Source organism: Thalia democratica, chromosome 1 (assembly GCF_965202585.1).
Source record: "Thalia democratica chromosome 1, ktThaDemo2.hap1.1, whole genome shotgun sequence".
In the NCBI taxonomy this organism is placed as follows: Eukaryota; Metazoa; Chordata; class Thaliacea; order Salpida; family Salpidae; genus Thalia; species Thalia democratica.
Genome location: NC_139165.1, coordinates 81,437,158 through 81,509,246, shown reverse-complemented (window position 1 = coordinate 81,509,246; position 72,089 = coordinate 81,437,158). Strand labels below are relative to the sequence as shown.

Below are 72,089 nucleotides of genomic sequence, written 5' to 3'. Positions count from 1 at the left end.
ATAATTAACATTTATTAATTTCACTGTTGTTAAATTTAACCAAAAACTGATTAGACTAAATCTAAAATTTAATGTTAAAAATTTTTGGTTATAAGAAAGTAGTAGTAAATTTGTTGGCGTTTATAAAAAAATAAAGACGTTTGTTTTTTAGTAAATAATAAAAAATTAATGTTATACCATATTATTTAATAAAAGCTTAAATTAAAAAACTAGTTATATTTGCTTTGTTATCAAAACTAAGCTTACTTGAATTTGGCGTGTAAATGAAGTCTTTCAGATTCTGTTTATGTGTGTTTATTGCAGATCTAACCTGAAAAGGTTCGATCGTTATTTTTTTTGAAGAAGAATATTAACATAATCTATTTGTCAAATAAAATGATTTAATAAATAAACAGTAAAAGTTTAGTCATGATTTATATTTAAGTTTAGCCATGCTTTAAATACTTTTTTTATAATTTTAAGATTATTTAGTCACGACTTTTTTTATAAAAAAATTTCACTCTAACAATAACACCTTTGGTTAAAATAAAACTTAAAAATGTAGGTATATAATTATGACAACATTGTAACATATAATAAATTTATTGTTTATACCAAAAAACATAACAATTAACCATTAAAAAATGGTAAAAAGCATAAGGCTTCTGTATATAAAACTACTTAAGAAGCTTGTAACATGTTATGTACAAGGTGTGTACAACTTGTTAATGCCATAATGGATAGAAATTATAAAAAAAAAACATTGGCTATATTTAAAAATAAATTTTTTAGAACATACTTTCTTTAGAAAAAATTAATTATTTTTTGTTATATAAACTTATTTTTATTAAATCCAGTCAACTGTAAAGTATGAAAAACTATTTAAGTCAATTTTCTTGGCATATATAGAAAAAACTAAAAGTCTACCACCTCTTTCAACTTTAAAACAATTTACTTCAAACTCTCAGAAAGAGATCTTGATATTATTACAAACCACTTGTCATAAAAAGATTTATTAATATTCAAATTATAATACTTTATGAACTATATAAAAAACTAGGTTCCTTTTTTTATATTTAAAAAATTATGTCAAGTTAATTAAAATTAAATGAAAAAAGTAAAACTTAATGTTATAAACATATTTCCCCTCCCCCCTCCCTATGGCCTCAATTAACCAAATGATCAAATAGTGCTTAATAATAGTATTTAATAAATTATGGAAACAATAATTGAAAAATATTAATGAATTTTAAAGTATTAAAATAAAAAGGTATTTAGACATTGCATATAAATAATTGATTTCACAACATTAAATTTCATTTATAATTTTTTGCTTTAAAAATCAAAGTTTGAAATAAAAGTAAGAAATTTTTAATAGTACAGAACAAAACATGTTATGACCAAAGTTTTAAGTAAAGCTATTTGTTTATCTTATACTTCATAAAAAACAACCGATATCGTAGTTAATTGAGTAAAAATAAAACTAAATCTTATTAACAAGTTATTTGCCTCCCTTCATCTCTATGACCCCACTAAACCATTTAATTTACTTAATAAGTGAAAAGCAAATTTTGTTTTGAACTCAAAAATTTTATTTAAATATTTGCAAAATCTGCTTATAACCATTTAAAAACTATAGTCTAAGTTTATGGAAAATATTGAAAATTGCATTGCTAACTGTTGAATAACAATACTTACAAGATTGTTAAAAAAATATCAATTTTCAAATAATAAGTGAAATAGAATTTTAGACTTTACATGATAAATGATTATTTGTGCAATATTAAACTCAAATTACAAATTATACTTTAAGAAGTAACTAAAAAAACAATTTTTAGAAAAACAGAAATGAAAATCTTAAATCTGCTTTTAAAACCTTTGCTTAAAAATATTCAGTAAAAAAAGCTAAGTTTTTCCAGAAAAAAAAATGTGTAGTTGATTTCAAAGTATAAATACTCAAATTTGTATTTTAAATTACTATAAATTGTTACATATAATTAAAAAACCTTTTAAGTCATCAACTGATTTCCAAGATTTCAGATATCACTATTTTTGGGTTGTTGAACATCTAAAGGTGGTTTATCTATTGAGTCTGGTGAGTTTTAAAAATATTATATTTAGTGTGTTACTTAAATATTATTAGTACATTAAACAAAATAGTTTAGTCAATAGATACTTACCTAAACTATTAACTTAAAGAGCTTAAAAAATTTAAAAATTTCTCAAGTATTTACTGCAAACTAGATATATGGTTATCAACCTTTGACAACAGGGATACCCTCAACTTATATGAGCATTTACATATAATTTATATAAGTCAAAGATATAACTACTACCAACTGACAATATATACATTCAAACAGCAAGTTTATAAAATTAAGGCAATTAAATAATTTTAATTCAAGAAAAAGTTCTAATGACTAGCATGAGACTCAACAAGTGTCAAAGATAACTTAAGTTAGCATGAGATTCTCATCATTTTTTAACAAACATGAGTTTTCCTGCGTGTGTACAATTCATAAGACAAAAAAAAGGTTTTAAGTGATTGAATTAATAAAAAATAAGCAAAAAATATTGGGTTTAAGAACAAAAAGCACTATATTATACCTGTTAGCCACTCTTAATTTACAAAACTAGTTATAAAAAACTTAAATTGTGTACTATAATTTTTAATAACACTATGTAAATCATACAGTAATTTACAAGATTTTTATAAAATAAAATAGATCCTATGGCTTTACCACCTTAAAAATTAAAAAAAAATTAATTATAATTCATCTAAATAAAGGATAGTATAAAGGTTGTAAATAAAATTATAAAGCTGTAAAAAAATGAATATATAGTGATTGTATTTCTTGTATTTCTTAAAGAAATAGTTTTTGAAAAACGTACACCAAGTGAAAAATTCTAATAATATATTTACGTTTAGAAATGAAAATTATTTGATATATAAGTGAAAATAAAAGTAGATTTGAAAAAAGATGTTTAGCTAAAAATCATCAGTTTTTTCTATTTCATCAAAGTTGAGAAAAATAAAATCTTAAAGTGTAACATTCAAAAAAATTAAACAATCAATAACGTTGTCTATATTCAATACTATTAAGTTTTTAGTCAAGTTTACTATCTAATAGTGGAAGATACTTTTTTCTCAAATTTACTATTCCATCATTACTTACAACTAACAGTTGACAACTTAGTTATGATTAATTTAGTCATTAGATGTCTAAAAATTAACCTTATTAGAAAAAAAAACATAAACTAACATTAGAGGCATTCATACTTTTAAAAATAATTTGTTTTTTTATTGTTAATATAAATTATGTTTACAAAAATTGTGTTTTCTTCATGACTTGTTATATACAACATTTTCTTTCATAATAAATTTAAATCCTACTACCGGGGATTTCCATTTATTTGTTTTAGTTTTAATTAAAAGGCGGCGCTTGTTACCATGTTTGGTAGTGGCTTATTGAGTTTTATTTAAATAGATACTTGATGTTGGGAACTTTTTGCTAAAAAAAAACTAATTTATTTGCGGTTATTTGTACTTATACTTTTATCTATGTATTATTAGTGCTTAGGTGCACAATCTTATTTGCGGAAGAGCATTATATGTCTACTTCTAAATGCACGATATATGTTGCAACTAACATAAGTTGAATAGAGGCGTAAAATTTCGACCTTTTAAGTCAAGTACACAATGATTTTGTTGCTACTAACGTAAGTCGTCTGGGAACGCAGTATTTTAGTTCAAAATTGCAACCTATTAAGTCGCCAAAAGAGCGCAAGTATTACATTTTTTAAGCATAAAAATTTAAAATAAGAACCGCATTAGAATTTAGAATTACAACAGCAGAAAAGTTGTTTTCGATAACGTCTGAGTTTTAGTTTATAAAACAAATTTCCCTCTATTTTTAAATCTACTAGTTTATTGTTTTGATTTGCTGAATGATTGTTGTAAAATGTAAATTGTATTTTTTAAATCAGAATGTTGCTGAAGTTTAAAAAATGTGTTTATATGAGTTTTTATCATTCTAGTCGTAAAATGGCAGGTCATTTTCTAATTTTTATTACTCGTTTTAAGTTCTAGTATAAAATTGTGTTTAAGTTTTTCCATTCGAAAGAAACCAAAAATAAACTCCCTTTAATTTTTGCAGTCGTAGTTTGTTAAACATTTAATGCTTTTGTATATTTGTGAACGTTGTTTGATACAAATAATTATTTGTCGTTTATTAAACACAGCTTATAAGCACACCTAACACTTTGCTACTGCTTAAAAATGAGTATATTGCTTATTAGTACGACGATGGACAAAAGAAGGTATAAACATTACGTGTTTCACTTTATTTTAAGAAGTCACAATCAAAAACTTCTGCGGTCTTTGTTTTTAAAGTTAATCAATGTGAATGTTGCTGATTTTACAAAACCGGTTAGAAGACAGGAAGCCAAAAATTTTCCTAGAACAATAAGATCGTTGTCCATACCAATGAAGATTGAAGTTTCAAAACAAATCGTTCCCTCCCTTATTAACCACCGTGTCATTTTGTCGCTGTGCCAAAGTGACGCACCGTGTCTATTTGACCACCGTGCCATTTTGTCGCTGTGTCATTCTGACCCGCTCCCATTTGGTTAAACCATTGACGTAAATCAACCATCTTAATTATTCAATTATAATTATTTTCATCTACATTTGTTGAAATATCACCATTAAAAGTAAATGGTTATGACATTAAACTTTAGTATTAAAGTTAATGTATATCTAAAAAAAATTAGTTTAATAACATATTAATGAAAATTTTCAATATATTAAAAATTTCACTATATTAATACATTTTTGAGTAATTTAAATAATATGGTCGTCAGTTTTAGTGAACTAAATAAATTGATGAATACATACTAAAAAGTCAAATAATAGTACAAAAATATCATATTATAAATTCTGAGGAAATCTGCTTTGTTATAAACTAACTTTTAATTGCTTTTTGATATATTTTCTCTTAAATAATCTACAAGTAACTAAGTATATTTAAACTTTAGTACGTATTTAACAAAGAAGTAAAACAGTAGTATTTAGTTAATAAACAGTACATATGTACAAATGAATGAAAACATTAAGCACATTAGCAAAAGTTATTTATAAAAATTAGGCTCTTATAAATTTTAAAATTCATTTTAAATCAAAATAATTTTTTTTTAATCTATCTCAGCTGATATCAAGGATAGCACCATCAAAACTTGAAACTCTAGCTAATGTTTTTTTAGTATAAAATCAATGTTCATTGTTTTAAAACTTAGCAAAAAAGCACAACAAAGCCACTTACATGTGTAAAAATCTGGTTTAACAAAAGTTTAAGAGAATAACTTTTGCTTTTCTTACTTATCTTCTTGAGTTTAACAGGCTCAAATAAACCAGTCAAAACACGCAACTGATGTGAAGTGTAACCAGCTAGAGGGTCATGTGATTACTAACTTAAATTAAAGGTTTTGTACTGGCTTTGTTTAAATATTTGTAAAAAAATGTATAATTAGTTAAGTGAAAGATTCAGACCATACTTAAATATCCAGGACGTTTTAAGTTACTTTACTATATAAAGACATTTAAAGTTGTAAAAAATTAAATATCATGTGTTGGATCGTGTTTTCAAATTTTTTTATTTTTACATTTATATTGCTCAATAAAAGGTTTAGTTAAATGGTAGGAATGTATTTATAAGTGTTATAAAAATCAGTTACTATACCTACCCTAAAACTCCTTTTTGTTTTTGTTTTTCACCGAAGCTTTAGTTTAATAAAAACTAGAACATAAATTTGATCTATCTGAAAAAGTTAAGTATGCTTGTTTTAGTAAAAAACCTTTTTAAGCTTAAGATACTGTATATGTTGATCCAGCGCCTAAGTCCCTTTGGATAATTGGCCAAAGTTGTATATTAGTTATAAGACCATTATATTGAACAGCAAGAGTAGATTTGAATTAAAACTTTGAAGGTTTAATTAAATATCGACATATAAGTAAGTTTTATAAAACTTGTATTAGCTTTAATTCACTGAATTCTTATCATAAGCAATATTTTGGAATATTAGGTAGTAGCTAGTTTTTTAGAAAGCAAAGCTTTAAGGTATTTTATATTTTATATTAAGCTTACATTTTAAACTGAAATTATTTAGTTTTACCCTGAAGTCAACAATTAGTAAAAGACTCAAATCTTAAAAAATACCACTTTGCTTTGTCATGTATTAATATTATAGTTCTCATGTAAAGTTATTTTTGAAGTTTTTCGTTATTGCTTAGTTTAATAAAATACTATCTTAAAATATAGTATGAAAAATAAGCTACAAATTAAAACAAAGTAGACACACCGCAGTATACACCATAAAAATAAATATATATAACTATGAAGCATAATAACTGAGCCTAAACACAACTATAACTTTTGTAATGAAAAATTTAACGAAGCTGAGTCAAAGAAACTATGGTAATAATCATGAAAATAAGTTACAAAACAATAAAATATAAATTTCTGATAACCCTACAACTTTAAGAGAGAATTACAAAACAAAAGCTCATCAAAAAGTAAATATTTATAGTAAGAATTATAATATTTATGTTCGAAAATATAAAACAAATGTTTCATTAAATAATTGTTATTAAATACTTTACTAAAACCTTGCTTAAACATTATTTGATAAGTTTTAAAGATTTGAAAAATTAAAAACTTTTAAATCTTTATAATGACAAAAAAATTCAAAATGTTATCTTCAATTTCATAGTTTCAAAACATATATTTATATAGATTTTTGTATACAGTAGTCCATAATACTACTTTTTTTTTAATCCTAAGAAACTTTTCATATAAATTGTTGATAGAACAGTAAATGAAAAACGAAGTTTTTTACTTAAATGTTTCTTTTTCTGCTAGTACAAGTTTTTTAGAAAAAAAAGTATTTTTCACGACATAAAAATGTTTTCGCAAAAACTATTCTAGCTACCTCTGCAGTACCAGCTAGCAATCTCATTCACAAGCTAGACGAGAGTATGAAAAATACTACACCTAATTTTGAAAACTGAAATTCTTAATTTAATCAATAGTAATCAAGTAATAACTTCTAAAAATAAAAATAATTCATATTTTTAACAAACAAAAAAAGTTTATTTTAAAATCATTATTTACCTAGTAAATATTATAAATTTTTTTGAATGTTTTTTTTGTGTCCCTTTTGATATGAGTTATAATTTTTTAATATGTTCAACTAATTTAATTTCTTAACTAAAAATTTTTTTATCTCTTTTAGTCATAGATTTAATTTACAGGATCGGTTTAATTTGTAATTCGGTTTCTTTTGTAAGCAACACATTTTTCTAGAAATAATATTCTTTCAGTGTTCTAAGTACATATTTTTTTTACCTTATTAACTAATATTGTGGTTGGGGCTTTGGTTTATAAATTTTGTAAATGATCAGTGTAAATATTAGATTGTTTATGTACTTTACTGTTGCCTCTACTGTATTTGTAATAATTTAAGTGAATTATATTTCTAACATCATGATACATATTCCCTTTAATATAGAATTTTTTTTTGTATAACATATTACAATGTTTATCTATTAACTTGAACTTGTGTTTTCTTATAACAATTTGATATAAAATAAACTTTTTGTATTAATCTTTTTTTTTCGAGTGCTTTTAAGTTTAAGTGACCTAGGTTTTGACGTCTAATTCAAGCGTTAGGCAATAAACTAACAATAAAAAAACATATTGTTCATATAGTAAATGCAATGTACTTTCACTAAGATTTCACTATATATAAGTAAAAGCTTACAAAAAATGTTTGATTTTATAAATATACAATACATCAAAACTTAAAATGTTGGAGTAAATTTCAAGCTAACATAGATTGAAAATAAATTAAGCACTGTTTGAGCAGTTGAATTAAAGTAAATCGTTATTAACAGAGCTGAGACATTTTGAAATTTATATTGAAAGTTTAATGTATGTGAAAAAACAGCGACTTACTTGTGAATAAATATAAATAAAGATAAACTTTCGACTTTATAATATTAGATCAAGGCAGCTAAAATAATTTTCATCAGCCTATGAAAAATCTTACAAATTTGAAAAAGTACATTTTGTTTAAAGTGCTGAAGTTGGCGCTTAAATTTTAAGCAAAAAAAGTTACTAGTTTTATTCATACGTCATAAAACAAAAGCTTTTTTCTGTTAGCAAATTTTTGGCTGTAAACACATTTAGTATCACAAAGTTATAAACTACAGCATGACTCTTTATTAAAGTATGTATCTGTTTCTCTAACTGTTTTATTAGTAATATTAATCCTACTTGTTTTTTATTTTATTGCAATAGACTTCGAACTAGCAACTTCTGTAGTTGATGATTACAAACTCAAAATAGGAATGAAGTTAGATAAACTAAATATGTTTACTAAGAGGTTAATGTTTAAGTACAAATTGTTTATATAAAATCTTATGTTAAAAAAGCTCAACAAAAAAAAATCATCAATCAATATGAACTCAACCCAGTTTAAGAACTAGATTCGATTTTCAAGAGGAATAATCAGTAGACTGTCTAGTTGGAGAATCAACAAATAGTTAAATTGGGAGCTGATGATTCCAAGTTATGTCTTTAAATCTCTAATATACACTTTACTTTTTATCTTCAATACACTTAATTGTATTTATATTTAATAATTTATCAAAAGCTCGTGTAGTTGGGAATCATAATGTTTTTGGTTGGTGGGTATGATGTTGTTTACATTTGAAATAGTACTTTTAACATTAATACCCTCATGAGCTCCAAGTATGATGATATTCCTGCCTAGTATTACCAACCTTATAGTAATTAATTTGTAGACACCTTTAAGATACACCTTTAACAATTCTAAAATATATTTTATAACTTTACCTAGCTTTTGTAGTTGAAAAATTTACTCACCAGCCAAATTCTGTGCAATTTAAATGGCTTCATAAAATGTAAAGTTAACCTGCTGTGTGTGTCAACAGTCACTGAAAATTAAAATTTTTGGTTAAGTGTTTATTGAATAATTGAACTGTATGCAAAAAGGAATAATAATCAGTCATTACAATAAAACATAAAGTGAGAACTTGAATTGCTGTTTTAGTGTTAAGATCCAGACTTAAGTGGATTTTAAATATTCTCTCACCTAATTCTATTTTGAATGCAGGTTGATCAAGATTTTTTTGGTTACTTGAACAAAAACTATTGTAAACATTTTTGGCTATATAATTTATTATACTTAACTAGTAACCAACATTCTTATACTCTTTGTTGCTCACTACTGAAATGAATTAACCGCCAGGTCTTTCAAATGACCTTTTTTTCTGTTATCTTGAGGTAATAATTTCTACTAAAGTGCAAAGATTAGTCCGCTCAATGCAATGACTTAGTCAAGTTTAATCTTTATTACAATCGCTTTCATCTTGAATACGACTATCATCCGTCCTAATGATGGCTTCATTTCGTTTAGAATGCCATTGATCTATACATAACATTTTAGTGGAAAATTTTTCTCAGCAAAAAACTAATTATTAATGTAATTTCTTAATAGTAAATTACTTTGTTTTTTTGTATGATCCATGGAGCTAATTTACAATTGTTAGTAATTTTAGTGTTAAGATTGTAGTTGATTTCTTCAAAGCGGTTTTTGTCTTGAGTAATTTTGTCTAAAAACAATCTAACTTGTCTATAACAAAACACCATTATCTTTGACTATGTTGCATACTTTAATTAAGGAGTTTTTTAAGTGTTTTGAGCATTAGTTGTATTAAATTAATGACAATACAAGTTATTTTCTAGTTTTAACACAAGCTGTAGATGTAAACGGTTAGCAAATTTAGAAAATTTTCAAAAGCAAATTAGCAATTAATTTTATACTGCGCCTATTTCAGCCTAATTGCGAACGAACATATCGATGAAGTCTTCAACCCTCTCGATGAAGCATCAATTTCTACATTTTTGATTTTAACATCCTTCATGTGGCCTCTTTCGTTAGGAAAATCTACATCGGGATCCTTGTTTGGAGCCTCCATTTCTGCAAATTTTATCCTCTCATCTCATACACCAACAAACCGATCTTAAGAGATGGTTTAAGTGTAAAAGTATTGCATTAATAAATTTACATTATTTTCTTGAACTGATCATGTCAATTTTTTAGTAAAAGTTTCACTATTTTTTAGTTGATGAGAAACTTTTCAACATTAACTTTTCGTTCTTACTTTAAACACGAATTATAAAATATGCTATTCGTACTGCGACACTTTTTAGTGATAAATTTTTTTTAGCTTTTACTGTAAAGCTATTGATTTCCACTTCAACGCATCAAACCATGTCAGTCTACAGTAACTAGTGACATAAACTTTTATTTCTTCTATTGCACGTGAACACTTATTTATAACTCTGTTTTAATTTTTCCGTCCGACTTTCCTTTTGGCACATTTTACAATAAAAACTAATAAATCACACTTGACGTTATCTTTTTTGTATGACTTAAAAACTAACCATATTCCTTTTCCTGTGGTGCCACATAATGCACGAAAAAACAACTCTCACCAGCAATATTTTTGTTGCATTTCGCAGTTTCCACGAAATATTTAGTTTCTTTTTCTCTTGCGAGTAGTCAAACCGCGGTAACCATGATATAGAAGTTTTTGAGGTAAACAAGCTAAGCTATTTCATACAAAAGTAAGTAAGCTGCTTTTTTCAAGCTATATAAAAATAGTTCAAGAAATTAACCAAGTATCTAAGACTTCTTGCCGCAAAAACTAGAGGGAGTCTGTGGATGTACTTTCTGCAACTGATTGGTTTCGAATTGCGATGTTCTCGCCAGCAGCAAAACCGTGGTCAAAGCGCCTGAGTAGACGTCGACTGCACTGCTGAACTGTCTCGTTCTCTGCAAAAAGAGTTTGCATGACATTATTTAGCGAGCAGTTGAAAAATCTTTAGGATGAATAACCACTAGTTTGGTCTCTTGTACTAAATTCCTCTATTGCAATTTGCCTGTATAACCTTCAAACTGAAAAGAACTGAGTTGCCATAGAGGGAGCCTTTGAAAGCAGGCGGTCAAAGCGCCTGAGTAGACTATGCGAGTTTCTTTATTTGATTGATAGAAACTGACAATTTTAACTTATCTTTTCATATTCAAAGCTTGTTTTTTTTTGTTTTAGCACGCAAGCCAAACCTATTCCGCCATGAAAGGTCCCTGTCACTCATGCGACAATACCAACAAGTCTGGCTTGGCTCATTTCTTGTGCTTTGTCAGGGGTTTTGGCTTCTAAGCCGCTGGTATAAGAATGAGTGCAGATAACCTTTTAGATGTCCAGCGGCTTGTAGCAGATCTTATCCCTCTCAAACGTCGTAAAGTAGTGTACAATGTAGTTCTGACACGTCAGGTCGCCTTCTGTCTTGTCCTTCCTCATAAACTCATTCTTTATTGTTTTCTTCTTGACACCTTAGTCCAACTCGGCTATTTCTGTCTCCTCTGCACACCATGAAAGCATCTTCGTTTTGACGTACTCCGAAGAACTTTATGCCGTCTAAACCTTGATTTTAAATTATACTCTTCGTTTTAAATTAAAATTGTGAATTTTTCTCAGGTATTTAGAAATGCCACTCTTGTTTGAAGAATCCATTTCGATATTTTGGAACCTCATTATATTTTGCAGTTTAAACTTGATTTCAGATTTGCTGATTATTTCGAGCAGCAAAGTGTGGATTGGTATAATTCATTTGTGTTCAGTAATCTACGAGTTGAAATTGTTTATGTGTTCTTGTGTTTACTTGAGTAAGTTTGTTAGTGAGCCTAATTTTTTGACCAACATCACATATGATTCTAAAATTTCATTTATCATAAAAGCGGTTTTTTATCAAATTTAAAAAGCTTTTTGTTCAACAATTTTTTGATGTTTTAATTCATACATTCCAACGATAGAATTTATTCAAAATTTGCAGCCTCTGCATTATTGTGGACGTGACTGCAGCGCGGTAGATGTGAACCTTTTGCTAGACTGCAAACATTTTTGTTCAAATGACTTTAAAATTTCACTCATTCAGCTCTATGTATTTAGTGTATTTCCGCGCTGATTCAGCCGAACGTGAAAATGACTGTTAGTGCAGCGCATTAGACGTCGGCTTTTCTTTTAAATTATTTTGCTCCTATGCAAAAAATTGTCGTTAAATAGTGTTCAAAACCAAGTTCTTTTTTGGCTCAGTTCATCATTTTTATTTTTGAGAAGACCGAGATTTTTTCTTAATATTTCCGATGAGGGTCTCATACCAGCGTTCTTACGTTTTAAGCTGGTACGAGAATTTTATCCTATAGAAATAAAAACAGTTGAAACAAAAACGTTAGAAAATGCTGCAAATTCAACAATAAGATGCATGTATGCAGAAAACCTCAAAACAAATTAATAAAAAAACTGACCAAACAGTTCAGTTCTGACCAAAAAACTTCAATGGCAGTTTGCCCTCCTTTGCGTTTTTTACGACGCGATCAGTGTCTTCCGCGCTGATTCTGCCGAACGTCAAGATGGCTGTGAGTGCAGCGCAGTAGACGTCGGCCTTCCTGGTAAATTTTTTGTTCCACTGCGAAAATGTTTTGTCTAATTTACCCATCTAGTTTCTTTATTACACACGTTTTCCAGGACTGTCGTTAACAAAAGAAAAAACACGAAACACTTGCAGTAGTGAACGAAACCAAGCAACTCCAAACGAGACTAGTTGGACGCTGCACCCAAAATGACACAAGACACTGTTTGCAGATTATCCAATGAGTTGCTACGCAGGTCAGACTCACTAACAGTGCAATAGGTAAATTTTCAGCAAACAGCGTAGTAGTAAGGTAAAATTGGTCAGCAAAATTATGTTTTCATACGTTCATAGCCTCTAGCAGGCAGATTAACTTTACATGCGGACAATTTTTTACCTTTACTTTTGAAGTAGTAGACGTCTTGTTTAAGTTTAGTGCATTTTGTTACTATATTTTCAGTTTTCCTAATTCTTTTTACTTCCATCAAGTCCATGTTCTCCGTACTACAAACAATTACAGGCTTTTCCCCTAAGTCAACCAATAAAAAGCTTAATGATTTTGATTCCTTATACAAAATAGCACGTCAAAATTTATATTTGCTTCAAAGCTAGAAACAAGTATTATTTTTCTCAAACTAAACAAAACCTTATTTTATAAGAAACTAAAAATAAATTAAAACGTTGAAGCCATCTCACATACTTACCCTAACGTCGCAATTCCGACCAGGACTAGTTGGAGACACAATTTGCAAAACATGAGCTCTCTTGATTTTAACATCCTCCAATTCTACAACGCTTCAAAAGGGGTGCCATTTTCCAAGTTTTTATAACTTTTTATAGTCTGTACTGTCTTTGAATGACTACACCTAACACTAATTTTTTTTTCTGCTGGGCGTACAGGAACAATGCCGAAAAGCTTAGATAATTTCTGCCGGAACTTTTGCTTTAAAACAGTTGGCATCAGTTTTTGCAGGAGTGCAGACTACCGTGTACTTTTTTTTCCACTACAGCAAAATGAAGTCACGGATTTTTAAGTCCAATTCACTCTCCATTCAAACAAATCAATATTTTGTTTCCTTCTCATCAATCTTACTTTTTCCTCAACTTTTAGCAGATTTTTTTTCCACTACATCAAAATGAAGTCTTGTTTTTTCGGGTCGAACTCAACCTTTTTCTTCCATTAAAACAAATCTGTAATTTTCTTCTCATTAATCTTACTGATTTTTCTCTTGACGTTCTTTGTTCAGCTCTGCTATTTCCATGCCTGCTCTTCGGCACACCTTGTGGGAACTTACCTCTTATAACTTTTTGTCGTATTAAAATTATATTTATTTTATATATAATTTATTAATTATTATAAATAATTTTGTTAATGGTGTAGTTTTAATTTTATAAGCGTAAAAGTGATATAGATAATAATATATATAAACATTGTCAAATTTGATGGTGTCGTTAAGTTATATTTTGTTTTGATATTTAATTGAGAAATTTAAAAAATATCTTCAGAAATGACTCAACAGGTCATTAATACTCAGCTTTCATGTGATTACCAACATATTTTCTTTACTTCTGGAGTGTTTTTTTGAAAAGCAAACTGTATCAAAGTTACTGCAAAATTGAACACTGGTTGGTAGATATAGTTGTACTAAATTTGGATTTTTGTGTGTTTTGTTATAAGTTTGAAAATGTCTGCAATAAACCTATTTTGTCAATGACTGCTTTCTTAGACAAAACATCTTTTTTAGCCATAAATACGAAAAATGTTTAGCTAAAAATTATCTTTTTAGAAATTATATAAGTGTTTTGTTGTTATGATTTTTTGATGTATTAATTGTGAACAATTGCTTTATGATTTTAAACACTTTGTGGTTTTTGCTCTTGTAGCCTTTTCCAGATAGTGTCCAACTAAGGACCATTTTTTAAAGATTTTTTTGTTAAGTTAAGTAGGGTACATATAAATTGGGTGTTAAAACTACGTTAATTTAATATACTCTATAACGCTAAAAAATCAACTTTTAATTTTTAAAAGGTAAGGATTGAAATTGAAGTTTATAAGCCATGAAAAAAAAAAAATTACAACGCAATCTTTAAATATTTGATTAAAACTTTTAAGGTTTAGTTTTATTAAGCTATATTGCCTTATGTTATAAAAAGAGTAAATTTAATAAAATTACCACAAAAGAAAAAAAGATATTTCTGTAAGTATTATCACAGGATATGGATACTAAAAGTTAAATATTCAGTAAGTTTTTCTTAGTAAATGCAATTATCGAACTTAATAGAAGTACTTATCTTATTAATTGTACTATATACATATATTTAATTAAATTTATTAATCAAGTCTACACTTTTTTTTGACTTTCTATATACTTATCTATATATTCCAGTTATTTTTTTTTATTGTATCTGCAAAATATATGATTTTTGTTCATAAGCTGTTGTACTTCTGAAGCTTGAAGTTTTTAAGTGTTTTGCTGCAACATTTTAAACCGTACTTAAATCATAATAGTATCATAACCAGCTTTTAAACTAAACCACAAGTATCTTACTTACATGTGTTTTAAAATTCTCATGAATAGCTTTGTTTTTTAAACTTATAAAATTTCATAGTGTTTTATTTACCAGTAAACTAAAATAATCTAATAATCTTTGCAATATTTAATGTATCATTTACTATATCTAACAAAAATAAATGCTCTCAGTAAAATAAATAGTTCATAAAATAGAATTTAATAAAGAGACAATATTTATTTACAAGTACTGAAAAAGGTACAAATAAAAAAAAACATAGAATTGTAGTCTACTATTAAACTTTTGCAGATAATCACTTTTCAAGAGATTCAGATACTGTTATTTATGCTATTTCAAATGTATTTTTGAAAGTTATAACTTTTTAAGTAATTGTGCTATGGTATAAATTTTAAATATGCCTCTTACTAACTGCGTACATAGGTACCACTATATATACCTAAAAGTAGCTGATGAGTAATTAATTATTTTACGCCACTTAAAATTTTAATTCTTTTAAATTAAGTCTCGTTTCTAATAGCTTAAAGTGTGTATAGTCGCAGATACGCTACAAAATGTTTCAAAATTATTTTGACATTTTTTTCCGAACTATTATTTGGTTTAGAACGCTTTGATTTTTTAATAAGCAGAATAGCTTCTTTTTTTTTGTTTCATAAATTCTTAATTAAAAGAACTACTATACCAATACTAAAGCAAAAAAAAAGTTTTTGAACACGTAGATAAAAGCAGTATCTTCTTTACATAATTTCACTTTAAGATGAAAATTTAAACATAATACGATTTCTGAGTAGTTGATCTAATAAAATGACTTTGATTAAAGCTTAATATTTTGCTACTTTCTACTTATGCTAAGTTCTATTTGGTGAGTTTTTTAAGTTAAATTTTATTAGTAAAACTGGTTCAATCATAAAATAAGTACAACTAATTTGACTACTTAAATATAAAAAACAATCAAGGTTGAAATAAACAAAAACCAAAAGAGATTAAAACACTTTATCAAAGTTTTTCATAGAACAAACATTTTGAAAGTATAATGTATTTAATTTAAAAAAAATGGGAATTAAAAAAGAAGTTTAAAGTTCATATTATAGCTAAATAAATTGAATATGACGTAAAGTTTACTATAATTTATTTAATTACAAAATTAGGGAGACAAAATAACTTGCAAAAATATCATAAAAAAGTAGACAAATTGACATAATAAAATACTTATTTAAAGACTAAATAGTACGTTTTTTGATTTTTTAAAGCTTTTAAATGAATTACTTGAATAAAAATAGTGCTTAAAAATTTTTTAAATTTCAAATAAAAAGCTACAATTCTGTTTAACAAAAGAACTAACAAAATGTTTAAAATTTACCTTCTGTAACGGTATCTTTTGAAGTTGAACCACAGCTCTAAGGTTGTATTGATGAATTGGCATTTAAACCCGTGCTTGCGGTCCCACTCATTTTTAACTATCTTGAAAGCGATGTCTTCGTAAGGAGCACCGGCACTGAATCTCAGAATGGAAATATCCGGGTTCGTCCGGTCGTCGGTGATATGATACTGAGGAGTTTCAGTCGGGTCGATCAGGTCAGGGTAAAGTATGTTGAACATGTAACCCTGCACAGCTTTTGGCGGGGGGTTGTCAACATCGTAGTGTGTTCGGTTGTATCTGTTCCACTCAAATCCCGTATGCAACTTGTTGATAAACCTCGGCTTTCTAGGCCTGTATTTATCCGCCATCAGTACGACTTGGCTGCTCACCTCTGTCAATCCGGTTTTATTCAAAATATTTCGTTTGTCTCCTATCATGTGCTTGTCCTTCTCTTCTCCGACAACAACGACATCCGATGGCAACTCCTTTAAAAGCACCGGCTCGTAGCCGAGCTCTTCAAAAACCTGCATGCAAGCTTTTTCATTGCTAATGACGTCATGATTGTTTTGCTTGATGTCTATGTTGGTCGAAGGTAGTTCGGAACTTTGAGGTTTTCTCAAGAGGGGAACTTTTGTCGGATGCGGCATTTTACTGGTACCGGGCTCGTCGATATCTTCCTCATTGATTTCCAACATATAATGGTGCTTCAGTGTGTCCAGCTTCGTTTTGAAGTGTTCGTGATGATTTTCCCTTCTCCTGGCTTTTGCCGCGAAGTAGCCCGTCGTCTTAAGCACGTACTCCCAGTAGCTTACATCCGAAGACTGATTCAGTTTCATCTCAATGACCCATTTTCATTTTTGCCATCTCCTGGAACGTTTTTCCATTAAACAGGTCATTGACAAACGGCTTTGCTTTTTCGTTAATTCCGTATCTCCTGCCGCTTGACCCACTAAGGTTTTCTAATTCATATTTAGCGATGACTGTCATATCTTTCCAAAACTCCTCATTCTTTCCTTGTTCTAGTTCTTCATAAGCCTGGATGTCTGCCAGTAAGTTTTCAAGATCCTCTTCAGTCAAGCCGTTCAAGTAAGTGTACGGCTCGCAGAGGTCAGTAAGGTCTTCTGCAACATCTTCAGTGGTTAGCACGTACCTGACAAGCAGATCGATTGGTTTCGCTATCCCGTCCTTGATCCTTATCTTGCTCCTCAGTTTCGCTTGCTCCAAGAGGAATGCACGTTCTTGGGACTCCCAGTTCTGAGAGTTTTCAGCTTCTCGCTCAACTAGCCTATCTTCTTCGCACGCCTCTTGTTCTTTCTCTTCTTGCATTTTTCGCCTTTTAATTTTTTCTAGTTCTACTTTTTTGCCTTCCTGTTTTCCTTTTAAAATGTTCTTCTTTTCCCGACTTGACAAATCTTGCAACCCTTTTTAAAAAAGTTTCTTATCCCAAACAAAAGGCTGTGGTGAATTAACATCTTCATAGGAGTTGTAAGCATTTGTGCATGCCATGCTTTCTTTATCACAACCTATTTTTCGTCTTTCTTTTACACGTTTTGCTTCCTTTTTTGCTATTCTTCTTGCTCTTTTATACTCGGAATTTCCCGAAGTTTTTGTCAACTGTTTTGCTTTCTTTTTCTTTTCTGTACTTTTGTTTGTCATATTCACTAATTTTAATTAAATCTGTAAGAAAATTATGTAAATTTTTTTTTTATAAAAAGTATACATATATATACAATTATAAAACATTGTAATTGATAAAACTATCATGTCGTGCAATAAGTTTTTAAAGTAAACTGTTTTGTTATTTTTTTGTCAATTTACCAAACTTAAAATTTGGCAGGGTAACAACTGGTTTGTTTTACTTCCATGTTTTACTCGAGTTTTTTATTTCTCTTTTTTTTGTATAAAAATGTCTAAATAAAAGGTACTGTAATGTTAATTTAGATGTAATGCAATTTAAGCAATATCAAGTTTGCTAAGAGATTCTCATTGATTTATGAAAGTACAAGTTTATAATTAGGTTAAAAATATTAAGTTTAAGGTAAAATATATGTTAAAAAGAATAAACATATTAAATGATACTGTTGTGATTTTATGGATGTATTTTACAACAAATAAATAATATAACTAAAAAAATGGTCTATAATATATTTCGGTGGCTAATCTTAATTAAAATACTTTTAACTTGAAACATCTTTTAGTCTATAAGTATTTTGCTTCAAAATTACAGTTTTTTCCAGTTTTTTTTACTTAAAGTGTCTAATTTAAGGATTCCAGACTATTTAGTAATTCTATAAACTTAATTTTTATAGTGTTCCTTTTATCCTAAATCAGTCTTGCATACTAAGCTGTTACTCATAACTGTTATTGAAAGCAATTGAAAAAACCACCTGTTATAATAATGTTACATTTCCAGAACATTTTTGATTTGAAACCCTAAAATTTTGTTTAAACTAAAATCACCAATACTTACTTAGATACTTTAGATAACTTTTTTATAAACTTTTTTTAAACTTTCATATCTTTTAATAAAAAATGTTTGATTGAGTTTTCTATTTTTGAAATATATATTAAACATTAATAAAATACTATTTAAAAACTTGAAAGCTTTGAATACTTTACCAAGAGACTGTAAAACAAAGATAAAAAAGTATGAAACAATTTATAAAAACTATCATTATACAAGTAAAATATCAATTATAGTTTGAATTCTGCACAAAACAGAAAGCTTGAGATTTTAAACGTGAATTATAAAAATCTAAATTGGCACAAGTTAGACTACTAATTAGTTGTAATTAGGTAAGACTTTTAGTGTCTTAAGATTTTCTTATTACTGTGCCATAAAAATTATAATTAGTCTTTAGTAGAATTTTTTTTAAAACAAGCATTTTATAAGCAGTATTACACACTAAAATAAAAATAATAGCATACTTCAAAGCATGTGTTATTTAGAAAATGAAATGATTTTTTAATTTGCGCAAGATACTTGCAGGCTAAAAACATGTTGTAAGCCTCGGACTTTTCTTGGCGGTCCGAACATTGCCCACCCTTAGCTTCTCTAAAAAAATGACTCAAAAGCTGTTGAATAATAAAAAGAGTTAGGTTTATGTTTATTAACATTATAAAGTGGGACTGAATAATTCACATATTTCAGAGTTGTACTATACTTAAAAGACTTGTTATAAATGAATAAAGATTAATTGCATTAACTATTGAGTAAAACAAAAGCTAGGAAAAATGATCAAAATGTTTACTCTTAGTACGACTTTATTTTTATTATACTTTCTGAATACACTAAATTTATTCCCAGTTTATTCTTTGTTAAGTATTTAAGCAAAAAAAGTTTTCTGTGAATTAAAACATAACTTATTGTTATATTCAAAAACAATTTCTAACATTTCATTTAGTTATATCCGTTTTTTCTTTTGTTATTATTTTGTTTTACTATTATTTTATTATTTTATTATTTTGTTTTATTTTTATTAAGCATTAAAAAAAAAGTTTAACTCCTAAGATTAGCACTTATTGTTGTTCATTAGTTCATCTTGCAAAAGTGTCTTCGTGCAAATTTGACACCTACCCGTATAAACATATAGTGTTTATTTTTGCATTTTAAATTGTACGAATTTAGTAATGATAAACATTACTAGTATTTATAAATACTTTTTAGAGTATGGACAATGTTGAAAATTCATTGGATCAAGCGTATACACAAGCTAAAGTTAAAAACCGCAACAACAAAAAGAATTTAATAACTTTATTACAAATCACTATTAAAAAGTTTTAAAGTAGGACAATTTCAAATAGTTGCAAAGGGACGAGTATTGTTATTGAACTTTTTTTTTAGTTATGGTGTTTTTTAAATTTTCGTTTCTTTTTTGTTGTATAAGCTTAATTCAATTTAATTCAATTTTGAGCTCACACTTATAAACATTTATTAATAATTTTTATTGTTCGAAAACCAAACAGGTCCAGGATGCTTTACTAAGATCTGAGTCGAGGTAAATCAAACGTGGGGTATGTTCAAAATTAAAGCAATTACACTATTTGTACACTAACTGTTTTAGCGTTTGAAATTGTATTAAATTTTATTGTACTAAGGGTACTAAGAGGCAAATAACCTTTTTAGATTTCTTAATTAACTATAGTAGGGCTATGCAACTTATCTAGTTGATAGGGAAGCCATTTGTACATAACAGACCGGGTTTTAAATGTAACTCGCAAACTTCGTTATTGTAGTAAAACAGTACTAAAATATAATTTTTATTTTATTTTAACCACAATATAACTGGACAACTATGTAATTAATTCCAATATTAAATATATATTACGCTTCTAAAACTATATTTTAGCTTTTACTTTCCAAAATTGTTTTTGGTTAAAACTTTTATCAGTTAGTTTTATCAGTAGTTGCCGTCTTTATCATTTGACAAACTGTATTGCATTGAAAATCAATAAGCTAGAAAGTGTTTATTCAACTTCACAAGTATGTATTACTTACAAACAACGTAAACCTCACCAAACATAAAATTTAGCAAGCAAGTTGTTTTACAGCTTTAAAACAAATTGTGCAAAACAGCTTAAGTTGACTTTCCTTACACAACAGTGGTAACTCAATGATTACTTCAATAAAATTTTGCGTAAAAAGGCTATAGAATATATAAGAATATATTATGAGAATAAAACCTTTTTGGTTTTTCTGTTGTGACTGACTGATGAGTCCTAATAAGGACGAAACCGGTCTCAGTCTACCGAAGCTTGTAGTCTGATGATCGAATTCGCATGATCAACCCTTTTGTATTTCTTTAAAGGGGGACATTTAAAAAAAAAATTAGGAAACCTTGATCAAAAATAGCTAAAAAAAAGATATTTCTTTATAATTTTAAAATATTATATTTTAATTAAGACTTTTTTCTACACATCAGCAGATCTAGAATATCTAACCTTTTAAAGTTTAACATTTATTTTTAATCTGTCTTTAATAATCCAATATTTAAATAATACAGACTTACTTTACTTTTTCAGTACTTAAGAAATCTTATATTTTAGCCGTTACTTAATAGTTTCGTTTAATTAGTATACAACTGTCAACGTTTGAAAATTATAACTATTTATAAACCTAAATGCATGTACTATAAACAATTAAAATTTTTAATTTTTTGGAGTTAAAACTTAATACAAGAAAGGTGTTTGATGTCTATATCCAGTACGTTTCAAAACTATAAAGATAAAATTCGTTACATTTTAAAGCTTTTTTTTATGGATATTACCTTGTGGTTTATGTTGTTTTGCAAAGTAAAATTAAATATTTTTTTATTAAATGCTTTAACTAGATTTTGAAATGTGTCAAACAATTTTATTTTATTTGTTTGTAAAAGCGCTAAAAAATAAGAATGTTTACAATAATATTTAAAATTTTAAAACTTGTTCGTCACACAAAATATCGTTTAACCATTTGTGTGAAATTTCCAAGCTGTGCTCATTTTTCTCAGATTTCATACGAATTGTTTTCAACACATTCAACACAAAATCTTCGAAGGGTGTAACTGCTATAAACTTGTTCAAATTGTCAATTTTTTTATCATTATCAAACAAATGCCATCCTGTCACCATGTAGTATAGAGTGAGCACAGTTGCCCAAATATCAGCGAAATAGAAACATTCCTTCCTTATTACGCCTGGTGATCTGTAACCATAAGTTCCAATTGGTATTTTCCATAGTTTTTCCACCTAAGTTTTTATTGGAACGTTAAAAGTAGTTTTTAATATTTTATTACAAGTGTATAAAAAATAAATATTATCAAACGAACCTAATCACTTCAAAGAATGTATTTTATTCATGTATGCATATTTACTTAACAACACTAAGATAGGTTTTAAGTAAAGATATATAAATAAAGTTTTTTATATAGTTTTGTAAAAATACAACGTTCAAGAACTTACCTTATGAATTTTACAGTTTGAAAGTCCGAAGTCAATTATTTTAATACTCGGTTCTCCATTATTGAATCCAATTAGCATGTTGTTTGGTTTAATATCAAAGTGATATATTCCGTTTTTGTTCAGAACATTAACAGTCTCAATTATCTAAAAAAAATAATGTTAAAAGTTAACAAAAAAATGATACATATTATATATACAAGTTTAAGCAAATTTTTAGCTATTTTAATAAATTAATAAATAAAGTTTACACATTAAATATACTTCTTGTAAAGTTAAGCACAAATAAAGACAAATTTACCTTTAAGAACAATTTATTTGCACAATTTTCTTCGATAATGCTTTTGTAGTCTACATAGTCTCCTAGACTTTCATAATTTTCTAAGTATTCTAAAACAAGCACATAATACTTATCAAATAAGTACCAGTCTTCAAGCTTGATTATTACTGAAAAAAATTGTACGTTTTATAATAACTAGTTTTCTTAAATAAAAAACGTTCTTTTTTCATGTAGACTAAAACAAAGATATAAAAATATAAAAATTGTATACAACCAAATTAAAACAACTACCGTTTCTTAATATTCATTATAGTACGAATGTAAATGGTTTTAATTTATCTTAGTTAAATAAAAACTGTCTTCTTTACTTATATAAAAAATAATATTAAAATAGTAATCATTGCTATAACTATTTGTTTTCAAAAAACACATATTTGAATGTTTTCATTATTTGCTAATTAATTGCACAAAAAGGTAAATTAATAAATTTAATTTTTTTTATACATTTGTACTAACCATTTTCATATTTTGTACCTTTCACGGCTTTTAAAGCTTTTTTGTGGGCTTTTATTTCATTCGGTAGTTTATTTTTTGATGCGTAAAATTTGTTGTACTTGATTGCAACTACTTTACTAGTTTTAATGTTTATACCTGTAAAAATAGTTTTTTGTTTTAAATTAATAAATAAAAAATATATATTTATGTAAGTTTTACATATTTAGCTTTAAAGATAAAGCGTTTGAACTGTATTTAAAAAACTTTTTGTAATTATGAAGCATGTTTGTTTTAGTTTACACTCAATAAAAACTAATTATGAAACAAACCTTTGCAGACAATTCCGTTTCCTCCTGATGCAATATAGTTTGTTATTTTGTATTTTTCAAAGAAACTTTCGCCAGTACTCGACTTTTTAAACCGCGTATCGCAAATGACAACCTTACAACCATTAATCAAATTATAGCAGTGACGTTTCACAATTCTTTTCTGCCTTCTTTTCGGTTCACTGGAGATTGAAGTTACGTGATTTCGTTTCATGCCCATTTTGTTGTTTAGTTCGTATAAAAATGCTAAATTTAAAGTTTATTACATGTCTTTGAAGAATTAAGTAGAATTGAAAAATTTTGAAATATAGGAAAGTGTTTTTCTCAGATTATTTTAAACTAAAGAAACTAAGTTTTATCAAAATATATATTTAATTAATCTAATTCATATTTTTTTTTTATGAACTTTATACATCTGAGTTAATTTTTCATACAAACGTAAGTACTTTTATTCGAACATTCTAAAGTTTACTAAATAAGTGTTAAGCTACGTCCAAGTGGTACAACTAAGTTATACTACTAAGTCAGGTCTTCAGGTACAAATGAATAACCAAGGATCTATAACCCTACATTTATATATATATATATATATGTATTAATTCATAATTGGTAGTAAGAAGTAATAATAGACAATATTAAGCATTTATAATTTTTTTTTAAAGCATTAGGACATCATCATTATGTTGCTTTTGTTGTGTGAGCTTAATTCTATTTAATTTAACTTTGTTCTTACACTTAAAAACATACATTAATAATTGTTGTTATTCATAAACCGGATAGATCTTGATTTTTTAACAAGACTCGGTTCGAGCTAATCGAACTGTGGGGTATGTTCACAATCTAAAGCAACATTAACATTTGTACATTAATTGTTTTAGTGTCTCAAACTGTAATGAATTCAATTGTACTATTGGTCAAAAGATCTTAATACATTTTTAATGTTTATAACTTATCTAATTAAAAGGCAAGATGTTAAATCCATTTCTACATAACAGGCCAGATTCTTTAACATGAAACTACGCCAGTTTTTATATTTTAAAATAGAATTAGTCAGCCAGGAATATATAGGTTTTTTTTATGTAAAGAAAAATTTTAGTTAGGTAATAATGCCCATATCAAAAGTAACTTCACTAAATTCAGGTTAAAGTTATAAAACAAATTACAAAAATTTTCTAAATTTTATTGTGAAGGTCAAAAAAATAACTTTTCAAAGATTAGTTATTTATTCAGTCGCAGTAACAATATTAACAATAAATTTAAAATAAAAACAATATTCGTTTCATAAATTTCCGGAATGAAAAAAATTAAATATTTTGAAATAATTTATTACCTTTGAAAACAAAGTAAATTTAATTAATTTACAAAGATTTCCTTTATAAGTTAGTCATTCAAACTAATTTTGAAGTACTTTGTTCTATCTTTTTATTCATAAAGATGCAAGTCCAGATAACAAAAAATAATATTTTTATTTAAAAAGCTAGATCAGTAGTATAACTTCATACCTTTTTAAACTATATTTTCCTCTTTTAACTTTTACTTACTTTACATTTACATACACCACAAGGCTTATAAAAATAACATTTCTAAATGTTTGTAAAACATCAACTTGTTCTTTGTAAAATTAATATTTCCATCAACATTCTGTATATGTATTGATAAATCCCATTCTATCAAAACTAATCTATCAAATACACTTCAAAACTATCTTTTACTCAGGTTGTAGCAACACTCAATAATTCAGTATTTATGTTGAGCTTTGAAAAATTTTAAGTTAAAGTTTAAAGTAGGTTTATGCAATATGAAAGAATTTTTTTAAACTATTTTATTTTTATAAAATTGTAATAAAACAATAAAATGATGTGGTAATTTTTTTTTTAATTTGAAGTTTTAAAGGATGATTTTAAAATGTTCATTTGTTTGTTTGTAAAATCCAGACAAAAAACTATATTTTATGATCTTTCTTGAAATAATCTGTTTTCTCAATATTACTTATCAGAGAGTTTTAAAAGATTTTAGGCCATAAAAACCACCTTAGATCTTTTTCTTTTGCTCTCCATCAATAATTTCAGAAAATTAGAACAAATTTCAATAATTTTTTCCATTATATCTAGTACAAGTTCTAGAACTTCCACTAAAAACCCATAAGACCTTTTTGTTTTGCCTTTCATCATCAATTCTAGAATATTTAGTGTAAGTTTAAATTAAGATAATTTTTCACATTAAGATCCGTGCACCCAAAAATAAATATGGTGTGCACTGGTGCAGACTTTGAAGACCACTGATATAAAACATCGTTTTCCAACAAAATGCTGCGGGTAGCCACAAACCATAAAAACTTAAACTGACTTTTGAATGTCATTTTATGATTTTTTTTTTTATAAATTACATTCTCGTTATCTCATTAGTTTATTCTCAAAAAGGTTAAGTCTGTGCCAAAACGTAAGAAAGTATGACTTTCTTAATTTGTGATAGTTTTTATACGTTTCATATGTACATGTTGAATTTATGCTGAAATGCTTTTATTTTATTGACTTAAATTCTTAAATCGTAGTTTTTTTTCCTACAACACAAAAATATGATCGTTTGACATTCAATCAGTTATTAATAAAATATTACTGTTGTTTGATTTGCTATTACTGAAATGTACCAACCAGTGGCAAAGTGTGGTAGATTTGTAAGGGAATAATTAAAACTGACTCTTTTTCATAAGAAAACTTTCACATATACGCTATTATTTTAATCCTATTTTTACTTTTATTTTGTTCTACTTTAGTTAAAAATAATATTTTTATACATTTACACGAAAATTTAAAAATTTACTGCGGTCCACAGAATACTTTTTATTATACGTATTCGCAAGAGAATTTTTTTATAACAAAAGGCGCGCGATTAATAAAACGCTGCAGAGTTATGCTCTAAGAATTTTTGTTTGTCAACTTTACAACATCTCATAATTATTTTATAACTTGCAAGTTATGCAAGTAATAATGAGAAAGTTCTAATTGTTTTCCTGTCTAGTAATGATTTAAAAAGTATTTACACCATTAACAATTGGTTTTTTGATAGTCATAAACATATTTACAAGACATTGTTTATAAAATAGTTTATCTTGCTGTTTCATGTAAATAATTCACTTAAAAACTTTGTTTCAAATGCTGATAAGCACAATTGTGTGATGGACAACTAAATACATTCTAAAAGTTTTGATCTTTTATACTTCAATAGATTTTGAAGTTATGCTACTTTTTGTTCATGTTAGATTTTACTTAAAAGACTAAAGTCTGCTAGTTATTTCAATTAGTTGTACAACTTTTACCTTTTAAATTTTTGCCATGGTACACATTTTGAAAGTTGTTTTCAGGTCAATGTATGACATTTATTTTAAAACTGTTTTTCAGAACTTAAACAAGGCTAAACAATTGAGATAACTCTTAGAATAAGCAGGTTTTGTATGTTCAAAGAAAAGCGAATTAATAAATTATGTATGTTATTTAGTAAATTGTTAATCATATAAACAACATGTCATTTAGAATAATTACTAGAATTTAAAATCTAAACATGTTGAAATTATGCAGTTTTTGTCAGTTAAACATAAATCTTGTTTTAGTAACTTTCGATATTTAGTATTTTTTAATATGTACATTATCTTAAGTATAGAATTTTATGTTATTATAAACATATATAATACAAACTTTTATTGCGAAAATTAACTTTAATTTACTAAATTTTACTCAATTTTTTCTAAAATATTGCTCGTGGTGTTTAAGAATTTTTCTAATACTGATAGTTACTTTATTCTGAGTTCAAAAACGTTTATCAAAAAATCAGCTATTTAAGTCATTTCATTTTAGTTGTTTGTTTGTATGGCCACATATTTAATATAAACAAATAGTTGCTAATAATTTACAAATGGTTCAACAGTAACAATTTAAAATTAATTTAATAAAACTAACTAAAAAGAAAAGTATGACCTGAAAAATTTAATTTTTTGTTAATTTATTGATGTCGTACAAGTGTGAAACATATGACCTATTTATAAGCTGCATATATAAAGAGATACACTTAATTAAATTAAGAAAAATTCTTGAACTGTTTTTTAAATGCTCTAGGTTTAGTTTGAAAAGCTTCATAAAACTATTTTTAAAGTTTTAATTTGTTTACAAAATTAATTACTTTTACAGCGCAAGCAATATAAAAAGCATTTGTTGTTATTTTCAAAAAATAGTTATGTTTAAAATATAGAACTCAATGTTTTATATATATTTTTTTAAAGTTATTAGTGATGCATTATTACAAGTTTTATACAAAAAAGAAGTTTTAAATTTTATCATTAAAAGAAGGTTGCTCATAAATAAAAATGAGTAAGATAGTCTTCTTGCTTAGGTTTTTGTTGATGTTGAAGTTTAGCATTGTTGTAATTATGATTGTAGTGTATTTGTTGATATTTTTTAGATATTTATTTGTTCTTTAAAAAAAACTGTAATCGTTACAAACAAACACTAAAAAGTATGTAATTTTCTAGTACTAATTTTAATAAAGTTTTGCCTTCACAACAATTGAATATTTTTATTTTAAACAGGTGATCTAAGCAAAATGCATGTCAATGTTTTTGATAAAACCGAGAGCAGTTTCATACCGTCATCTGGTGAGTTAAAATTTCATTTTTGAGCATTTTTTTCTACATTAAATGTAAAAGTTCGTTTAATACCATTATTCATTACAAGTAGTTGTTAATAACGTTTACTTATTTATCTTTAAAGAATAAAGTTTAGTACCGATAAATCAAATATAATAATTTTTTAGGTCAATTAACTTTTCAAAAAAAAAAGCCAACTGGTCGAAAAACAGTAAAAATCCCACAAAATAACAAACCAACTGCTCGAAAAACCTTGAAGATTCCCCTAAATAGCATTCAAAACAAAATTGATTTATCTTGTTTAAAAGACATACGTTCTTCTCTTAACAGCATGCAGATATCTCAAAACAGCTTGCAGATATCTCAATACAGCTTGCAAAATCCACAAATGCAAAAAGCTCCTATGACTAAAAATCTAAAAAAGATTGATAAAGTTATAAAAAGAAAGCGCAGGCAAGAATCTCCTTGTAACCTTAAAAACAAGTTTGAAATTACAAAGAGTAAAAAATCCAAATATGATGTGTTGAAACGAAGAAAAAATAGCTTCATTGAAAGCGTGTGTGATCTTTATAACTTCAACCAACCTGCAGTTCCAAAATTTGTTGCTAACAATGTTGCAGAAATTCCTGACCTTTTAGATGAAAGTCCTGAAGAGCATTATGGTGACAAAGAACGTGAAAAACGCTTGCAGATTGTCCAAATTATGATGTCATACTACAAACACGTGATTGAAAATTGGACTGAAGATGATATTGAAAGCTTTTATTCAGCACACCAACAGTTTGAAAGGCGACCTTGTGAAAAAGATAAAGACACAATCACGTTTTTGAAAAAGTATTTACAAAACAAAACAGCTGGAGAAATAGTTGAATACTTGTACTTGTGTTACCAACCTGATGAAAAGAAGAATCCTAGCTGCAGAAAATCAACAAATATTTTTGAATCTGAGTTGAAACCAACTAGGACCAGAAGCAAAAAAGTAAATTACAAGGCTGATACCGAAATGATGAAGATTGAAAAGCAAACGCATTAGAAGATCAAGTTCTTTATTGTCGATAAACTAGTTATGAATTTTGGTTTTATTTTGTCAAACTTTGTTTAGTATTTTTATATAAAAGGTTATAGTTTTTAGAGTCAAACCCTAGGTACCGTTATGAACATAACATGTTTATAAATAGTAGTTAATGATTATGTATCTATTCTTTTTTGTATATGTAGTTATGTTTGCCTGTCTATGTATAATAAAATAAGTTGTCACTACAAATTTAGTTTCACTATATTTAACTTTATTAGTAAATTTTATGACTTATACAATGGCCATAAACATAAAATTTACTCAGAGATTGCGTTCACATTGCAAAAAAAAAAAACAGATGTTTTACTTATCAATAGAAGTATTTAAAGCTTTAGGTTATTTGTTCTTATGTGTATGACTAAAGAAATGTATTTTATACCTCCAAAAAAAAAAACTATTGTTAAAACTTAGTGGTCTATAGAAAAACAAGTTTGAACTTGATAAATATAGTATGCATGATAAAGAATTTAGTTTTATTTATCAAACTTATGTAGTAGTTTTTACACTAGTTTTTACAATAGTATTGAAGCTCGCGGTAGTTGTATTATATAACTGAAAACAAAAGAAAATAAAAAGTTTTAAATTGTATGAATTGTTTTGACTAACCAATCTGAACTGTCTTGTGGAATAATGGTTTGTTAGAAAATTTCTTGTCATCCGAACTTTTCACTGAGTATAAGCATAAAAATTAATAAAATAGTTGTCATACTTGATATTTTCTGTTTTGTTTTAATTAATTTTATTGTCGCAACAAAAAAAAAATCTTATTTTATTTTTTGTATTACATAAACTATAAGTCAAAGACCTTGATTATCGAAAAAAAAAATTCATTTAGCTGGATGTAATCTTTAGTTATTTCTATAGAAAACAAAAAATATATAAAAACGTTAATCCAAGATCCATAAAACTCCATCAAACTTTAACAAAAACTTAAAGGATTTTATTTTCTTGCTAAACAGAACAAGAACTTTATTTAAATCTTCTAATTTTAAATTTAATGGTTAATTATTGTGTCATTGTAGGCCGGCGGGGACGTAGCTTGGTAGGTTTCTGCAAATCTACAGAAACGTATACTTATGTGCGAAAAAACTTGCTTTTATTTCAGCTTGAAAAGACTCTGCTGTCTTAGTTTTTAGTAATTTATGCTCAATTTTGCACTATAATTTTAGAGGTAATTTTAACATATATGTACTCTTTAGCATTTTTAGTGTCGTAAAAAAATGAACAAATTAACTACTTCCAAATTGTGACATTTAGGGCGTTAAAGCTTTATTTTGTCAAAAAGCTGCAATGCAAAATTGAATCTAAAGGAAGCTGTAGCTTAATAATCAAAATTATACAATTTTATGTTACAAAAATTTCCATAACTTGTTGTTGCTATTGACTACGTTAAATGTTTGGTTTTCAAAACAGTATAAGTGTTTTTGAGTTAAATGGTGATTTTTTATACTTATTTTTTATGAAGGGTAGGACTTTTAAACTTTTTATGGGTAGTTTTAAGTATTGGGTACTTTAAATTGCCTCAATTTTGCAAAAAAAAAGTACCCAATATTTTGTTGATGTCATTAACTTTACTTTGGGTAGTTATTAAGGTTAAACTTTGTAAAAAAATAAATTTGCTGTCTAGGCCTATGATTAATTCACTTTGTTTATTTTTCTAAATATGAAAATAATTGTATCTGAAATAAAACAATTGTAAACATTTCACTATGTTAACAAAACTAAGGAAATTTAATTTTCAAACTTGATATTTTTTGTGTAAGTTACAATTTTAAATTCAACCACAAATCAAGCTATTGACTTTGAAAATTTTTCTTTTATAGATTATTGATGACTTTAAGTTATCATATTTCATGAAAATTTCATTATTTTACATGTAGAAGTAGTATAAAAATTACAGATTTTTTGATGATTTTTCTTTTAAAACACTAGATTTTTTCAATTTTTTTTATGGTTTTTCCAGTTTTTGTTTAAACTGTCAAGTTCCTGGTTTCCAGGTGTTTTGGCAACCCTGCTTAAATTTTAAGGAAGTATTCCTTTCAATATGTAAAAAATAGTAAAAAATGACAATTAAAACCTACTGTAGTCTCCTATTTTAATGTTTTATATCAAAAATTGTTTTGGTATAAAAAATCTGTATAAAGATACTTGTAGTTTAGATTAAATTTCATAAAGTGACATCAACTTGTAATAAAAGTGATCTACACTCTTCCTGTACCCAAGGTGGCTCCTAAAGTTTTTTTAAAACTTCTTTCAATTTTTCAAAACTTAATATATTTTTTTAAATTCAAGTCTTATTTACTTTTCTAGACAAAATAAGTGATCAGAATTTCAAGTATTCTAGGATTTTATATAACATTCCAAGGTTCCCATAACCATTTAGGTTTGATGGCCACCGTGTTAACTTAATTTTAAACTATAAAAAGGTAACTTTTGTTGAAGTACATAACTCATGTATAATTAGTTCAAAATTTTTTATGAATTAAATTCATCAATAAACTATAAAAGAAAAATTTTAAAAATCATTTTTTTTAATTTGTGTTTGAATTTGTAAATGTAACTTTATGTTAACAAAACATATTTCTATAATTTTGTTTACATAGGGAAATGTTTAGTATTATTCTATAGTTTTATTTCAGATATGATTATTTTCATATTTTTGAAAATTAAATAAGTGAATTTGTCATAGGCTTAGACAGCAATTATGTTTTTTTTTTACAAGTTTAAGCTTCAAAACTACCCAAAGTAAAGTTAATGACGTCATCAAAATATTTGGTACAGTATACTACCGCTTAAGTACGCACTTTTTTTGGTACGCATCACGCCTTAAGTACGCACTTATCAAGAAAGGTAGAATGGCCAACATGCTGAGTTTGCCTAAGACTTTCAGAAATTTTAAACTAGGGTGAGTAATCCTGAGTAGTCTAAGTGGCCAATTGTGACAGGCCTGTTATTAAATGTTAATAAACTAAATACTTATGTAGTGGTTGCAGAAAAGTGAAAAGAATAACGATATTTGAGCTGTAATGCTATTAAATTAATAAATCTAGATGACAAAACTAAAAAAACCTACAAATACAACATAGTTAAGTCATAACTTAATTTAAATGTACAAACATTGATGTTTTCCAAATGTTTGGTAAACACAATGTAGTTTGATACTTTACTTCTAACAAAACAAAATATGGCATAATACTCTTTTTTATACCATTGACTGACATTGACTTTCTATATTAATAGTATGTATTAATTATGTAGAAACTTTTTATAGACAAAATAAATCATTTTAAAATCTAATAAAAAGTTTTTCAGATTAGAATTATGTATTAAATGTTATTTAAAATAAAAAGACTTGTTTATTTGGCTTAATTATTTGGTGGCTAGTTGTAAGAAAGAAAACAAACAACTAAAGTTCATATTATACTATGTCTTCAAAAAGTACGCACTACCCGTGCTAAGTACGCACTTTTTGGTCGGATTCAATTTGCGTACTTAAGCGGTAGTGTACTGTACTTTTATTTTTGAAAATTTGCTGCAATTGAAAGTACCCAATATTTAAAACTACCTATAAAAATTCCTACCGTTTAATGAATGTTTTCTTGGTCTACACAAATGGCAAGACATAAAGAGTCATAGGGGTTGTGGAGCAAATTAAATTGCATTGTATACAGTTATCGCTCGTACCTCAAGATTCCAATTTTGATGTATTAACATAACTGCATTTTTTCAGATTAAATTCAATAACATTAGAGGTAGTTTAAATTGCTCTGTTCCCGCTAGAAGGTTATCACTAGTTATTTCAGATGTTTTAATTTTTGCAGATTCGTAACTTTTTTGAGCTAGCTACGTCCCTGTAGGCCGGTTATCAGCTGTTATAAGTTTATAAACTGCTAAAACAATTTTTTGCTGAAAAATCTGTGAAATTATGGAATCTGTGAAAAAAATTGTTACATATTTTCTGCTTATCTCGTTCTTTTAGACAAGGAGTTGGCAATGTTTTTAATTTACGGGCAGGATTAGGAAAAATTAAGTTCCTTAGTGGGCCGGAGCATTTCAAATTAATAATCTACCGGATCAAGTATACGGAATTCGGATCTAGTCGGATCCTAATTATAAATTTTTGTCCGGATACGACCGGATATTAATTTTATGGATCCGGTTGATCGTTGTTTCGACACTATTTAATTCACAAAAATTTGTCAAGTATCACATTTAGAGTTTTTCAATAAAAATATTTTTATGTTTTTTATACACGTGGACAGAATTAATAATAGTTTTTTAAATACTATAATTTGATTAGTAAAAATTACCCGAGACAAACTCTGACTTGTTAAGTGTACATAAATTTTGTATTTTTTTCGGTTTTCAATTTTTCTATGGGGGTATTGTATTACTGAAGTTCATTTAAGCATACTTTAGTAAAAGCTCCTTTTTCAGACTTTTACATTGGTGTTTGTTTTTTCTAGGGCAACAATACAGATTTTTATCTGCGATTTTAGTGTTTATACAAAAAATAAAGTCTAAGTAGGTGTATTTATTGTATGCATTTATAAATTTGTTATATTTGAGTTTCTGTTTGTATATAAATTTAGTCTGTATTTTGGTGAGCCTGAGGAAGTTTTAAATGTATTTTTCTATTAAAGTGTGTTTTATTTGGTAAAGTACAATTTTACCAACAAGTATAAAAATGATAAGCAGACAAAACGTTTTAATTGCAATTTTTAAATAACTATAAAATAATATGGCTTTAGTATTAACTTAAAGTAGATTAGATTGAATTTGTTCCTCCAAAATGTTTTTAAAATTTAATAAAGATCCGAATCCTAGCTGAGATTTAGCCTGATCCTGATGCAGTTAGTTTGGAAAGACTTTGTTTTCCGCGATGAGTTTCTTTCAGTTTTATACACTTAGATTATTGTGTTCTGAACATTTAATATATTTAGAATTAGTCAAGCGAAACAGGCTTATTAAGTTTAGTTCAGTCAATCATTTGTTGTAAATATACAGGTACGTACATTTATTTGAGTAAAATTAGTGATTTACTATTTTAAAGTTTCTTACAGGTTAGATTGTACCACAGACTCTACAATTTAGTTCTACTTCTAAATTTTATCTTTCTTTTTTATATATAACAAATTTTTAAATTTTATTTTATTTTAATTTGATAAAAGTCTTAATAATTTAAATTGAACTATTTTATTTAAATATTTTAAATAGTGTAAAAACTTTACAAATACAACTCATTTAATTACATAGAACTTTAAGAGGCAGCAATTGTTCAACAAAACTTTTCATTCTTTAATTTTTCATTTTATAAAATAAATATCTTTTTAGCCCTGTTTTAGATGCAAAATGTTTCAGTGAGAAGTTTAAAATTTTTTGAATATCTGCTGCTTCTTAAATTTACCCTAATATTTTAGATAATTTGTTCTATATATATAAATATTTATAGTATTTTATTAAGAATAGTTTTTATATAAAACAAGAATGGCAAGCCATAAACTCACCATACTAAGCACACTCGGGATAGTTCTAGTTATTTTTTTATTTGTTAAAAATGTTAGATAAGTTAAGGCACTAATGCCTCTTTAAATTTCTTAAAAACTAATGCTAACTAAGTTTAAAAAAAGATCTGGGTAGTTTTAAGATTATTTTAAACTTCACAACTGATTTATATATATTTAATAAGAAAAAAATGAACAGTAACAGTACTTTGATATTACTTAATTTGTTTTATATAACCAAATTTATTTAAAGACTTGATTATAAAAGTTAATTTTCTTTTATACCAGTTGCTATACACTTTGACAAATTATCACAATATAAGTTTAATAAACATCAAATTTAGCAGAATTTACATATTTTTTGTTGTTTTTTGAATAAAAAAAGTTTATTAGGTAGTATGTAGAAAGAGGAATATTTTTTAGGATAAATAAAAAATCAGGATTACTCAGGCTAGTTTTAGGTTACTAAGTATAGTTTCTATTCTAACAGGACAGTTTTAAAACTTAACAGGCAACCATATTTAAATTTATGCTGAACATACTATTATTTTTATTTTTTTATACAGGGTTGCAAAATAACCTGGAGATCTGGAATTTAAAAATCTAAATAAAAACCTACAAAAACATTTAGACAATAACATTGTGCTTTTATTATAAAAAAGTATTTGTATTATACAAATTTTACTAATTGATAATACTAAAACAAATTTATTTTATAAGTTTATTCTCTTATGCAAGAACATAAAACTCAAAACATTTTGAATCTGGACCCGGCTAGATCTTAAGTTTTAAAAAATAGATACGGATCCTAACTTTAAAAAAAGATCCGGATCCGATTCTGACGGATCTTAAATTAAATAAAGAACCGGATCCGGTAGATCACTAATATTGACTACTATCAGCTAAATATAGTTAGATTTTACTAATTACAAAAAAAATTGAAGAAAAAGTGTACCCACTAGTTTATGAACAATGCATACTAATTATTTATTTGCATTAAACAGTATTTTATTAAATGAAATCTTATTTGGAAAAAAAAATTTTTAAGTTTCTAAAATTACACAACTTAAAAAAAAAACTTTCCTTTCTAAAGTTTCCAATCAAAATTAAAAAAAAAACTACTTTTGTATGGTTTTACATCTAAAAGGGTTGAATTTTAACTTTGAAAACTTTTGACAAAATCACATATTGTATTTATTTTTAAAATAAAAAAGAGTAGTTTTACTGTTTATTTTTTCAACAATTTGTTTAACAACTGTTCAAGTCTGCTATTAGTTTGTTTTCACAAATAGATTAGATTTTAAGCATTACCATCTTAACTATAACTGTTTGACTAGGAAATTAATTACATATCATTCACTATGTGTTTCTATCATTAACAAAAGTTAATCACTAATTTTTATTAGTACTTCGTTTTTAGTTTCATATATTTCGTTATTCATGTTACCTTCACGATTTTGAGTTCCGTTTTAATAGAATTTTCAAATTGTTAAAAGTTTAGAAATTTTTGTGCCTGAGAAATTTTAAAGTGTGTTATTAAAAGCTACTATAGAAAATTTTCTATTAGTGAACATAAATATTGTGCATCCCGGCTGAAAAAAGTCTAGACACGTCCCTGGTGCACAGGAAACAATTAAAAACGCGCCCTGACTAGTTCTTCTACTTTATCGGGGAGTTTTTTAATTAAAAACTACAGAACAAACATCAAAGTATGCTAAACAAATTAGCATTTTTGTTTCAAATTAAATACTTTTAAGATAAATTAGAATATAAAAACAACAGTAAGTAACTAATTCATTTTATAAATAAATGGTCATATTTACTTTGTCTTAAAATGTAATAGTATAAATTTTATTATAAAAAAAAACAGTTTTACTTTATTAATTTTTTTTTAAGTTATACTACATTTAATGTTCTGCATGTTTTTTTTTAATATGTAAAAATAGTACTTTTTATCTTATTTATTCTTCTAAATTGTTATGATTTTATCTAACTTTTAATAAACTATAGCTCGATGCTACATAGTTTTATAAACTTAATTAAAATGGGCTAAGGGTTTAGTTGCTGTAATTTTTTTTATATAGTTTATAATATTAGTTTTATAATTACAATAAATCTATAAAATTAACTAGTTTAAACTTATACTAGTATTAAATCAAGACAGTATGACAATATTAATAATGAATATACTTACAAACATTATTTTAAACGTTAACAAATACAAGAGTGAAATGCTTGGTTGTGATTCAGACGAACGAAAATTCGTAAAAAGTTACCTTGACAAAAGGACTGTTAAATTTAACCATTCGCGAAAAAACTTAGCCGAGTTTAACGTCTACAAGATAACGGAAAACAATCCAACAAAAATATTTGATGCAAAACGCAATAATTTAATGTTGTTTCATGGTACAACAGATGAAGGAGTAAAAGGAATACTAAAAGAAGGTTTTAAAAACTCTGAAAAGGGATGGTTTGGAAAAGGTGTGTATATGACCGACTGTTCAAGAACTGCCTCATATTATTGTGGTCTTAAAAATATATATATATTTGTCAACGAAGTTTTTGAATCAGATAGTCTGCAAACCTTCAAACACGGGGATTATTATTCAATGGTTGATCGTGAATTCAAACCCGAGCACCAATTTGAAAAACATGTTTTCGAGGGAGGCCAGCAACTGACTGAAACAGAGTACAAGGAAGATGCTCTAGGAAGAAGGTACAGAGACGTTTCAGTGAATTTTGTAAATGAAGATGATGAGTATGTGGCAGATGAACGCGTTGTAGTTCCAAGATACTTGATTGTGATTGGTTCTTCACCGGAATGTTTGAATGAAGACAAAATTTCGAATGTTGAACATGAACTGAAGAAAAGTGAATCTTCGGACCTTAGTTATGATTTGATTAAAAGTGAACCTTGGTACGTTAAATATCAACAGGTTAAACTTTTTGACGTTGTCGATGAACAGATTAAAAAACTGATGAATTTGTAAAATTATTTGGTGACTAGTTGGTAAAGTTAGTGAAAATATATTTTATTTAACTATGTTTATTGCAGTATAGCAAACCTAATTTTATATTTGTAAAGTTTTCAAAAGCTTTTCTTTTCGTATGTTTTTAATAAACTTTATTAACATCAGTCTACTATATATAAAAATTTTAACAATTGTATAACTCTTTATGAATTTATTTAAAATAATTAGTTATAAAATGTACAACAATTCACTGTTTAATTATGTTAAGTACTTTATTTTAAAATTAAATATGTTTTTCTTCATGATATTTTACTTAAGATAGTATGAAAGTACTTATATTAAACTTTTACTATGTCATGACTTATCTAAGTATCCAAGGTTTTCGTACATTATTTGTATAACGTTTTAATACATAGTCATGAGATATTTTATGGAATTACTACTAACAGACACAATCAAATAGTTATAAGCGTTTATTTAAGCCCATAAGTTTTAAGTTTGCGATCGTTAAATAACTTGTAAAAAACTTTAATTAAATGGCCAAAACTGTTTTAAAAATATAAAATACATTTGTTTCTATTATTTTTTTTTAATAATTTAAAAAAATGATTTAAAATAGCCTCAAATACTTCTATAAGACGTCGTATACTATTGTAAATCATTGACTTTTTGGTTATTTTTTGAACTATATATAAGTTAAATTATGTTGTTATCAAGTCAATTGAAAAAAAAAATTACAAAAATACTTAAGATTCCTGAGAGTTATTATATGTAAAAACACGATTAATATCTTAGTTGTCTTAAATAAGTAAAATGACATTGACAATTACTTAGAATCTATTAAGTTATTTAGTTTTTAAAGTTTCAACTTGTTCGTTTTTTTTGTCTACTACTAAATATAATATACTTTAGAATAATTTCAAACTATAACATTTTTTAAGCGAAGTACTTTTGTTGGTCATACATTAAATATTCAGCGGGGGGTTTCCAAAAACTAGCAATTTTAGTAAAGGTTTTAAATGTATTTTTAATCACCAAAGAAATCATCATCAAAAATCTACAGAGCTAAAGCCTGGATATTTGTATGTAGTGAGATACTTGTGCTGTATTTGTATGCTCAAGTTAACATATAAGTCTGATCGAATTGTTATATTTAGAGTTTAAGTAAAACAAATAGGGTTTTTTTTAGTCGAACAATAAAAACTGTTGTCAATTCAACTATTCTAATAACAATTTTTAAAATTTGATATTTAAAACAAGTTTTGTCAACTTAAGGACGTTTATGTTAGATAAAACGTTTAAAATAAGTTATTTTAAAATAGGTCAGTTGCAATTGTTTAGCTAGTATATATTTGGTTTGAATTTTAATCTAAATAGCGTTTTTAGAAAACTTATTTGTTGCTAATAATAAAAACCACAAACTAGTAAAAAAATTAGGTTTTATTTTATGCATATCAGAATTTTCAAACCGTTTTTTTTTAACTAGTACCAATTTTATCTAAATATACTCTGATATGCTTGAATTTTCGAATTTGCAACATTTTTGTTTTTGATAATATTCTTCACACATGAATAAGTTTTTAAACAACAGTATAATTAACTAACATTGTTATATGCAGTTTCATATTTTATTTTTGCTTGAAAAGGTCGCAATCTCTTGCCACCGAAACCGGTCGCGAATAAAAATCTATTCAAACCAACCTATCAAATTTATTTTACTGTTGCTTTCAACTTTACTTTTCTTTTATTTCATAAATATTTAAGGTAACCCCAGATAATGTTTCAAATAAAACATTGCATCACAGTTACTACGTCAAATTAGTTTGTTTACTTGTGATCATCGCTTTAGCGTGAAACAGTTGTTAAGTAATAAACTCAATTTAACTTTCGTCTTATTTGTACTACGTCAAATTACCATACTAAATTTAAGTAATTATAAAACATTTTTTCTTTTATTTTACACACCCGTCTTTTTACAACTTCAAGTAGTTTTCAAAAGATTATTTTGTTTGTATATTCAAATTTTATAGTAAAAGACATTTAAGAAGATAGCTTTTTGAGAGTTATCTTAGTTTAGGAATATACATAAGGTATTTAATTAAAATCAGTTTTTTTTTTGTTTAATGGAAATACTTACCACAAGGTGTTTTTTTTATAACTGCCACATGTAAAACAATTTCCAGGTAAAAAAAGTTTTCTTCAGTAAAATATTAGTATGAAAGTTTTCTTAAATCAGCTTAAGTTTTGCATATAGTGCTTTAGTTTTGGGAACCGCTCAGTTCCAACCCGCGATCAACTCCCATCCGCACAATTCACACCCGATCAAATAAGAGATCCACTTATCGAGTACGGGTAAGGGGGTTACATTGATAGTAAAAGAAATATATAATTAATGAAAATGAAACAAAAAGATAAAAAATAATAATAAATAAAGAAAATATGTGAAAAAATTGGGTGGGAATTGATCGCGGTCGAATCGCGGAAAACCAAAAAATTCAACCAAGAGTTTTCACCTGAAAGTTGTTTTACAGATTACAATCGTTATAACAACTTCTTGTGAAAAACTTTACCTGGTCATCAAAAACTTCATAAATTGGCTGTTTTCCAATTTGTTCTTAGGAAGACAACTATTTAAACTGTATCAACACAAAAACTGACTAATAAGACCATAAAAATGATAGAATTATTTCAAATAGTTTTAGTTTATAATTAGTTCATACTAATACTTATCAACTTTTTTAAGTATTTGCTCTTAAAATAATTATACTATTGTTTGTAGTTTTTTTTAGTTATTAATTTTGTAAAAATTACGGAGATTTATCTTACATTTTTATTCTGTGCAGCCAAATACTGTCAGATTTTAAGTGTGGCCGAATTCGGCTGTACACGGGTCATGAATATACGTTTATACTTTTATTTAGTTAAATTTTGCTTAAAAATCAATAATTTAAATTTTAAATGGAATCTAGTTAGACGCTAAATGCTTGTAAAGTTTATAATAAAAAGCCTCATTGTACTATAGTTATTTATTGGACGACAAAAAAAGCGCTCAAAGGTCTTGCATGAGAAAATGTTTTAACAAGAAGTATATAAATATAAAAATTCAAATTATTTAAAAAAAATAAAAAACTTTTAAAACCATTAAGTATTTAAAGTAGACATAAATATTTACTAAAAGTTTATTTCAATAATTGCCTAATAGTGAAACAAACACAACACGATCACTAATTCTTCTTCTTCTTCTTCTTCTTCGTCGGTATGCCGCTGTAGAACTCGCTCGTGGGATCGTGCACCCGCTTGTTCGCGTTCCTGTGCTTCAAGCTGGCCGCGTGCTGTTCCGCCTCAGTGCTCATCTTGCTCATCGTCTTCATCAGCTCGGCTTCCAGCTTGTTGGCGGGCTTCGACAGGTTCCGCTTCAATAATTTCACTTGCGCGTCGCCGAGGCACTTCTTCAGCGAGAGGATCATCTTCGATGGCTCTTCCTGTTTACATGTACACTTGTTACAAGTTACATTATAAAACCTTACTGATTATTTCGTAAAAACAGCAGGGAAAATTTATGGAGCGAATTACTAATTTGCAGTTTTAATAACAATCTTCTAAGTTTGGAAATATTAGAATAAATGTTTTCACGTAAAATAAGCATCAAGTAAGCTTTATGGTCCTTTATTATACTACTGATGTTTAATAGTTAGAATGTGAGTCTTTTGATTCTAACTTTTAAACATCAGTAGTATGATAAAGACTTACATTACATACACAAAATTAATTTAGTACAAGTTAAAAATAACTTTTATCAAAATTAGTAAATAGAAAAAATAAAATAGACTTGTAAATAAAAACTTGTAAAATAGAAAAAGTTTTTTATAAAATTTTCTTATATTTAGTGAGATTAATTTTATTATTACAATTATATTTATAAAAGAAAACCAGATATAAAAACAATGGTAATTATATTAGAAGTTTTTATTGTAACTTAAAGGAACATTATCAAGAAAATATATCTTCTAAGTGTTATATGACTGTATAAAAATAACTATTCACTTTTAACTTTTACTCACAACAACTTTTACAAATAGTGTAAACTTGATAGCGTAATATCTTTTACTAACTATTTACCAACTTAATTTAATAAAAGTTTATGACTAAAAATTAGATATATCTCATTAAATCCGCACACTGTATTATATGTACATAAGAGAAAAAATGTAAATATAAAAGTCAAAATATGTCAAGGGCATACATAATGTTACGGAGGGTCCACCTTGATTTTTACGAGTTGATCTTAATTTATAGAGTTTTATCTGAGCTATTAAATATTTAACCACTTGAAAAAATTCAGAGTAATTTTTGTGATATTAGCAATCAAAGTCGGTGAGCTCAATAGGTTCCTAATGTAAGGCGCAAACTAAAAACGCGATAAAAGACCATTTCATTAAAATTCTATCTTCTCGTTCATTTTATGAGCAATATTTTTAAAATTTTCACAGAAAGTGTATTGTTAAATTTAAAAAAAATTGAATGCAGGAATTTTTTAATTTTGAAAAATAAAATAAAATATAAAACACTTTTATTGTTTTTTAATCTAAAACTTTTATTTTTTAGTACTTTTAAAATTTCCAACAATCATTGTCTTTTAAACTATAACATTTCCTGAAAGTTTAACGTCTCTAGCTCAAAAAAAGAAGGAGAATATAGGTTTTTAATTATTTTTTAAATTTCCGAGAAAATTGACCCCGAAAAATTGGCGGTCCATACGTTTGTATCGGAAACTTTTTTTTAACTACAATATCTCAAAAGTTAAATAAGATTTTTTAAAACTATAAAAACTGTCTTGTATTTTGGACTTCAAGCTTTCATATAAGATCCAATGTTATTTATAGAAATGTCGGACCCTAAAATATGCCCTTAAACCAGATTCAAACTTTACTTTTTAATTAACTTCAGCCATAAACACTGCAAACCAACTTGAAGAGCGAAGCTTTTTGCGACGTGGCCCAGATGCAAGTTGGTGACGCGGAAAATGAACTTGAGTTGGGTGGGGTAGGTGGCGTAAGACTTGACAAACGACAGGAACGCCTTCATGGCGCAACTCTTCAGCGAGGCGTCCTCGTTCAAACCGTCTTCTATCTTGTTGTGGATCTCCGCTGCTTTCTCACTTCCCAGTTGCTTTCTAAAAGTTATGTGAGATTTATTTTGTATAAAGGTATTATAGATACAAAAAACTATTGCAGCTTCATTTTTATTTAATATTTAATTATATGTTAAAAGCTTATATTTCAAAAAAGTCAGTTATTATCATTCCTTAGTTAAATAGCTTTAATTTATGTTCAGTTGAATTTTGTGTTATGGTTGAATATAGATACAAAACAAATTAATACAACTTCATTTTTGTTTTCAAAAAAAATGTTTTTATTTATCATAACTTATAACAAACCCAAAAAAATAACATTTTTCTAAAAATATTACCAACATCTGATATATTGAAATATTTAAATAATTCAATACAAGCTTAATGATTTTTACACCACGGATCGGCAAACTACGGACCACAACATATTTTTTAACTTAAAAACAACTTGACAAAAAAAAAAGAACTTTTTGATAATAAATATTTTCAAATAACATGTATAGAAAAGAAAACACTTTTAAATGATTAATTTATTTACAGCCCCAAAAAAGCAACTTTAGCTATATATATTTATTTTATTTGTCATTGCTAACAGTAATAACACAAATAATTATTTTTGTATGAAAATAATATTAAAATCTGATCTACTCAAATAGTAGTTTTCAAGTAATTAAGCATTTAGTTTAGCTTTTAGTTTCAATTATTTTTACATTATTAACTAACAAACTACGGACTGCAACAACAAACTTAAACAACCAAATTGGAACTTTTTTATGATAAATATTTACAAATGCGATCTCAATTTCTTTTTTTTAGTAGTGCTTGTTTGATGGTTATTTTATTAAACTTTTGCTTTTGACGAAATTTAAAAATCTCTATACAGTATAATTTTCAAGTCTACAGCAACCTAAGTTAATAATTTAAATTTTTGATATTAAGAATAGTTTTATTATAAAAAAAAGTTTCTCATTATCAAAGGCAAAAACGTTATTCAACACAATCTAATTTAAAAGTAATATCTTAAAACAAAAAAAAACAATATCAACAACTTTAAAATAGTTTTTTTAGTTTAAGGGTAATCTTATTTAAATAACTTAAAATTCAAAAAATTTATTAGAATTTTAATTTGAAAAAAAAAACTACTTGTTTATGATTTAAATATATTGCTGAAAAATATTCAGTTGTGTAATATATATAAACTTTATTTATTTAACTTCTTTTAAGCTAAAAGTTATATCTTTTTTTAATAATAAAAGTAAGTAATATTTTTTTAATCTTCAAGAAAGCTGTTAAACTAAAAAGTATAAGTCTTACGACAAACATAAAATGATAAAAAGTTATAATATTTTTAGTAGCAACTTTTAAGTGCTTGTTGTGCCTGGCTTTTACTCTCAAATTTTTATTTCATGATAAACTTTTATTGTAAAATTCTTAAACAAACTTTTATTGTAAAAATTAAATTGTTGAATAGTTTTAACACATTAGGTAACTTCTTTAAGATTTACAATTAATTAAGCTGTATATTTTTCCAAAAATTTAATTAATAAAAAAATCAAAAGCTTATTACAGGGTTGCCACAGATCAAGCTGAGAAAAGTTTCATGACTTTTTACTAGAATTCTCCTGACTTTTCTAAATCAAACTCTTAATTTAAACTTATTCTAAAATACATAATCAAACACTTGAAACTTTATAAAGCTTTCAATCTTATGTTTTTACAGGTTAAAACAACAGTTTTTTTTTGCTAAATTCAATAATCTAACTTCCATTACATCATTTAAACCATCTGTGTATGATTGATGTTTGTAATAAGCAGCACCATCAGCAACTTGTATTTTCTAACTTATAAACACAACTTGTCTGAAAATAGAAACAATATCATCAATAGTAAAAAGCATACAAAAACTGCTTGTTCAAGTAGGGTAGTTGTTCAATATATTAATCGAAATATATTGTAGTTTTATAAAGGATATTTTATTAATTTTTACCAAATGCAAGCATTAGAAAAGGTAATTTTTTAAATTTCTAGGAAAATTCTGCAATTTTTGCCTGATTTTAAAGGATTTTTAATATTTTTTTTACCATTTGAAGGCTTTGGATATTAAGGAATTTTGTAAATTTGAAGTAACAAAATCTGACGTTTTTTTAAATTTTGTCAAATTTCCTAATTTTTGTCCTTTATTTATAGTTTTTTTGACTTTTCCTGATTTTCCTGACCTTGTGGCAGCCCTGTTATTAGCATATAAATTTATGTTCAGTATATATATATCTTTTTTAATATGTTTTAAATGCATACGAATATATAAAAAGCTAATTTAGAATACATAAGCATTATTAATAAAGTTTTGATAACTATTTGAAAACAGCCATTAACAAAGTTAAATTAAAAAAATTAAAAAGCCATTTATAGTAAAATTTTTACAAAAGTAATTCTTAGAAAAATTTAAAAACACTACTTAAAGCGTATTTTATCGTTACACACAAAAAAATCACAAAAGACCAACATATAAGTTTATCAAACATTATGATAATATTTGAGACAAAAAAACTTAATTGATAAGCAATGAGTTGAAAGTTTGTAAACCTTATTTTAGTGTAATAAAAGAAGGATAAGAGTAAAATTTATTATTTTTGTATATTCAAGTGAACTTGTTTCGCTAGGATCGTTTGCTAACAAACGATTCAATTTATATATTGAGTAGTTAAATCTTATTTCGAAACATAAGATAATAAAAACACAGAGTGGTTTGAACTTACCGTAAATTTGCAGTGATTTTATCTTTTGCCGTCGTCACCAGACCATTGAATATTTCCTCATACGTCATTTCGCTCAAGTTCGTGTCAAACTGCTCCAATATTTTGTCGACGTACTTTGATTCGGCAGGAGTCAAAAAGAGAACAGATTTTCCTGTTAGATTAAAGCACGGAAGTTAGTATTTCACAAAGCATACAGAAAATCGAAATCATCAAACTTGATTAATCTTACATAAAAGTCATGTGTTAGGTCATGTTGAAAATGAATTAAAAATTTACCAACTTAACACAAGATATTTGTTGGCAAATAAAACAGTCACTATTCTAGACGTGTTTCAAACTTGCTATTTAGTTTATTAGCCAAGCTCTTTTCAGATATATTTAACATAAATATAATGATGTGATATTTAATTATTTGCCTAAGATTTAAGGGCATTCCAGTAAAATAAACTTATTCAAAATATGTTAATAAACTAAAAATTTTTTAAATAAATGTGGTTGTCTATATATAATTCGGACTATAAGTATACTAGTATAAACAACATAACCTAAACTTGATTAAGCTATAAGATATAATCATTCTGTTGTTTTTTTATATTATAAAACTAGTTTTTGATAGTTCAACTTCAGTACTTTGAACTATACACACAAATATTTTTGAGCACTAAAAGACTTTTTGTTTTCAAAAAATTAATTAAATTTTAAAATGAAACCTCGAAATAGATTAGTAATGTGCATTTAAAATTTTGTAATCAAAAACAAACTACAACATAAACTTCTACAAAAGCATAAAAAAATCCTATTAGACAAAACTGTTCACTAAATAATTATTTTTAACATATTCTAAAAAAAAAGTTATAATTATTTATACAATTACAACGAAATATATGCTTATTTTTGTAACTCAAACTTAACACAACTAATCCCGCATAATAAAAACCCACTCACCTCTCTTCCCGGCCCTGGCGGTCCTGCCCACCCTGTGTATGTAGTCGACGGGGTTGACCGGGCTGACGTACTGCACCACCATGTCCACCTCGGGAATGTCGATGCCCCTCGCCGCCACGTCCGTGCACATCATGATGCAGCTGTCCATGGACTTGCGCAACTTCCCGATGGTCCTCGTGCGCTCCGGCTGCTCCATGCCGCCGTGCAGCGGGAGCACCTGCGTGGACGCCGACCACTGCATCGTGTCGCGCACGATCTGTGTTTAAATTTGTACAATAAAAAGTCTACAAAGGTCGAAAAGATCAAAGGAGGCTTCTACTAACTTATATTTTTGTTCATGGCCTATTAAACAAAAAAAACATGTTATACATATGTTTACTCAGCTATACTAGTCAAAGTACGATTTACTTCAAGTAATTGTGATTGTTGGTAGCACTTTGAGAAATTTTAAAAACAAATTAGTGGCCTGAGTCACAAAAAATAACGGTAACATGGTTAAATTTGTGGTTTGAGATGTTTTGAAGGTTAAAAATCTCAAACTTAAGGCCATTGGGAATATTTTGTTAAATTGATCTTGTTTCGCACATTAAAACTAAACAGTTGCTTTTTACTACTTATTTCAAGGTTGCTAAAATTTGATAAGTTGCTAAACGATCTGTAATGAAATTTGTGTTTATTAAGATGTTTTTTATAGTTTGTGAACAAACTTTTCGAAAACGGCTCAACGAGTTTATGTTACTTATGTCGGGGGAATTTTTCAAAATCCGAAGTTTTTCCGCACCACTACCAATAATACCACGCGTTGCCACTGGCACAAATGATAAACGGACGGTGTGACTTTAACAAGTATAATTTAAAACAACATATACGAACAAACAGTAATAATCAATCTAAAACCAACTTTGTCGAACAGCTTGTGATGGAAGTGCACCGAGTCCCTGCACGAGAAGAACACGACGACCTTCAGCTTCTCCTCCTGGCACTTCTGGTGCAGCAGCGACACGAGCGTGACCAGGCGCAGCTTCGAGGGCACGATGGACACGAACTGGTCCAAAGTGGTCGGGAACGAAACCTTGTCTATCGTCAGCTTGGTGCTCGAGTCCACCGTGGTCAACCTTTGAATGTTTTGAAAAATTTAGGATTTTAATTTTACAACAGCAATCAAAACTTGTTTAAAAATTAAGTTGGAGTGTTAGCAGTTTTGACACAAACTTTACTTTGTCACTATACAAGTGGTAGCTATACCTTAAAATTTCTATCAAATTCAATATACATTTTAATTACAAAAGCACATTTTTACAAGTTTTTTTCTTATGGCAAAATATATAAAAAAAACGAATTTGTTGTAAAAACAACTTTGAATAAGCGGAAATCATCATAAAACATATTTATTTACAATCGTACTACACAAAAACAAATCTTATTAAAATTATAAATTGTTTAGTTAGCTATTTCAAAATATATAGTATAAAAAATGGATAAACTAAAGAAAATAATTGCTGCTATTATTACTTAAACAGCTTATATATGAATCAGTTTTTATCACTAGTATTCCTTATTGATAAATTTTTGCTTTACAATTTTTCAGAGACTATGTATGTTGATAATTTTAAAACTATAACTTAATCAAATATATTATTATCTCAATGAAAGTAACAAGTAAAAACTTTTTAAACAGTTTATATACTAATTTATTCAACACACAAACAATATTTAAAACTAAACTTTCTGAAACAACATAAATAAAAGTTTCGTAATCAATTTCGTTAAAGTGATTTAAACAGGTTGGTTTATTTTAAGAGCATAAGGGAGTAAGGGCTTCTTTTACAAAAATTTTCATGGACTTTTAGAAAAACAACAAAACTTTGTTAGTTATAAACTTTAGAACAAAAAAAAAGTTAATATATTGTACTCAAAGTCTTAAAATTCATACAATAGGATTGTTCATTTTTAATTTAAGATTATACTCAAAAAGTTTGAGAAGGACTGCTTAAAATAGTCTTTTTTTGCCTGTTTAGCTTGACCCTTCTATAATGATTGACTAATATTGAAATCTCTGATTTTGGCCCCTTTAGTCTCAAAAACTAATTTTCACTGTAACAGGGTTGCCACTCATTTTTTCAAAATTTTTTCCAGGTTTTCCAAATTTCTTCCAGGTTTATAAAAGTAAACATTTTTGGGTCTATTTTTAGTCTTAAGTTAACTTCTATAAAAGAAACTGTGTTAAATAGTACAAAAACATTTAAAGCATGCTGTAAAGTTACTTTAAATGTGTTTTTTAATAAAAAATTTTTTGATCATGACAAAAAAATCTTATTTATGTGATAGATTTTTTGTGTCAAATTGAAATTTTAGTACTGAAAACGTTAAAATTATACAAAAATTCCAGGTTTTTCCAGGTTTTTTGATCAAAATTCCAGGTTTTTCCAGGTTATTTTTGCCTAAATTGTCGAATTCCAGGTTTTTCAAGGTTTTTCCAGGTTTCCAGGTAAAGTGGCAACCCTGACTGTAAGTAATAGTAAAAACCAACTGTTAGTTAAGTTAAAGATCATTATAACTAAACTAATATGTAAAAAAGTGTTTTACCCCTACACCCTATATAATTTTATTGTCTTTAACAAAGTTGTTCAATAGTATTACAGGATTGCCAAAGGTTAAAAAAAAATCTAGGCAGACATCTTCTTCAGACATTTTAAAATACAACTTTGTTTGTTTATTTTTAGTAAAAATTAAATTTAAGGTAATATATTGTCTTACATGGTTCAAAGTATAAAAAAAAAAAATTAATGCTACTTTAAATATGTTTTTAAATAAAATAATACAAAAAAAAAAGACAGCTTTTAATAATCTGAATATTATAATTTTCCATATAAAAGTTGTTTACGATTCCTAGTTTTTTAGTTGTTTTTGTTTAGGTTCAAGTTTTTTCCTGTATTTTTTGACTAAATTGTCAAATTCAATGTGTATTCAGGTTTTTTAGAAACCCAACGTATGGACCAGAACTATTTCATGACCAACTTACTCGAAAAATAAAACATTCACTGAAAATATAGGTTCTTCATTTTTAAGCTATTGAGCTCAAATTTCAAAGAAATGTATCTTGCATTATTAGAAAAAATCTATTGTAACAATTTAAAATAAATGTTGAAATAATGGTTTTTCCATTATTTTTCACAATTTTTATACATTAAAGTTTATTGCAAACAAAATACAAAATAGAAGTACTTTTCGGACACGCTCTTCAGTATTTTTTCGTGTCAAAACAAGCTGAAATAATGATTCGAGGTTTGCATGCATGCTATTCAAGTTTTCCATAGTAAATTCGAGGTTTGCATGCATGCTTAATATTTGAATAGCATGCATGCAAACCTCGAATTTACTATGGAAACAGCAACTGAAAACAATTTAGCATTCTTAGATGTTAAGGTCAATAGGGAGAATCAAATGTTCTATACGAACATTTTTAGAAAAAGTACCTTCAGTGGGGACTATGTCCCTTATAACTCATACAGTCCAATGAGACAAAAACTAAATCTAATCAGTTGCCTTACATATAGAGCAATGAAAATTTGTTCTGAAAAATATTTAGAAACAGAATTATCAAATGTGGAAAGAATCTTTGCGACTTTAGGTTACCCTCTAGACATAATAAAGAACACAATACAAAAAACAAAGACAAGGTTTGAGTCAATAAAATTTGGTCCAAAAAAGTGTCCGGTATACCTTAAGTTGCCATACAATCAGAATACAGTTTTGCATAATAATTTGAAGAAAATAGTAGAAAATGGCTATAGATCTGTTAATTTACGAATAGTATACTCAACCAATAAACTGTTTCAGATTAAAAACAAAGATAGATTACCCACCCTAAACACCAGCAATGTAATTTATAAATTTTTATGTTTATGTAAAAAAACATACGTGGGTAGAACGAGTAACAATTTGATTGCAAGAATTAACCAACACATACCAAAAAACCTTTTAAACAAGATAAAGTCATGTAACGAGGAAAAGAAATTTGATGATTTGAAAAAACTAAATAGTAGTTAAGCGATTGGCCAACACCTGATTACTAATCCTAAGTGTGTCGAAAACTATAAAGTGGATAACTTCAAAATAATATCAGTTGCTCGTAATGAATTTCACCTAAAAACTTTAGAAGCTATATACATTTTAAGCTTAAAGCCAGATCTCTGTAAACAAAAGAAATTTGTTTATTCGACCATTTTGTTTAATTCGTTGAACTTAAATTAGTTGATTAGTAAAGTTGTGTTACATTTATATTATTTCTGATTAAACGATTGCCTTAATTTGTTAATTATTACTATTGTGTTAAATTTAATTTGTTTTCTTAAATACTTAGTTTTATTAGTTTTTATCAGTAAATCATTATTTCAGCTTGTTTTGACACGAAAAAATACTGAAGAGCGTGTCCGAAAAGTACTTCTATTTTGTATTTTGTTTGCAATAAACTTTAAAATTTAAAATAAATTAAAAAACTAAAACTTTATGACTAAAAGAAAAATAAAGAAATTACTCAAAATTTTTAAACTTCCCACAATAGGATTATTAATCATAAAATTATGCTTTTACTTTAAAGGTTTGAAAAAAAATTAATGAAAAACTAGAAAAGTATAAAGACTTTTAATGAAATAGTTTTTTTTGCCTTTTTAACTTGACCCTTGCATAAGGATCCTATTGAACTCTCCGACAGTGTCTTAAAAACTAATTTGAATTTTACAAAACAGTAAAAAAACAAATGTCAGCTCAGTTTAAGATGTTTAAAACTAGATCAAAATGTAAAAAAAGTGCCCTACCCCCCCCCCCCCCCCCTTTGTTCTTAAGACTTTTTTTATTTTGTTCTGTGTATGCTAATTTATGTCTTTGTGAAAACAATTTAAATTTTTTACTACTTATACAACATAAAGATATTGTTTTTTTTTTGTGATCTAAACTGTTTTTATACGAGTCAGCAAAAACTATTAGTTTAGCAATTTAAAAAATAACTTAAAACCATTATAAATAAGATTGATAACATTAAAGGTTTAGAAGTTATGAACTTATCAGGTAATATTCTTTCAAAATTTGGTTTATAATACTATTTTTTAATAACTCAGGACATGTTTTTTAATTTTATAATGCACTAAGGTTTAACTTAAAATAAGCAAATTTAGTTAACTATATAAATATAAAAGTTCAAATGTAGTTTTTCAAAATGATAAAAAACTATTGACAATCCAAACTTTAAAAACTCAAATTCTTTTAAATAAGTTGAAGTGCTATATCTAATAATTATTTAAATTCAAAAATAAATGATCATGTAGACTTAATTAATGAGACAATGATGGTAAAAAAGTTTTAAAAAGTATTAATCAAAAAACAAAAAAAAATCATGTAGCTTAATAAAAAAATATTAAGATGAAAAAAAAATTATAACACTTTATTTATAGCACAAGAATTGTCATGAACTCAAAAATGTCTGTATGTGGTTTTTATAGATAAACTTTAACACTACGATTTTGTTGAAATAAATTTTATATTAACCAGCCTTTTTAAAAACAATTGTAAAATATCAAAATAAATAGCAATAACTAACTTTTTATTATCATCTGTTGCATCTGCTTCTACTCTGTATGGGTCTTGAAGGTTCAAATCGACCAGCTTTTCCACACCCTTTGAAAGAGTGGCGCTGAGCAAAATAGTTTGGACCTTTTCAGCTTTGGTTTGCTTGCGGATGGTTTTGAAGATCTTTTCAACTTTTTGCTGCATGCCCATGTCCAGCACCCTGTCAGCTTCGTCTAAAACTACGAACTCCACTTTTGAGAAGTTCAAGCACTCTGTGTTCTCTATGTGATCAGCTAGCCTGAATAATAATAAAAACGTTATAAATAGACTTTTGTTTTTATGAAAATGTAAAATAGATCAGATTTTATGGTATTGGTGTTAAAAAATTGTTTAAAAAAGTAATACTAAACAAACTAGAAGAATAAAAATTCATACTTTTAATTTAAGAGTTTTAAACTTATTGAATTTTGAATGAAAAAATACAAATTTAAAACTAGAATATTTTACCTTCCTGGCGTGGCAATTATGACGTTTACACCTTTCCTTATGCTTCTCTTTTCATTTGAAAGCTTGTTGCCTCCAATCAGGCAGGTTGGAACAATCCTCTTGGCTCGCATGACCAGCTGATTGAACACCTCGTAAGTTTGCAAGGCCAACTCCCTGGTGGGAACTATGACCACCGCGTAGACACCGCTTGACCTGGACAATCCCAGTTTCCTGCGCAACTTTTCAACGACAGCTAAAGAGTAAGCTATTGTTTTTCCACTGCCTAGAAAAAATCAATTATATTTAGAGGTATTTTTAAAATAATTCTTTAACTGGAGTACATTAAAATAATACACTGCTAATACAATTATGTAAAAAGAGATAACCTGTTTTTTTTTAACAAAAAAGGCTAATTCAAAGTGAGTTTTATAAATTTGTACTACAGTTAAATTTTAACATGTGTTTCATTTTGAAAAAACCTAGTGTTAACTGATGTAATAAAAGCAAGTTAAATTTAAACAAATATGTGCAAAGAATAAAAAAGTAGAAATTTTGTTTTCTACATCAACAAATCTGATTCAATAAGGTTTTTAAAGTATTTATTACTAGTTATTTGTAACAATTTTAAGTATATAAAAATACAGACAAATATTTCAATTGTATGTTGTGCAAACAGTATTTAGTATGTTATTATATATTATAGCTTAAAATGTCACTTAAAAGTTAAACAAAATATAAAAAGTTAAATAAAGTTTCTTTTTAAGTAATTAAAAATTCACATATTTTCAAAGCCATCATTGTAAAGCCATAGGGGGTCAAACATTATTGCTTAATAAAATTAACATTGGACCTTAAATAAAAGTTTAAATTACTTACTATAAGATACTTTTCACAGAAATAAAAACAAATTCATTAAGAGATACAAACTTATGAAGGAGAAATTTTTTATTGCTGATTGGTTTTTGAATATTTGAAAATATTCCTTCATTTTTAATTAATTAACCAAAAATCTTTTTTGAAGTGTTACTTGCAACAACAGAAAAAAATCATATTTTAACATTCTTTTAATATTCCAATTTAAGAAATTTAGGACAAAAGTAAAAAAAAATCATTAAAGTCATCAAAAAAAAAATTTTACTCATAAATTTAAAAAAATTGCTACAAATTTATTATTAAGTTGAGATAAAACTGAGAAAATTTCAGAACAATTGCTTAAAAACTGTAGGAAAAGATATATTTTTAATGGAATAGTCTTTTTACCCCAGATCTTCCATAACTACTAAACTACATAACTCTTAAGACTTTGTTCGGTACTCTAATATCTCAAAAAGTAGTTTGAATTTTACATAACATTAAAAATGCAATTCAGCTATATTAAATATTTTTAAATTAAGATCAATATGTAAAATAGTGCCTCACCACCCTATGGCCTTAAAGATTATAACAAGATAGTGTAAAAAACATTAGGTGAGTTGAAATAAATAAAAGTGTTTGAAAATATATATTTAACTTTTAAAATAAAAATCTAAAAACACTCTTAAATATTTAATTTCTAGTAAAGGTTTAAACTTTTTATGACAACATAAGTTCAAACTACAAAAACATATGCAAAACCTGTGGGCGATCGCATAAGGACATCAGTGTTGTCTTCTGAAAGTAGAACTGGCAACGACTTCCGTTGAACCGTGGTCATTTCTTTAAAGTTCATCTTATCAACGAGGTACGAGGTCAGTTCACTGCCAACTTCTTCAAGTTCAGCGAAAGAGGTTTTGTCAGTTTCAACCACAACAGGCTTTTCAGTGTGAGAAGTTTTGATCACTGGGAGCTCGGGATTTCCACCAAAAAGAGAGGTCTTTTGCTTTCCCTTTTTACCAGGAGTAGAATTATGTAAGCTTTTGTTCAAACTTGGATTGCTTTTGTTTTGATTTTTTTTAGCACTCTTTGGCACACTGAATTTTTCTTTCTTTTCTAAAGATTTTTCATTTTTATTAGCACTATCTTTGTTTGTGCTTTCTTTTGAGGAAGAATCAATTGATTTTGCTTTATTAACCTGGTTTTGTTTACTCACATCTTTATTTTTTGTATTGTCTGTTGAGTTTAGTTGTTTATTTTTCTCATTTTTATTTATTTTTGCCCTTCTTCTACTTTGGATTCGCTTCTTTCTACTTTTACTCACTTTATTTTTAGCTTTAGATCTGGAGGAAGGCTCCTCAAAGTTGATGTTCAGTGTAAATCCAGTATCGCTGTCAGACATTTTTTATATTGTATATCTAAACATAAGTTAATTATTAGTGGGTTGTATATTTTAAAACTTCATTTCAGATACAAAAGCTTTAAACTTATATTAGGCAGTTTTAAGTATACACCATATATAAATAACTTTATTTGTTTTGTAAGAGCATTAAGGCCATAGAGGGGAAGCCATGTTTTTTAGAAGTTGATCTTATTTTATATAATTTTTTCTAAGCTTTAAGATGCTTTTTATGGTTTTAAAAAATTCAAATTATTTTTTGAGATATGACCAGTTAAAGTCGGGCAGCAAAAAAAGACTATTTTGTTTAAAATCTATCTCCTCCTACATTTTTCAAGCAATCTTCTTCAAACTTTCACAGTCTAATCTTTATACAATAACAAAAAACGTTACTTTGGGATTTAAAAAAAAAAAATTTTAATAATATTTAAAAAAAAAACACTTATTTTTAATTTTTGTGATAATTTTTTTTTTTTTTTTACATTATAAAAATTCTAAAGTATTTTTTTTCCATTTAATATAAGGAACATTTCTAGAAAATTTGAAGAAGATTGCTTGAAAAATGAAGGAGATAGATTTTTAGTGAATTTTTAAATTTACAAGAAAATTGAGCTCAAAAAATTTGCGGTCCATACATTTGTATTGGAAACTTTTTACAAAAAATAAAATATCTCGAAAGTTAAATAATATTTTTGAATTCTATAAAAACAGGCTTGTAGTTTGTATTTAAAGCTTTCATATAAAAGCCAAAATTAATTTTTGTAAAAAAATTTATTTGACCCCCCCCCCCTATGGCCTTAAGTATAACTTCTATCAAAAAACTTCAGAAATATGGTAAATTTTTTCTGCTTTGTTATAATTTTTTTTATTATAGTAAATATGTGATAATGTATTGATAAAAATAGTAATTATAATATTTTTATTTTAAATCTTAATGGTTTTAAGTAAAACTTTTAATACACCAGTAATATTGCTTTAAATAACTTCTTTATCAAGTCTAAACTCTATCAAATTTATCTTCAAATATTTATGTTTAATACTTTTTTGGTTTAAAGTATTAAATTATATAGTAAACGTTGAAATGTAAATTAAATAAATTCAGATGATTTAAAACTTGGAAAGTATCTTTTTTTTTTTGTTAAAACTAATTTTTTTAAGAAAAAAACACTATTGTAAAGTCTTGGTCAATGGCTGAAATCTAATGGTAACTTTTTAGTCAAATCAAAACTATAATAAAAAAATCACATATCCTATTAGACAGAGTAAAAAAATCTGCTTTAATGTGATAAATATTGTGGTACTATACTTTAAGTAAACAAAAGTCTGCAGGATAAAAACTTATTTTTTTAAGTTAACAATTGTAATATCTTAATGCATATTTTTAGTTCATTTACATATACAATTTTAAATTTATTAACTGTTTTCAAAACTTTAAAACAATTTTCTGCTCTTTTTTATTGAATGCCAACATTCTAACACTTAGTTTATTCATTCAGTATTCATAATTATAATCAGATAATCTATAAATAGAAGTAAAGTTTCTGTTTGATAAAAGAGTTCAGCTAATAGTGTAAACTTGTTTACCTTTTTGCTTTTACCTCAGGGTTGCCACACACTCAGGCTACTCTAACCGCTTTAAAAAAATTTGAAAAGTTAGACAGATTCATGCTTGTTTAAACTTTTTCTACAAAACTCAGGCTAGTTCTTTTGACATAAAGTCTTATTTGTCTCAAAAGTTGTGTTTTTCTTAAATCTTATAGATACTATTTTGGTATAAATACTTTATGCATGTTTTATTTTTATTGGTTTATGGTTCATTCATTATGCATGGTTCAGTTTTTAGCATAAATTATCAATATACAGTTTTATCATAAATTGAGGCTAACTTGATGAAACTCATATTTGGTTTTGGTCAATCAGGCTAGCGTTTTTGACTAAAAGAGTGGCAACACTGCAATCTAGAACTGATCATATCTATTAAAGTCAAGCAGAGGCCACAAGGGAGTTTTTTACAGTTTAAAGAAGTTAGTCTTATTTAAGACACTTTCAGCTTCATAATAATTAAAATCTTACATTGATTCTTCAAGTATTTTGAATTTTTTCTTCAGGTTCTCTGAATTTCTTCCAGGTTTTTAAAATACAACTTTTTTTGACAACTTCTAATAGGAATTTAATACAAAGTCAAAAAAAAAACTTTTATACATTTAAACAACTTGAAACAAACTGTACTGATATTTAGATTTTGTTTTATTATGTTTCAACCTGCACTAACACTTTAAATCAACTTATTGAGAGATTGACTCATATAATTGTTCAAAAGCTTCTAAGTTGATATAACCAGGTTTGACTAAGGTTTTTTGAAAACATTTTCAAGATTTTCTGAATTTCTAGATTTTTGAAAGTACAAGTTTTTTTGTAAACTTTTAATAAAAAACTAAGTTTAAGCTAACATACTGACTTAATAGTATAAAAATATTGAAAAGATTGTAATGCTACTTTAAATATGTTTTATAACTACAATAAATAAAATTCTAAATGATATAAAATAAATTATTGCACATGATAGATTTTTTGAATATTATCAAAATTTTAATACTTTAACTGTAAATATAAAAAGTTTTTTTAGTGATTATTGTTCATAAGTCCATGTTTTAAAAGTTTTATTTTACATAAACTATCAAACTTTAAGTTTTTCCAGGGTTTCAGGATTTTTGGCAACCCTGATTAACATAAACAGCCATTAAATCAAGTAAAAATTGTTGTTAGTTTCAGTTGGTTATTTTTAATAAACATAAAAAACCTTTTGCTACATATTTAAACTAATTCCAGATTTATATTTGACAAACTTATATTAATATTTTTTATTTTAAGTATTTTGATGAACTATGAGAATTTATGAAAAAGAAAATGGCAAAGCCTAAAGTTTTCATTTTTATGTATAGATAATAAGGCTAAAAATATAACTGACCAACAAAAGATAACAATAACTTTTGATCAAAGTTGCTAACTCATAAATTATGAAACATTAATAAATTTGCTATTTGTGAATGAAATTAAGAATATATTTAGTACTAAAGGCATAGAGGAGTTATGTACATTTTTTACATGTTGTTCTAGCTGTAAACTTAGCTAAAAGTTGCTTTGTATTGTTTAATACAATGAAAACTAGTTTTTGAGATATAAGAAGACAAAGTCAAAAGTTCAATATGGTTCTTACAAAGGGGAAAATTAAAATTGTAAATAAAAATTTTGCTAAAAATCTTTTTTCTCCTATAGTTTTTATCAATCTTTTAAACTTCATAAGAAGCTTTTACTCTTTAAACAAAAATTTTCACAGATTTTTTAATATTTTCAAGTAACTTTTTTTAATTTTTCATAGGATTACTTATTATAATGCAAGAAACATTTCCAAAAAAATACGGTCCAAAAGCTTGAAAAATGAAAAAGAATAATTTTATTTTTTTTAATTTCCAGGTAAGTTAATGGTAGTCCATTAATGTAGCAGATTTTTTTTTAATAGCTATATCTCAAAATTAATTTAAGATTTTGCAGTTTATTAAATTATATTTTTTACTTCAAACTTTCATACAAATGCCAATTTTAGTTTTTGTATACATATGCCTATATACTTTGTTAATCTTAAAATACTTATAAATACACTAACAAAAATTAAAAAAAAAAAATCATAATAAAAAAATGTTATTTTGTGCAAAAATAAGAAAAGGACAAGAACCAGATGTAATTTATGTGTTTTATAGATAACTATATAGTTTATTATTTAAAAAAAATTATTTCTTGTGTTTAATATTGATTTTTTTTTTAATGAAGCTAAAAATTATTAGTCAACTCTTTAATTTTTTTTGTGTTGACCAAGTGATAAAAATAAGGACCTATATATAGCATACTGGTGAAGTAGCTGGAAAAGTAACCCATACACAAAAATGGTCTTTTCACAACCTAGTGGTGATCAGTTATGAAAAGTTTACATCAGTTTACTATCTAAAAATTCTAATAATTATTTATGATTAGTGTGAAAACTATTTTACAACAGATAGCTGAGATTGTTGTGTTATTACATAAGTAGTTGTTGTTTTTAAACTGTGTAGAGTTCTAAGTACATTTGCCTATAAAATTTTAATTTTGATATCACAAGAAAATATATGTATTTCTTTCTGTAAGATGTTCTGAATTATAATGCTTTTCCTTATTTTTAAGTTGTAAAAGACTAAAAAATATGTTGGCCTTGGGTCTTTAGACAGCTTTGGAAACTCTCTGAGTTAAGCCTTGCAAGATCAAAATCCATGACCAACACATATACAACTGGAAAAAAGTTTAAAAATAATGACCCGTTTGTTAAGTCCTGTACTTTTCCACTTGCAGACAAAATCAACAACATTTTTTGCTAAAGTATTTTAGTGTTATCTCTATTATCTACTGTGTATAAGAACTCTTTTCTACTTAATAAGTTTATCAGTCCAGTACATTTTTAGTAAGTTCGATTAATTACAATTTAATTAAAACAACCTTAATTTTCTTTTTTTGAAAACTGTTTTCTAACCTTAAAATATATTCATTTATTAAATAGCCTAATAGTTTTGTGATTATTGCTAAATTACCAGCCATCTTCTTTTCGTTTGTTGTCATGTCTTATTGACAGTTTTAATCTAAGTTCAGCCTACTGTCTTCTTACATGTTTAACATATTTCCCAGACTTTATTAATTACTGATGATCTTTTTATTTTTAAGTGAAGGATCGTTTTGAATTTTTTTATAATAATAAAATATTGGATGTAATATTATTCTCCTTATCAATAACTTGAGACCTTTAAATGTTATCTTTTTGAATAAAAAATTTCATTATTGGTGCCATAACAACAAGAGAATTTCTAATTAGATTTTTGTCAAGTCTTAAGTTAAGAAAATATAAAATTTATTCATTTGTTATTGTGGTAAAAATCCACTAGTCTCAAACCCTTGCAAAAACAAATATTTCTGGAAGTTCAAACAAGTTTAATGTTTTTGTACAACTTTTTTTTTATCTAATTTAAGTTTTTCATTTTTCCTCTTTTGTCAACTTCCACGCTTTTTTTTTGACAACTCTGACTTTAACTAAATTCAAATAGCCTTCAGAGAAAAATCTAAGGTTATGCTTAACTTTAGGTGAGCATGCTTTGGTGCAATATACAGAAATTTTTCAGCTTCATTTTCAATGATTTTCAATTTTATTTTGAAATTTATTTATATTATTTTTATATAACTTAATGTAATTTTAGCTGGCACCTTAGGTGACTCTTAAAATAATATAATAGAGTCATTTCAACAATGCAACATTTAAACTTTTTCATACTCTTTTAGGTTTATGGTGTAGTTATATATTGGTGTAAACTTGGTATAAATATTAACTTGTTTAGTTAGGCTTTATTTAACTCTAATGATAGTGTCATTTCAAATTATATTTTACATTATTAGATAAACATAACAAAACAAGTTAATTTTGGGCAAGTTAGGAGGGCTTTTTTGCTCTTTTTTTTTTAATACTAAGTTTCACAAATATATGCATACATAAACCATGATACTAAACAGAGTTGCCACTTGTTTTTCAAAATTTTTTCCAGGTTTTCAAAAATTCTTTCAGGATTTTTAAGGTACACATTTTGGGTCTATTTTTAATTAAAAGTTAAGTTTAAGGTAAGAAACTGTATTAAATTGTATAAAATAGAAAAGATACTGTAAAGCTACTTTGAATATGCTTTTAAATAAGAAAATTATTGATGATGACATTTTTTTTTAATTTAAATAATAAGTTTTTTGAGTCAAATTTTAATAATGAACATGTGAAAATTGTTAAAATTCTAGGTTTTTCCAGGTTTTTTAGTGATTTTTTTCAAAAATTCCAGGTTTTTCCAGGATTCTAGGTAAAGTGGCAACCCTGTACTAAAAGAATACAAAAAGTTTAAAAACCACATTGTTGAAATGACACTGGTAAATAAAAAAATAAAATTGAAATTGAAAATAAAGCTGAAAAATTTCTGCATATTGAACCAAAGCGTTCTCACCTAAAATTAAGCATAACCACATCTAGAATAGAAGGTCAAAACTAAAATTTTAATCAAAATTGATTTAATCTTGCAATTCTAAGCAATCTTGAGCATTAGTGTATCCATGAATATTAACTAAATATATTATTTACACAACTCATGCTTTTCATTTTGATATTACATTTTTTATTGTGATATTCGTTATTAAATTGTTCGTTTACTACCAGAGCAAAATAAATACACCTTATTAGGCGTAAGTGTCTTTATTACAATTAAAATGATGTTTTTTTATTTAATAATAAAATTTTAACTGCTGACCTTAATTTTCTAACTATAAGAAAGTTCAACCTCTAACGAATTCAACAATAAAAAAACGACATAGCTTATAACAAACGCTGTCTTTTCTAGAAAAATTAAAAAAGATTTATTTGTAAAACTAAGCATTTACTTGTATTTTTTTCGCAAGTAAATCACTTTAAAATTTATAAATACTCTAACACTCATACTTCTAAACAAAGTAATTATAAATACCTACTTGAAATATTTTTAATACTTATTATTTTCTTAAAAAGTTTTTAAACTGTAAAAGTAAAACTTAAATTACTAATCTCAAGTAGTGTTTTAAGTTTTTTGGAAAAAAATAATTTTTAAATTTAGTTGCAAAAAAAAATAGTAGTAAAAAACATAATGTGTTCGGTATAAAAATATGATCTATTTAACTGCATCAAAGCAAATTATTTTCTTTAAAAATAAAGTTTAAAAAAAATTAAAAAACAAAGTATCTAAACCATTCTCTAAAACATATATGACACTTTACTTTTACGTTAAAAATTAGTGGTATTTTTCTTTTATATTATTTTTTATAAAAACTAATAGCATCTTTAAAACAGAAACGACTTAACTGTTTATTAATTGTTATCTAAATAACTACTTATATCATAAATGTAGATAATTTGAAATTTCTTACTACACCAAAATAATTACAGTTTGTATGACTATTACTAAGGTCTTAAATAGTTTTTAAAATTTAACTAAACAAACAACAAGCTAATACAATTTTAATTTTTCTAACAATATAAAACTTATTTAATTTTTTTAGTTAATGTTTTCTTTTGTATATTAGTAATATACTATTAATTACAATTGTTTAATCTACTTCTTTTTTTTTTCGCTTTTTATGTTAAAATTATATGCTATAATAAAATCTCTTGTTGCTAGTAGTATTTAGGGACTGGTTAGAAATGACAGTTAAGTGATGCTTTTTTGTGATTATTCGTATTTATTTTTATTTTTATGTAAATACTAAAATTTTAGCTTCAGTTTTTTAGTTATTTTGTCTAAGATATTTTTATATTGATTATTTTGATATAAGTTTCTGCATATTTCTGACAAATAGTAAAAATTAAGTTATTGAACATTTAAAAAACATATTATAAATATTTTTTATCTAAGTAGTAACTACTTAGAATTCTCAAATAACTTAGTTTGAATTTATGTAGTTTTTATTTAACTGTATTAGATTTTTTGTTTTTCTTGTAACCAATTAGACTTAGGAGAAACATTTAATTTAAAATCTGCCAATAAGAGGGAAGAAGAGGGTAGAGTTGAAATGCTCTTCCAAACGGGGAAGAAGTGCAATGGATTGCATCTATCTTATATATCAAGATATAAAAAACAACAATGAAATCTTTTTTAGTTCACTTGCGCAAGGTGAAGTGCTGAGTGCTACAAATTCAGTCAACCAGAACGCAAGTATCTCAGACAATGTTTTCAATGGATGAAGTGGTTTGATAATATAGACTGAAAATTAGACACATATTGTGTAGATATAATTGCAAGTAAATCTATTAGTGTGTTTTTGTACTTTAAGTATTAGAATTATTAATTGACCAATATTTAATTTTTTTCGAGTTTTTGAACATTATATAGTTCACATTGTAACAGGATATCAAATTTCACTTGATAACTGTTTAGATTTTAATGAAAGTTTTGAGCTAAAATTCTTGTTCATTCAAGCGTTTAAGAGAAATTCCTGTGAAATGTTGAATAAGGTTAAGAACATTGCTATATAAACCAGCTACACAGAGTGTTGGGAACATTCTAGCCACGGCCTGCTGCAGTAAACATGTTATTCATGTAGAATAAACATTTATAATGTTTTCTTGTGTTATTTAAAGAATTTTTTCAACTATATAACTTTTTAATTAATCTTTATATAAATCCTAAGTTGTTAAGCTTTAATTTTTTTATAAATTCTTAAAGTATATTCTTGTTAGATTGATTGTTGTGTAAATTTTTAACTGCCTCTTAAAATAGTTTCTATTGTTTCTATAGATGTTCTTTATATATTTGTGAGTTTTAGTTTTATAAAGAATAACTCAAAGTGTTATTTAGTATTATCATTTAGTATAAGTTAAATTCATTATTTAATTTACCTACATCCATAGGTTACAATATCGTTCAAGTTTTAAAGTATTTTAACTTAAATTGTTTGTTAATTTTATTTATTCCAAGTTGATTATAAAAGTGACTTATGTTTTTGAAATAGTTTTGTTATAATAGTGTTTTGTGGTTCTTTTGTATAATAAATAAACCCTAAGTGTCATGTCTTATTGTAAAAAGTAGTCCATAGTAGAATATAGTACTTATAAGATAATAATTAAATAAGGAATGATTTAATTATGATGAGTAGTACCAATAAATTGAATGTACAACAATCTACACCTTATAACTTATTTTTGAATTATAATTTTATGTTTTGACCATAAGTTTTCAAACTAAATTTTCATAAATTCATGGCATACTGTTTTTATTTAGATTTTTGTTAAAGTTCAATCTAGTCTACTTTAATGGGTTCTAATAAACACAAGAGAAATTTGTCGGCAGAAAGTCACAATGACATTTCAAACACGGGCAAAAGATTATGTGGAGGGCAACAACCAACTTGTACTACAAGCTGTGAATTTGTGAATGTGACCAAAGGAAATTTGTCTCATTTAAAAACAATGAAACTCTTTAAAGTATCATGTAGCGATTATTTTTGCTTTCTTTTTACAGTTTGAACATTCATTTTAGAATCTATTTTTTAACAAAATCAGTTGTATATTGTTTTTTATACTTCTGCATACATATCTATTTAAGTACTTAATTTTAAATTGTATACTTAACACTTTGAAAATAATCAAGTAAAAAGTTTATCTTCAAATAACTTAATTAAAAATAAAAGGTAATACAAGTTTTACATTTATATCTCTATTATTAAAAACAATTTTTAGGTATGAGAGGTATAGAAATAAGCAATATCATACCAGTTCTAAAGCAAAGTATTCTTTTTTCGAATGAAGATGTAAAAAATAATTTAGCTAACTACGTTAATAACAAAATTAACGTACAAAATTTACTCTCGTTATATCAGCTAGTTAATTATTTTAACCAACTAAGTACTTCGAAGAGTCTATTAAGCCACATAGAAAGCGCTTTTACAACTGTACGTAAACAAAATTGTTTTATGGAATTAAGTTTTGCTAATATATCAAAAATTCTTGCTAGTTCTAAGCTATACAATACTTCAGAAATAGAAGTTTATCATGTAGCGAATAAGTGGATTAGTTATAAAATCGGAATACGAAGCAAATTCGCAGAAGACCTTCTTTTAAAGATCCGCTTGCCCTTGTTATCTGAAGATACTTTAAAATGTTTACTGAGTCACAGTGAAGTATCACGTGATTTGTCCTCGTTTCATAAAAACGATTCATGTCTTAAACTTATAAAGAGCATTTTAGATAACAAAGAAAATTTCTATCTAAACAAGTCAAAAGCGTACCAAACACATAGATACTGTAACCAGAAGGTGTTTAGGTTTCTTTTATGTGAAGAACGAAGCAGGAATAAAGTTCAAATTAACGGAAAAACTCTCAGAAATATAAAAACTGAAACGAAAAGCAACAATAAACAATGGTATGGCCAAAAACTCTTTAACGGAGAGCTCTATCGTTTTGAACGCATGTATTCCAAATACAATGTGGTCAAGTATTTAACTGAAACCAATGGATGGAAAGTTGTATTTGAAAACATCGAAATTAATAAGTCTTCAATTTTTTGTGGCGTTCTATAGCTTTAAACACTGTTGAGTCGTATGATTACACTTCTGATAAATTGTCCTACATGGCCAGTATGGTGGAGCAGAGAAACGGACACAGTTTAGTTTCTTTGAAAAACAAGATGATTGCAGTTGGTGGTATAAGATATACTTTGAATTTGAACAGCTGTGAGTTGTACGATACAATTTCAAATAAGTTTGTGTTGATAAAGCCACCGTCCAGACCTTTTAAGTTTGATTTTAGTAACGCGACAAAGCATTCAGCTGTATCAATTGGAAGTAAAGCTATGATTTTCGGGAAGAATTCAAAAAGAGTTGATGTATATGATGTTGACAACGATGAGTGGACTGTAAAATCTTGTAAAATAACCGAAGACTTCTCATGTCTGAAGGTACCTCAAATCTACAATGTTTATTAATAGCAACTACAAACTAATATTTAGTAAATAAGATTGTTGACAACAAAAGTGTTAATAACATTTATTCTTTTTGTTTAAATTAGAAATACTAAAAATAAACCTCTCTTTTTGGTTAATTTTTTTAGACTTTTTTGAGATATAACAATTTGATATGTTAATTAGTACTTTTTTAAAACTCTTATTGTAAAAAATAAGATCTATATATAAAAAGAAGACAGAAAAAAAAAAAACTTTTCATTTAAGTTATTGTCTAATTTAAAGTTTTTGTTAAATGATTTATTTACAATAGCATAATAAAATAGGTAATGGATCAAACCTTTTTGAAATATCTAAAATAAATACATATCATTTAAAGTTTTTCTTTGAACTTTACAGCCTAATAAAACTAGTAGATTTAAAAAACTTCCTTAGAAACGTTTTATCACCTAGATTAAAAGTTTTTATACGTAAAAACTTAGTTAGATAATTAATTTTTTGTTTGTAAACCTGAACCAAATTTTGTTGATTGTTTTTTATCGTTTAATAAACATACTAAAATATAAAAAAAAAATTGATTTTAAAAATCTAAATAAAATATTAATTAATAAATGAGACCGTTTAATCTATTATTTTAATAACTCTAAATTATAATTAATAACTATACATATATTGAGTTAGTGACCTGAAAAACTTTTCGCCGTGTATATAGTGAAAAGAAGTAAAATTTTTTTGAGTTTACACTATTATTAAGGATTATGTGCACTATTTTAGTTGACTTTAAAATTTAAACTGACGTTCTCGTTAATAAAATAGCTATTATTTTTAAATTCTATATAAAGATATAAATTTTAGAATTAAAAAATCTATTTACCGTTAAAAAAAACGTTTTTTTATTGTTGTTATATTTGCACAGCTTTTCATAAAAATAAATAATTTCATGTTTTCGTAATAAATGCTAACTAAGATACTGACATTTTTATCAAAATAAATCTAAAAGCTAATAAAAACTAGTTTAGATATAAAAGTATTTAAAAAATACTTTTTTAAGTTCTTTATAACAATTACAAAAGTAAAAAATTTCAAAAAAATGTTCAAACTTTCAGCTGCAATTTTCTTACTAAGTTTTAAACATTGACATTCAGAGTTTAAATTTTTGATAAACAGGGTTGCCGAGATTAAGGTTATTTTTCAAAATTTAAGTTTAACCCAAGCTAGTTTAAATTTTTTTAAAATTTATAATAAACTCAAGCTTTTTCAGCAAGTTTATCACTTTCTTGAAAACAAAGACTATTTTTTGTTTGACATTGAAATAAATTGGAGTTTATTTAGTTTAAAAGAGATAAACATTTCATACTCAGCTCATGTTTTAATAATTCAGTTTTATTTAATTTACACAGTTAATTTTAAATAATTATTTAGCAGGCATATATACATAAATAAAACAAATGTAGTTTTCATTGTCTTCTGTAGAAATATATATTTAAAACTTCATTTTTATTTTTATTTTTAACTCAGGCTTATTTAAAATTTTTAAAACTTTTTTGTACTATAAACTATTGTGTTTTTTAAAACTATTTTAATACCTTTCGAATAAAAAATAAGTGCCGATCGTGATTATATTTTTATTTAAATAAAAATAGAGATTTCTGTTTAGTTAAAAAACTTAATTTTAACAGTTCTTAGTTTTTAGTATTTTTTTGTTATCGATACGACTGTTTAAATTTAATATAAAAGTAAATAATTTCTCTTGATTCAGTAAAAGCTTTAACAGTTGTTTTGATACTTTACTTTTGATGTTCATGAGACGTTTTTTAAAAATGAATTTCAAATTAATGATAAAACGTTTTGTAATAAAAGTAAGTTATAATAACATTAAGCTGTATAAAAAATGTTTATTACTACGAATAAGTAGTTCTACCTTAAATGAATAAAATTTAGTTTAATAGTGTTATTTAATTTTAAGACATTAAACTTTTTAATCTAAAAACAAAAAAAAATATTATAAATTAGTTATTAATAATTTTAAGTTTCAAATGGTAGGAACCAGGGGCGTAGCGTGGGGAGGGACGCTGGCGCATGCGTGCCACAAAAAAAAAATGAAGTAAAAAAAATGCAATATCTTTATCCTTTATTGTTTATTTTTTCTGCTTAATTTGCCTTTTGTCAACTATGTTTTTCTACTATTCGAAAAGTAAAACGAAAATTCGAATACCAATTAGTGACAAGTTAGGGAAATTACCCAGTATACTGATTCGGTGCGTAATTGCAAATGCGCACCGATGTTGATGAAAAACTCCATAAGGAAAAATTTTATAACTTCATTAACTTCATAAGAATTTAGACTGAAACAGTGCGCAACTAGTTAGTGCACCGCAATAGTATAACCTTATGACAGATTTTTTTAGATAGACAAATGCTAATATTTTGTTAACAAACCATAAAGCTAAACCTGTTTTATAGTGATAATGATTTAAGAATAAACAAACTGTAGTAAAAATAGCAATAAACAACTGCTAACAAAATAAAAATAAATTTATAATAAAAGTAAAAAATACTAACAACATAATTTAAAAGAAAAATTACAAAAAAAAAAAAAAAAAAAAAAAACAAATAATAAACAATCAGTTCATACTGTGATTACAGTTTTAATCTAACTGTACAAAAATCATTGTTTAAATTAACTAAACTTAATTTTTTTTTTAATAATTTTTTTTTATTAAGATAACAAACAAATCAAACTTTGTTATATTTTCAGCCATAAAGTTTAAAAAGTAATCAATTTTTGTAGCAAGTTATTTTAAAATTTCTTTAGTCACATCATGAATAAATTTGTAGAAACTTGTAATACAGAATTTTTTCAATCAATTTTTAGTCTAAAAGACATAATTGATTAATTTTAAATTTAAGTTTATTTTGTTTTAAATTAAATTTTAAATGATATTTAAAAAAAATTTCTTTCTGCCAACTGTTTGTAATATTTAAAAAATGCTATTCCCTAAAGATCTTAGAAAAACTGACTTTAAGATAAGTGAAAAGTTGTATTTCTTGTGAATTTTTAAAAGCATTGAAAAAGTTGACCTTAAAAAATTTATCTTTCAAACATTTTGTTTTGTATCAGAAATATTTAGTAAAATCTTTCCACACACTCAGGATAACTCAGGACTAAATGAAGTTTTGGAAAACTTTAGTATGACTCAGTAAATGTCATGATAACTCAGAATGTTTTAAGTATTTTTAAGCTCAGTCTGACTAAGGATAATGATAACTAAGGATAAGTTAAATGATAGTATAAGTTTAAATTCGTTTGATAAATTGACTTAGCTAAGTCAACTCTAAACATTAGCTTAAGTAACCGTCACCGATATTTTTATAAGCGCGATAAGTCAGTTAATTGCCAGGCCCGCATAAACTTTAGTAAGAACCAGGGGCGTGTCTAGAAATTTTTCAAAGGATTTTCACAATTTTTTTTATTCTTAATTTGCCGCTTAAGTACGCATTTCTTAGGTATGCACTGCCAGTTAAGTACGTATTGTGCGTACTACGCAATACTTAGATGAAAAACTCTGTGTTTAAAATGCTATTTTCTGCTTACAAACTAAAAAAAAACCTATAAGTAGTAACAAAAACGTATAAGTAGTTATACATTTTTTTTATTTACTACGCTGTATTAAATTTAGACAAATTAAAAACTAAAAGAACTAGAAAAAAATTATGAATTTACAAATTTTATATCAAAGTATTTAAATTTTTTCTTCCAATGAAAATATGTTTTTTATTTCTTCAACTGTTACATACATAACTAACTTACTCTATAAAAAATTAACCTTTTTATTAAGAAACACTACTATAAATTATTTAAACTAGAACAAAATTTTGTAAGAAGAATTTCAATTTTGATTTAAATATTAGTAAAGAAAGAGTTCTTAGAAATTTTTCTTTTAAATTCTAAACTCTTTACATTTATATTTCTATTTATAATTAATATATTTTTTAAAGTAAATTAATCTATAAAATTTGAAATTTCACTAAAAAAAATGTTTAGACTTATACAATTAAATTAAAATATATTTGAATTATTCTTAAATATTTGCCTGATGGTGCAGGGATTCTAATGATGGTTTTGAAAACTCTCTGAGTTGAAAACTTTAAAAAATCATTCTTTAAATCAATAAACTTTACAAACTTTAGATGTAACTAAAAGTATAGGTTTAACAGGTAAAAAAAAAATCTAAAGTTTTTATTTAAAAGTTTAGTTAGTTTTTTCATGTGAAATATATTATCATTTTTTAACTTAAGAGCCTACGTAAAATATGGAAACAACTAAGTTAATAACAAACAGTGTATGCAGAAAATCCTGGAATTCTGGAAAAACCTTATACTTGACAAATTAGACTAAAACCCTTCAATAACTGATTTCGGTATATTTTGTAATAAACCTGTAATTTTAAAGATATGTTACTAAAAAACCTGAAAAAACCTGGAATTTTTTTTATGGTAAAAAAACATCAGTCTTAAACTCTACCCCTTGCAATGATAAACGTTTTCTGGGTATTTTAAACGACATTTACATGTTAATTAGTAAAATTTCGATTTGACAGAAAAACATATATAAAAAGGATTAAAAAAATATTAAAGAAGAATATTTAAAACAGATTTTAACGTTAATTTAATTTTATCTAAAATTAGACTTGTAAACGTAAAAATAAAAATAAACTTGAAAGATATTTTAGAAGTCTCTAAAAATATTTCCAAAAACATTTGGCAACTCTGTGTATGTAAAAAATATCAAAATATTTAGTTATTTGAAAAACTATAAACTATTTCAGTTTTTTTATTTAAAATAGGATTTATAAAATTCACTTTTATAATCATCCTCTTGTCAAAAAAATATCGCCCCTCTTAACAAAATGACCTAAAGTAACTTGACCCACGCTTTTTAATTTTTTATTACAAATTCCATATCATTTAGTGCAATGGTCTTAGCAATAATACCAATCTGTGCACGTACACTAAACTTGGAAACAATAATATATTCATCTCAAGATCAAAACGGCTAATTATATTTTCCTCTTAAATGTAAGACCTTCTAAAAATCTCGTATAAGTTTTTAGTTTTCCTTAAAACACATCTTAAACCCTTTTTATTTTCACCTCAACACAAACCCTAGTATACTTAGAGCATGAAGATCACTTATCTAGTGTAAGTTATTGTTGCCTCTGTACTATTTAATATACCCTTATCAACAGAAATGTTCAAACCACCACATTTTCTATACTACTTTAATTTTTAATGGAATTTAATAGCACCTTCATATAAAAAAAACTATGATGGCTACTAGTCTATTATAATTGAATTAGAGTATGTTATATTATTGTATCATAAATAACATATAGTATTTAAGTTAAAATTGACATTTTAAGTTTTATCAATTTTTTAAAAGTTAGGTTCAACTATTATTATTAAAATTCATCAGGTACAGCTAGTTCAACATATAAATTAAAAAAAAAATATTTTTTCAATTGTTTTTAACAAAAGGTGCTACACATTTACTCAAAAAATATTTTTGCAAATTAAAAATTAAATCAGTCAATATTAAGCATATAACAGAAAAAAAAAAGTTTTAATAAGTCTTTTTATGACATTGTTTTAAATTAACAAAATAATGCTTTTTTTTTGTAATTAAGTTTTGGAATCAAACTCTTAACTAGAATAATATGTTATTGAGTAACTTAATCTTTTATAAAAGCTTTTAAAATTCTCAGCTAATCAATAATGAGGAAACAGATAATTTCAAAAAAAATTATAGAATAAAGTTTGATGTGTAGATTTTACAAAAAAAAAGAACATTTTTTAAATCATTCTTAATAAATATTAATCATAAAATAAATAATAGTATTAATTTCCAACACAATTTTATTGATTTAGAACAAATTTATTAAAATAAAACAGTTTAGAAAAAAAGTTTCAAAATGCATAAACCTCCTTCACAATTTAATTTAGAATTTTTAAAGCTTAACATAAATACTGAATTATTGAGTGTTGCTACAATCTGTGTAGAAAATTGTTTTTTAAGTGTATCTGGAAGATTAGTTTTAGTGATTTAGGGATTTAATACTATAAATAATAAGAATGTTTATGAAAACATTTATTTATACAAAGTAACGAGTTGATAATTTACAAACAATTAAAAATATGATTTTCGTAAACCTTGTGGTGTACATAAATGTAAACTAAGTTGAAGTTAAAGGAGGAAATTTAAACTTAAAAAACGTATGAAGTGACACTACTGATCTAGTATTTTAATTAATATTTTCTTTTTATCAATTGCACTAACATATAGAATTAGTTAATCAAGTATTTTTAATATTAAAACTTACTTTAATAAGTTTTTGTTTTTTAGTTTCTAGTTTGAAAGTTTACAAGTCTAAAAATATTAATATATTACTACTGATAAAATGACAAAACAATATAATTTAAAATTAAGTTTAATAACTAACTTATAAAGGTAATTGTTGTAAACTAATTTAAATGATTGTGTTTGTTTAAGTTAATAAATACTTTTGTATGGTTGTTTTTTACAAAACCAGAAACTTATGAAATAAAAGTTGGCTTTATTTGACATTGTGACTTGATATATAACTAATATTTAAATATTTGAATATTAATTAATGAATTATTGTTTTAATGTTTTTTCTTACGCTCGAGTAGTTTTGTAAAAAATGTAAAACATCCTGTGAAAATAATGAAATGAATTATACAAAATTTGAGTTTTA

At 26.1% G+C, this 72,089-nt stretch overlaps 2 protein-coding genes and 1 pseudogene across 2 annotated transcripts; all 3 read right to left on the bottom strand.

The window, feature by feature from the left end:
• Window positions 1–16,418: 16,418 nt before the first annotated feature.
• LOC145840204 (splicing factor Cactin pseudogene) lies at window positions 16,419–18,078 on the bottom strand (annotated as a pseudogene).
• Window positions 18,079–21,828: 3,750 nt separating this feature from the next.
• On the bottom strand, window positions 21,829–23,680 carry LOC145840194 (calcium/calmodulin-dependent protein kinase type II delta chain-like). The gene is made up of 4 exons (XM_082947367.1): window positions 23,615–23,680; window positions 23,464–23,487; window positions 22,363–22,506; window positions 21,829–22,149 (listed from the first exon to the last, which is right to left on the bottom strand). The coding sequence occupies exons 1-4, from the start codon at window positions 23,678–23,680 to the stop codon at window positions 21,829–21,831; spliced, it is 555 nt and encodes a 184-aa protein (XP_082803493.1).
• A 17,020-nt stretch (window positions 23,681–40,700) lies between these two features.
• Window positions 40,701–54,789, bottom strand: LOC145849801 (ATP-dependent DNA helicase DDX31-like). Its single transcript, XM_082954863.1, has 8 exons — window positions 54,145–54,789; window positions 52,552–52,813; window positions 52,076–52,342; window positions 47,381–47,594; window positions 46,480–46,735; window positions 45,535–45,685; window positions 42,616–42,820; window positions 40,701–41,129 (listed from the first exon to the last, which is right to left on the bottom strand). Exons 1-8 carry the CDS (start codon window positions 54,782–54,784, stop codon window positions 40,872–40,874), a joined length of 2,253 nt encoding a protein of 750 aa, XP_082810989.1. The 5' UTR covers window positions 54,785–54,789; the 3' UTR covers window positions 40,701–40,871.
• Between the last annotated feature and the right edge of the window lie 17,300 nt (window positions 54,790–72,089).

Bases quoted from the DNA above. Each gene is read 5' to 3' on its own strand.
- LOC145840194 (XM_082947367.1), bottom strand. From the start codon at position 23,680: ATGGGCATGAAACGAAATCACGTAACTTCAATCTCCAGTGAACCGAAA. The intron at 23,488-23,614 runs GTGAAACGTCAC...ATATTGCATCAG, and splicing joins AAAGAAGGCAGAAAAGAATT to GAGGAAACGGAATTGTCTGC. The intron at 22,507-23,463 runs GTTTGTTTCATA...TATTTTTTTTAG, and splicing joins AAACGGAATTGTCTGCAAAG to ATAATTGAGACTGTTAATGT.
- LOC145849801 (XM_082954863.1), bottom strand. From the start codon at position 54,784: ATGTCTGACAGCGATACTGGATTTACACTGAACATCAACTTTGAGGAG. The intron at 52,814-54,144 runs GTTTTGCATATG...GATTTTTTCTAG, and splicing joins CCTTATGCGATCGCCCACAG to GCAGTGGAAAAACAATAGCT. The intron at 46,736-47,380 runs GTTGGTTTTAGA...ATTTAAACACAG, and splicing joins ATCACAAGCTGTTCGACAAA to ATCGTGCGCGACACGATGCA.